This window comes from Emydura macquarii, unplaced genomic scaffold, assembly GCF_026122565.2.
Source record: "Emydura macquarii macquarii isolate MOO-44397 ecotype Brisbane River unplaced genomic scaffold, CSIRO-AGI_Emac_v2 contig_2406, whole genome shotgun sequence".
NCBI classification, from domain to species: domain Eukaryota; kingdom Metazoa; phylum Chordata; order Testudines; family Chelidae; genus Emydura; species Emydura macquarii.
Genome location: NW_027132543.1, coordinates 2,471,065 through 2,543,153, shown reverse-complemented (window position 1 = coordinate 2,543,153; position 72,089 = coordinate 2,471,065). Strand labels below are relative to the sequence as shown.

The following is a 72,089-nucleotide window of genomic DNA, read 5'->3' as shown; positions in this document are numbered from 1 at the left end:
TGATCTGCCAATTTCGGCGGCAGCTTGTCAATTTCACATTTGAAAGTAAAAAGTTTTGGGCGCCCCATACAATGCGTGGAGCTTCATTTGATAGAACACAGAGCCGCATGGGGCTCGCGAGAGCTGCATTTGTATGAGCAAAGAGCCGCATGCAGCTCACGAGCCACGGTTTGGCCACCCCTGGACTAAATGATCATATTGGTCCCTTCTGACCTTAGAGTCTATGAGTCTATGATTCTTAAGGTCACACGAGCATTGTGCTATATTTCTACCTGGAAAAACTAGCACACCTTGGGTGCTACCGAAATAAATAATAGTAGTGGTGTTGAATACAATGCACTAGGACACAGCTTCAACAGGGGATACTGAGGGAGCCTGCATCAGAATATCCCATAGACCCAGTGATTTGAGCCCTCTTCACATCCTTTCTTCCCTTCAGGCAGATGGGGGACTTGGGATGCAACAGACCCCTGATTCAAATAAGTACCCTAACCACTGGAATAAAAGTTAGGAGGCAGGTCCCTTCCCTGCCATTTTGTTCAAGTTTGCCTATAGGGACCCAATCTGATAGGGAAGTTCTGAACACAGTTACTGGATTGGGCCGTGGAGGCTAGTTAGGTGAATGAAAGCCTGTCTTTCCCCAGTTTGTGAATCGTTCTGGGGCTTAGGCTTCCAGACCCCTCCTGTGGGGCTGCAGTTTTGCCCATGTGCACAGGCAGAAACATAGGTGTCCAGGGAACATATACTGCAAACATTTTGGCTGCAAACAAGTTTGGGTGCCTAAAGGGATCAGTGGCATTGGAGAGAGAGTTTAATGGTGGTTAGGCACCTAAGTCCTTTTGTGAATCCAGCCTCAGATGACTTTGAAATCTCTTTAATTATTTTAAACAGAAACAAATATTTGCCACCCTCTCATGAAGAGTAACATTAATAGAAAAAAGTGAGAGGTTTCCTGGGCATTACCCTGGTTGCCAGGATATAGGGTTGCAAAGATGAATTAAAGCCACTTTGCCTTCACTTTCAGTCTTGAGCTGAACCAGAATATCTTGGATTATATCTGTTTGAATTGCTGCTGAGCAGTTCAGTGCACTGCAAAAGACAGTATCTAGTTCTGTCTAGAACATGGCAAGTTACTGTAGATAATGAAAAACCAGTGTTATTTCTGACACTTGAAAGAGTGACAGTATTGTCAACTTTTTGGAATAAAAAGACTTTAATGTGCAAGTTATTTTGAAAGCATATAATGAAGGTATTAAAATGCATTTGTAACAGAAATGTTGAATAAAAGCACTCCACATAGGATTGAAATGTGAAAATAAAAGTTATTGTCTGAGAAAATGAAAGGGCAAGGTTTTACTAGCAGACACTCATTGCACAGAGTGCTGTAACAATTGAAAAATGTGCCAAGCACTTCGATAAATATATTGTATGAGAAAATTGAATATTGTATTGGGGGGGAGAAGTATATGAATTGAGCATTCCTACCAGCTTTACTAATGTAGGTGTCTGAGTAGCTCTAAATTTAGGTCATAGAGCCAGGTTCTCATTTACAGTAAGACCCCTTTTACACCACCCTGGCTGTGTAAAAGGACCTCGGAGCTGGTCTACAGTACGAAGTCAGGTCTACCTAGCTATGTTGCTCAAGGGTATGGGAAAAAGTCACTCCTTTGACAGATATAATATATAATGGCATCTAGGGGAAGGGGTCCCTGACAGAGTAGACCCGAATTAGACCATGATCTCCAGCAGTGTTGGAGGCAAGTCTCCTGCTAAAGCTCTCACTTATTTCAGAGGCTCTTGCCCAGTAGTGGGAATCCCACAGGGAGTGACTGGTAGGGTGCCAGATTCCTCAACATGACACAGAGAGTTACTGCAACAAGTACTTGGGTCAAAGCCTTGCTGTCAAAATACAATACCACTTTGGGTCTACTGCCTCCTACTCATTCACTCTACTAGTTTTGATGTTTAAGTGTGTTCTCGTCTCTGCTTCCCACCCCCGAACCAATTTTCTCTTGATATGGCCATGAGTACTCTTCTGTTCACCTATAGTATTTGAGAGACTCAGCATTTCTCTACAGCCAGTTGTGAACTGGAGCACTCAGATCAGTTTATCTCAAGAAGACTTTGTTGGAATGAAGTCTGATGGATACAGTCTTTTTCTGAGCACTTTGCAGGATTCTCAGTAGTGGGGATAGCATTTTTCACCCATTGGTTCTATAACTGCAACTAAGGCTAAAGGTGCATAAGTCAGTCAGCCATGATATCTTCAAGAAGACTCTTTCGGAGAAGTCCAGGACTTACTCATATATTTGTATGGGAGTCCTTACAGAAGAATTACAAGTGCCTTGGCCTATTGTCCCAAAGTTGGAGATAGAGCTTGGGAAATGAGTAAGTTAAATATACAGTGTTGGAGTGGAATTGATTTTTACTGTTCACAGGCATCATATATCTCATGAGTGACTCCAACTTTCTACATAGTTAGGTTTGGTGAAGACTGTGACCTGGAGTCCCGTAATATCCAGATGACTGTGCAATGAGTTGTTTATAAACCTTCAAGGATTACAAGGAAAGAGTTTGTAAGGGCTGAAGGATTCTGGATAAATGTACTGGTGAATTTTGAGTTAAGGCTTTGTGGATAATTAATTCCATAAAGTTACATCCAAACCAAAACCATCTTAAACCAAAATATGGTGTCAAGAGTTTTATTGGCACACCGGGAACCAGCAAACTGCCATTTTTAGCGGATGACATTTAAAAAATGTCTCTGGAGCTGGTAGATATTTTCTTTTGTTCTTCCTTCTTCCCAGTTTTAATACTTACTCTGATAGCTGAGACAGGCTTGACTGAGGTCAATGGAGTTTACATCAGAGATGAATTTGGCTTGAGTGGGATAAAATAGAATCCCAGAGCTTAACAGGAAAAGGAAATAGCAACAAATTTCTTTCTTTTAAAGATGGCATAGCAGATTTCTCTCCATGTATGCTCATTTATTGCTTTCCCCTTTAGTTTTTTAATTCGAGTTTTTGTTTGATCATCTGTGTAACTGAAATTGCCTGGAGCTGCCTTTTGTCTAGTTTCCTTTGATTGTTTACTATGACATCTGTGCAATATATTTGTTTTTCTTTGTAAATCTGTCTTTGCATTCCAATATGTACAGTATTTTAGCAGTAAAGGGAGAAAGTAGCTGCTGTTGAAGTTCCACATTCTTTCCAAGGAATTTGATTTCCCCCAAAAGTGAAATGATTGACTGTACGCTTTGACCACCTCAAACCCTATTGTAATCTATAGTATAGAAATTGACAGCAAAGAAGCCTAATCAGTACTAGGATATATAAGGCTGCCCAATAGCAAGCTGCTTGGGCAACGCTTACCAGCATGCCTTTTGACATGTGTGCAGTTATTGTTGTTTGTTTCACACTAAGTAACTAGAGCCTCCAACTGAGGTTAGGGCTTCTTTTTGTTAGGCACTGTTAAGATATACATAGTAAAAGACAGTTCCCTCCTCAAAGAGTTTAAAGGTGGGGAAAAGGAGCTACTATATAACCCTATTTTAGAGATGGGGAACTGAGGCATAAAGAGAATAAGTAACTTGCCCAACGTCATACAAAGTGCCAGAAACTGACCCGAGATGTGCTGAATTGTGTCTAACCACAAGATTATTCTTCCTGTGTTTCTCCTGAAAATAGGCCCACCTATCTATCACCCGTCCTAATTATGCACAGTGTTTTTCAATTTTATAATGCTGTTTCATATCTGAATTTTGTAAATGTGTAAAAACTTGTTCATTCAGGTACATTCAAATTTGGGCACCTAAAGTTAGCTGAAATTTTTCAATAATACAAAATGTTGATGACACTTTCACAATAGATCTAGTAATTGAATTCAATGGGAGCTTAAGTCCTCCACACCTCTGAGAATCAGAACAGAGGTTTAGATAGAAGCCAAAGATGGAAAATGCTACCCTAATATTTTAATGCAGTGAGTCTTACATTACTTTTTAATTATTGTACGAAGAAGCGTTGGGTCTCTGCTTCCAGATCTGTTTCTAAATGCAAATTTCCCTGAAGTTAGGCAGGTGTTCTTATGTATTGCTCTTCTTTAGACCCATCTTTAGTACAATATAAAACACTTACCTTTCTGTTCTGAAGTACATTATATAGAAGTATAACAATTTGTCAAAGTAACCTAATTGCAGTAAATGCACTTCACATCCACATATCAAAACTCATTTTGACTTTGCACTTTTTAATCATCTGAAATACCTCAAATCATTCTCAGTGTCAATCAGAAGTAGTGACACTTTTAAAGTGCTGTTATAAAAGAAAACAAAAAAAAATATATATAGGCCCAAAACTTCATAGTTTTCAATTAATTCTTGTTCAAGTGTGTTTGAGAAGCATATTTAATATATATTAGCATAATTCAATTTATCTGAATTCCCTTTATCCAAAAACTGTAGTTATCAGAATCCATAGTGTGTCCCCTAAGTTAGCTAAATAGCACTTTATCCAAATGCCTAATTATCTAAAACTTTCTGATGTCCCCCAAGCCATGTGTGGCTCTGCATATAAACAGTACTTATCCACATCTAGTTATATAAAATGTCACACATTTTTGCATCTATTTTTGTTGTATAAACTGCTACATGCATGGCTGTTTCCTTTCTGACAAACAAAGGCAAGTATAAAAAGGAATTTATAGCATAAGACTGACAGGCCATGAATTCCTAGCGTTCTCCTGGAAACGAATCAGAGCTTTGACCTTGAGCACTGCACTCTCAATGATTCACCAAACACGTGGGCAGTTAGAAGTAATTGTTTGGTTCTTTTTGTGGTAAAAAAGCTACACTGATGACAAGGAAAATGTAGCACTCTAGGTTATTGTTTCTTACAAACTGTATCATCTATGTACAAGGTCTGAGAAGGTTGTCTTGTCTGCTCATTGAATGAGAGGAAGCACTGAAGTGAAGGAGCTGCTGTATTATGGGGAAAATAGAGTTTTCTGGAGCAGCAGGATGAAAAAGACTGTGTGCCATCTGCCTCCTGAGAAGGTGTGAAGGGAATTAAATGTGAGAGAACATGCGCCTGTCTTCCTCTCTGAAGCCAGGAAACAGATTGCCATAGTTGTTTTCACCCAGTAAACTTTTGTTTAGTCACAGGTTTCACTGGAGGTTGTGTCCCTATCTGAAGTGTAATATAATTCCTTTTTGGCAGAGCTAGCATCCTGTTTTTATTGTCTAGAATGCTTCAGAAATGCAGGGACACTGGAAGCAAGGTTGGAGACAGTTTTTATCAACTATGGCAAGATACTGTACTTCAGTAGAGAGGTCAAGAGAAAAAAACCTCACACATTAGTACATGGACATGGTGGTGTAGAGGTTTTGTGTTGGCTTTCTGCACAGTTGCTTATTAATATAATAATGCAAACCATGCAATTGTAATCATTGGAGAAAAGATGTTGGGTGGAAAAGTACTTCCAGTTTAATTATTAAATAACAGCTATTTCACAAGATTAGCAGCCTGTTTGGAGAATTAGAGTTAAGATATCTGATAACATTTTCAGAAATATCCTGGAATTCCAGAGAGAGAGAGAGAGAGACAGAGAATACATATATAATGTGCATGTGTGTGTGTGTGAATTTATTTGCAAGATCAAATTATTTCTCACGGGATTCTTAATAGGGAATGGAGACACAAATAATATTTCATTTTCTTGGGGATTTTTTAGGTTTTTCTACTCTTACAGCTGATGGTGATATGTAGAAGTTTGAAAGACTCTTAATAAAAGCCAAGAGTTTAATTTCAGTTTGTATAGTTTCAAATAATAGATTACATTTGGGGACACTTTAACATTGTGATTCATTAATCACTCTGACAAATTGCAACATAACTCTGTTAGATTTCCTGTTATGGACTTTTAACAGATGTCTAATTAGAAACTGAAAGTGAATTCAGATTAGACCAGTACAGTATCTGGCATATGTGCAGTACTGAATCATTATTTTTGGAGATAAATAATTATTCATGATTTTGAAGGGCTGAACAAAATATTACCAGTTTTTATATATGTAAACCTCAGGAACTAACTGCAAGAAAATTTCCTCCTATCTTAGTTTCATAGTTAATATGGAATATTATAGCAACATCATGGAAATTTCCATATAAGGCAAGATATAAACCTCTTTCACACTTTATAAGAATGTTTTCTGTATGTTAATTTAACAAGTTAAAATTGCCAATCATGAGAACTTCTGATAAACTAACACAAGGATTTTATTTTATTTCATGAAATTTCTAGTCCATTGCTCACCAACATGTGGTGTCCTAAATGCTTAAAGGTCATTTTACCATCACATTTTAGTCTAAACTCAATTTACCCATCATCTTTGACTTCATTTCGTTCTTGTGATCATCAACAATTGTTATACTGGCTGTATGTTAAGACACTTCTGGCTATCTCTTACCCACTTTAGTTCAGAAAAGCTTTTAAAACCATTAACTGAAACTTTTTAGTTGTTTTAGTTAATTATTTTTAGTTAACTAAATAGCTAACTAAAATAATTATTTTAGTTAATTAAAACTTTGCAAATTGGAGATTTTTAACACAACAAACTTGTGGATTAGTTGAAAAATGTCCAACTTGAACAATTGGATAGTCAAAGATATTTTTCCTCATCTTTCCCCCATTGAAGTTATTGGGAACTTTCCCATTGACTTAATAGATACAGAAAATCCACTAAATGCTTATCTACATATTTAGCTGCCTAAATACCCATAGGGATAGATTTCCAAGGTATGTCTGTACTGCAGCTGAGAACAAGCCTCCTAGCCTGAATAGACAGAATCACACTAGCAGGGCTCAAGCTAATGAGCTAAGAATAGCAGTGTGGACTTTTTGGCTCAGGCATTCATGCTCATCCAACGCCCCTGGGCTTGACAGCCAGAGCTTCTGCCTCAGCCACAATGCCCATGTGGCTATGTTTAGCATGTTAGCTTGAACCCTGCTAGTATGAGTCTGCCTACCAGGGCTGGGAGACTGCACAATTGACAGACTGTCAGGTATGAGAAACAGCATCCAAGCAGTTCAACAGCTGTATCTTGAGGTGAGTAGTCCTTGCAGTGGAGCTTAATAATTACAAAGCTCTTCAGAGGGCCCATATAAGTGTGTGGTGTTCAGACATTCCTAAATCCAGATACTTAACTAGGTCTAGCTTTTTCTCTCAAAGAGCAGTTTCATTCTAAACCAATGCACTATTGCCTTGTTTACCCTGTCTTGCAGAAAAAATATCCTCAACACAAACCACATCACAAGTGTGAACTTAACTTCCCAGTAAAATATTAATTTCAAAGCACGTTAGGAACCTCTCAAATGCTAATGCTATTAATCAATGATAGTTTAAGGAATCAACATTCAAGAGGCATCAAGTCTCTTATTTATGTATTTATTTGTTTAAGTAAGTAAATATCTTTAACGTTCTTCTTCCTTGTTTGTTCCAGGATGATCTTTCTCTCTCTGCTTGCTTGATGGCCAGTGCAGGACTTTCCTGTCATACTGTCAATGGCTGGAAAGGATGCAGAGATTAGGGTTTGCAGAGAACACGGTCTAATTAAGTATAACATACAATTTAATTAAAAATTGGCAGAGATCCATAACATTAACAAAGACAAAATAGGCAAATGGAATTTCAAGTGCCTCCTACTCAAAATCTATTCCTTGACATTTTAAAACTTTGGGAGGGTCACTGTTGCAGTTTTTGATCACATGACCTGGATTCAAGCACCCAAGCTTGAACATGAACTGTGACATGCCATTTACCCATACTCTGCATGAGGCAACAGGACCACATCTGTTCTAGGAACCCTGGTGATAACTGATGATTGGGAATTTGTCAGAGTCCCCTGAGAGCTGAGTGGAATTTCAAAGTGCTCAGCGTTGGCCTAATTCTGCCCACATAGGAGTAGCTATATTGACTGAATGCTTTTGAAAATTCCACCTTGAATACTTCTCTTTCATCAACTTTCAGCTGTACAAAGCAACTTCAACTTCTTTTCTGATGAGGGTGTGGACATAGTGTAGAAACATGAAGTTTGTCACAAAGACACCATATAGCTAAAAGCCAAGAGGCAGTTAGGAATGCGCTGACCGATAAGCATGGTCAGCAAGGCCTGGGTGTAGTTTTCTCTGAGGCTAGATAAGATAAGTAAACTGCCCGACTGTCTCTTTCTTTTAAGTGAAGTTGTATTTTTTCATTTTAACAATAAGCAATGTGCATGCCTTCCTTTGTAACCAAATACGGAAAGTTCCTTGTATACGTGACACTGTTTGTGCAAACTTACCGTTATGTCTTCTTTTTATGCATGCTTAATGCATTTTGCTGTATAACAATGACTTGGTAATAAGTCTTTATAAAAACCCTCACACAACAGAGGCGCAGTTCAGCTAAAGCTGTTGTCCCAGGTAATTACCTTGTTAATAAAGGTCTTTTCCTTGCCCACCCAAACAGAAGTGAAGACTGTGTTTTCTTCAACAATTCGAAGCCAGTATAAATTCAGTAGTAAGAAGGGAAGGAAATGTGACCAACAGGTCAAAGGATACATTGATTCATCATATCCTCCAATGGCAGGTCTCTTGTGGATAGAGCTGAGTGAATAATTTATTTTTTTTAAATATATTTTCAGTGGCTGAATCAAAAAAAAAAATCCATTTAATTTCCAACCCAAACGGATTTTTTTTTTTAAATTTCTTGAGTAAACATAAATCTGAAAAAGAATTGTTTGGGTCAAATGAAACAAAATATTGAATCGAACTGACATTTTTTCAAAATGAAATACTGAATAGAAATGACATTTTCAAAACAAAATGTCAAAATGAAATGTTGTTTCATTTTGATAATGTCAATTCCAACTGACATTTTATTTAAAAGTCTATTCAAACTTCAAAATGAACCATTTTGACATTTCCAAACTTTGTTTGTGGTATTTTTTTTTTCAGCCAAAACTATTTGCTGAATTCAACCAAAATTTGCAAATAGGCTGGTGCTCTGAAAAATCCATGTTTTGGTCATTTTAGTATAATAATTAATTCTCTCAACTCTAGATGAAATTTTAAAGTTGGTCCTGTAGAGGAGACCTTGATGGAGGAGTGGAGGCAAGATTTCTTTCCCTTCTTTACGGTGAATTGTTCCTGCAAGCAGGAGGCCACATTGGTGAAGAAAAGTGTCCTCTTTGTGTCAGGCTGGGTGAATCTAGCTGATTAAGTGTTTTTTCAGCATCATTTACATTGCCATTTGCTTTTAGATTTGTTGTGTGTCATATCAAGGTTATCATAGCAAGGAACATAAACCCTTCTATACATCTAAGAATACATAAAACCACTCTGACTTCCTGCCATTATAAGTAATACAATATTGATTGTCCTCCTAGAAGCATTTAATGATACTGACACTTTTATCTGTTAGTCCATAGAACGTCAAAATTATCCACAAGTGATTTTCATCAAAAGCCTTTTACAAAATTTACCCTGGGCCTTTGCCATGCTATAAACAAGCAATTCTTGAGCTATAGGAACCTTCATCATTTCTCAGAAGAAGGCAAAGGAGAAAGGGAGGCAAGTGAAGGAGGAAGGAAGGGAGGATGGGGTCTTATAGCAGAGGATTGTTGGCTAGTGCAGGAGTCAGGCCATATGGAAAAGTCAGCTGTGGCCAGGGTTTGGATCGGGTCAATGGAGAAAGAGGGTTTCTGACTCAGTGGAGTGAAGGGAACCTGGAGAGAGACAACCATCTCTGTGTTTAAGACAAGAGGTGGAGGCAAGGTAGCAAGGCACAGGAGGAACCAGGTAACCAGGAAAGAAAGTGGGGAAGTAAACTAACAATGGGTGAGTCTGCACAGGAGACTAGGAAAGAAAAAATGTGTTTGGAATGAGGGTGTAGAGGAACAGGGGAATTTGATGTTGGGACTGCTAGTAGAGCTAGAGGATAAGGGGGAATCTGGGGTGGCAGCTGAAGACGTCTGGGTGAGTAAATGCTCTGGTTCTGGACAGAGGGAGAAAAGGGAGGGAGGGGAAACTCAGATAACAGGGCTCAGGGAGTCAGTGAAGTAATTCAAGTTTTATTAAAGCTTATCCCATGAATTCTGAAGTCTGTGCTGTGTGATGAACTGGCATCAGCTCCTGCTTCACACAGAAGCTTTTTGACTTTCACAAGGGTAAGAACTGACCAACCTCTTCAGACTCCATTCTGAAGTGAAAATCTTTGTCACTCACTGCTTTGAAGACCTCTCATCACTTGTCCAGCTGGCCTACTGTCTGATATTTTTACTTGATTAAGTTAATTTGACTTGAGTTTGCAAGGACAGTTAGTGACAATACTCACTGGACAAAGCCAAGGGGATGATTTAAATGGATTCAGTGAATACATAAAGATAACTTAGACATGATCTCTGTTTTGGAAGGCTTCCTCACCAAGCCCAATGGATGTCTTTCATTTGAGTGAAGAAATGCATTCAGGAATATTTGACTCTTCTTGATGAACAGCTCTGTGAATAATATCCATCTCTGAAAGCACACACACAATGATGAATGGATTAGAAATCCTTTACTGCGGATGGAAGCAAGATTATGGTTACATCTTGAAACTTTCCTGCAATAAGGGCACTCAAGATTGCATGATTACACAGCACTTATGGATCGAGCTTTGCCATGTCTGATGCCCTTCACATCTACATACTTATATTAGGGTGGATTTTCAGAACTTGAGGCATTCAAAATGAAGTATAGATTCAACATTCAACCAGTGATGAAATGGAAGATGAGCTCATCTCACCGAACATAACAGAACAGTGTTCAAGAAAGCAATCCCCATTCTTTGCCATTAAAGATATTCATTTGAAAAAACAGAAAGCATGTCTGTTTTTTATGTAAGCAGTTTGCAGGGATATGACATGGCTGCAAATCAGATCAAATTTAGGAGTAGATGTAATCCACAGGTTGATCTCTCCATTAAACGGTGGCGTATGTCCCCATCCCAAATGTTTTGAGAACTTCTTCTATAAACTATTTCACAGATGTTTCTGAACGTCTCACCACATTGAATGCTGTTTCTTTATTTTATTGCTCCTATATAATGCTCCAGATCATACCCTTTTACTATTTATAATTCCTTAATACAAAGCAGCAGAATCCCTTGCATAGTTAAGATGGCAAACAATTTTCCATTATAAACCTAATTTTGGCTTCCTATCTAAAATGCATGAAAACAGCCATATCAGACTCCAAATTCACAGGTTAGATCTGGGGTAATCTTTCTGCAAAATGCAAAGTTAATTGGACAAGGGTTTTTGAATGTCACCCTAAAACTACAGCTACAAAATTCCTGGAACACATTCCATTCTTGATTTTTTTTTCCAAGCTAATTTCTAAAAAAAGAAAACCCAAGAGAGATTAAGAACTACCTCATTGTATTACTGTAGTTGAAACTGAGTAAGAGGGCCCATACTTTTCTATATTAAAGTCACTTATCAAAAGTTATTAAGGTATATTTAGTAAGGATACCAATTAATCTTAGTGATTTTTTTTAACAGCCTGGGAGTAGGGGGAATGTAGTAAGCCAAGGAATATTACAAAGGCTCTGTTCCTGGCAACCCTTCATTTCCTACCAAAGGATGGCTGGTTCCCCATGTTCTTATGGTTCCCATAATATCTCTCTTTGCACTCCCTTCCAAAGAGCGGTTCACACTCGTGTCACCATTCCTCACCTCCTCACTGAATATCCAGTGATCTGGGGGAGCAGCTTACTGGTAAAAGAGATGAGGAAGAGGGAAACACTAGCATTTTACTCCCTTGTCCCCACAACGCACTAATTCAAAGGGATTATATTTATATTCTTATTTATTTTATTATAGTAAGGCCGTAGCCAGACGTGATCTTTTGGCAGGGCCTGTGGCTGACACAGCTGGGCCCGCCGAAAAACAAGTGATTTCCGAACTTCCTACTTCTGGCCATGTGACCGGAAGCCTGAAGTTTGGGAAGCCACCGGCTGAGAAGTTGCGAAGGTAGCGTAAGCAGAGCTTGGAGGGACCTGCTTTCAAAGTGGGTGGGCCATGGCCCACCTAGCCCCACCTGTACCTATGCCCCTGTTTATAGTAGCACCTAGGAGTCATAGTCATGGACTAGAAACCTGGTATGCTAGGTGCTGTACCAACGCAGAACAAAAAGACAGTCTACACTGCTAGCAGCATGTATAACCATTGCATTTGCTCAGAGAAAAACAGATTCCATCTGGACATCTCTAGTCCCACAGCACCGTATGTGTATGAGTTACTGTGACCAAAAATTCCATTTTAAGTGCTGTTTATTACCCAAATTTATAACAAAATGGGACAGATATACTCTGCCAGTGCAAGCAAATGCAATCTTCTGAATACAGAAGGTTCTCATGAATTGGTTCATGGGCATATCTTAGATACCCACTGTGAAAAAACAGGTGCCTTAATGCTGCTGCAGATTGTGATGTATTTATTCTGTAGGGAAAAAGTTTCAAAGAGACTTCCAGAATGATAAAAGGAGCTGGGGTGAGGGAAGGAGCCTTTTAGTTGGGTAACAGTGTTGCAAATGGAAAAACACTCAATAATTATTGTAATTCAATATTTATTGTATTAAAATAACATCTTAGCCAAGGGATCTCACATACTCCAAGTTTTCTCTATCTGCTGGGAAGGGAGTAGATAAAGCACTAGACTGGGACTCAGGAGCCCTGGCTTCCATTCCTAAGTCTGCAAGTGGACTGCTAAGTGATCTTGGACAAATCATTAGACCTATCTTTGCCTCAGCTTCTCCATGAATAAAATGACTCTGACTAGAGCTGTCTGAATAACTGACTATTTGTCTGGTTCACTGGCAGTTTCAAAAAATGGGTAAAAATTAGTTTTAGGTCAACCTGCAATCAATTATTATTACTTTATTTATTTTTCAATTAATTAAAAGTTGGGGTAAAAATTCATTTTGGGTCAAATGCAACATTTGGTTTGACCTGCAATGCCATTTCAGTTTGGGGGCATTTTGGGAGATTTGTAACATTTATTTATTATGTTATTTTATTTATTAAATAAAAGCAAATGAAATTTGAGGAAGTAGTGGTGTCCAGGCCCTTCCCCTTCTACCAACTAGCCTAGTGGTAAGGGCACTTACCTGGGATGGGGGGAGAACAAGATTTGAATTCTCACTCTGGAGGAGAGACTGGAATCCAGGCATCCCATTTCCGAGGCAAGTGCCCTAACTGCCAGACTACAGAATATGCTGCAGTGGGCCTCTCTTAATCTCTCCTATTTGAAGCTGCTCCACTTTGTAAGAAATACTTAAATATTCATTGGGACAAAGAGTGAGACTGACTCTATAGAATGCCGATCAAGGCACTAACCACTGAACTATTGTATACACAGGAAGCATCACCTCCTCTATTTTGTAGCCCTCCCCCTCCCCTGAAAGATTTGCTGAAATCAATACACATTTTGCTAAATGTTTCTGTCAACCTGAAGCTGCATTTTCTGGCAAAAAAATGTTTTGGTCAAAAAATGTCATCAACCTTTAACACTAGCGTCCTTTGTACAAATTGTTGAGATGCACATTATATATTGTGGGGAAGCCCACAAAAATATAAAGTTATCAGATCACTTATCCATTGAAGGGATCTCAGTATGGGGTCCAGAAGTCATTAGAGGCCATGCTGCTATACACTGGCTAAAGAGCTGGATCTCTCTGTCTGTCTGTCTTTTTCTCCTTCTCTCATTGTCTGATTCAATTCCATCCACCTACGCACATCCATACATCTATGCAATTCCATCCACCTATGCATGCATTTCACTTCCAGTTCACAAACTAGTGACATTGTAGGAATAAAATTGTAACCCTGTAGATTCATTCATAGCTTTGTTCATTCATACCCTTATTTGTGTCAACCTCTATATGGCATTATTATTAAAGTTGTTTCCAACCCTTCATACCCAGAATGTATAATCAGCATCTCACAATTCTTCCTGTAACATTTGAAGTCCTCTCAGCCATACTCCATATTGTAAATGTAAAACCCCATTTTGACCGAATGTATTCCATCTTGTACAGAACTATTTCTAAACTTTTAGATGAATAGGTAACCTTATTTGAACAAGGTGTGAATGGAGGGTATATGTACATGTGAATCAGACCCAAACTGCCAGCTTGTCCTGATGAAGTGTGGAGTCCACCCTAACGGCTGAAGAGTGCGAACACATCCCTAAAATCAAAAGAAGAATCCACCCCAGAAAACAAAAGAAAAACTTAATCAAGACACCAAGCATGAGCTGAAAGACACGTTTGCTATTGTCCGGCAATCAACGGTCACAGAGAAGCAACACGACACAGCCAAACTCATAAGTTTGCACCAAAATCAAAAACCTATAAAAGACTGGGTGAGATTGCAAAGCTTTGGGAAGGGGGGTAACGTTCTGCACACCATCAAAGAAGAGCGTTGGTGCACGCCCGACAAAGACCCCATTCTCCTCGTGCCCAGCTTCCCTGGCCAGGTAGCTGCCACGAGCCACGAACTCCAGCAACGGACCCAAGCTACAACCTCAAGCCACAATCAGGACTGGTAGCTATATAACTACAGAACGTTTCCTGGTGTGTGTGGGTGCGCGCGCAACATAGGCTTAAGATAGTTATTAATTTAGTTTCTGGTAATAAATGCGGCATACTGTCTTTTCCCCTTGAAACAGTCCCGAGTGCTTCTTTTTGCACAACAACATGATTTGTTTTTGCTCAGATTCTCCCCCACTTTTTTCTATAAAGTATATGTAAGTGAACTCAAAGGATTTATCATTAATAAGAACTTAAGCTTCACTTTCACATGCTATCTATTTTTTTCTGGATAAAAATTAATATATATAATGTCTCACCCATACAAAAAATGGTGGTGATAAAATAATAATAATAATCCTGTTTCTTTTGAAAGAAGTGTCACACAACAGCATACCTTCTAACTCCTCATCCACACTCTCCTCCCCACTCAAAAGTAATTTTATCAAAGCCAATTCTTTGACATTTAAGATATATACATGCCATTTCTTTCTGTAGAGTATTAAAATAAAATGGAAATAGTTCAATAACTGGAATGTGATTGATTTCTTCTGTGCCTCTTAAACTGGGAAAGTGGACTTTACAAGACTCTCCCAAATAACATTTGAATTACTTTAAGAAGTCAATATATAATGTTTTAAAATCTTTTAAAATTAAGTAATAGCTGAGAGTGGAAATACATAAATTACTCTCCTTTGAAGTTGAATGTGGTATTCTCAGTCAAGCTGTGTTTTGTATATCCTCTTCCCACAACTGCAAAATAGCTGGGGTCTGTCTATCTTCGAGCTTTCTGTTGTGCCTATCACCATAACAATGAAGAGCTTTTGAAAAGCACAAAGTCTTTTTCTTTCTGATTTTTATGAAGAATGTATTAGCATGTTGCTCTTTGCTTAACATGTCTCTATATTCAGAGAACATTTTACTGCATAATATTAGTAAAACTTGGATCACTGGCCCAGTAATATCTTTTCTCTCTCTCCAGCCCTCAAATTAGTGAGAGAATTTAGTGCTCTTGAAGGTGAGAGATGATTAGTACTGTTTGGGTGATACTGATTAGGTGTTTGGGGTTTTTTCACTTAGAAAAGCCCTAGGTGAAGAAAATCTATCATATTTTATCCCTTTGCTGCTGTCTGTATTTCAGTGCAGCTTCAGTAGCGGTTATTCCTTTGAAACATTGGCAATTCAAAATGAAAGCTTATTCATGGGATAGCACATGATGCATGTTCTGCGTCGCATATTAGCTCTGATCAATAGTAGTCAAATGGTTAAAAGGAAACTTGATCACGTCTTAAAGAAAATTTCCAGTGGATTGTAAAAATATTATCATAATTACATTTAATTCTTTCACCTTATGTCTGCTGTTCCTAATTGTAAAGATGGGTGAAACCCTGGGCCCATGAAAGTCTATGATAAAACTCCCAAGAGGGCCAGGTTGTATTGACAGGTTAAATTGTGTTTAAAAATATGTTAGTTAATTAGTTATGGTCACACGTTAGCTGGTCTTCCATTGACCATGACCAGATGATGGTTTTTAAACAAACTTCTTTTGTCTATGCTAGGTGCAAAGTCCTCTTTCAAATCACATTAGTAAAATGTATTAATGAACTTCTTGTTTAGCCTCTAAAATAAGAAAAAGTACACTCTCCAAATTCTCTTGTTGCAATCAGATTTGGAGTAATTTTTTAATTTGGTAGTTCTTCTGACACCTGACTTATATATACAGCCTTTTTATTCATAATGTCCTGCTGCTTTTCATTAAGATGTCCATTATCATGAAAAAGGAGCTTTAACAATACCTTACTAGCAGATCCATACAATGGCACTTGCAGCTGCTTTGAAGGAATAAAAGCATCATTCCTCCCAGGGCCAAGAAAAATTATAATTGTCCTCTAACAGAAAGATAGAAATAAGATCACCAGTACAAATAAAATGAGAATAGTTTTGACTAAATTTAATTTAGTATTGCATCAGGCGCTTCATCTTAAATTTGAGACAGCAGATCTTGCAGATATTAGTCATTAAAGGATTTTGCTCCATATGAATAGACTGTTTCTAAAAGCTATGTTAGAAGCTAAGAGGATCATCTTTTCCTTGTGGATAAGAACATCCATCCCAGATATAACTCCCTAGATTAATGCTTTCCTAGAGATTGCAAAATCTAAGAGAGTGTTTTATGAACATTTGAAAAAGTACATATACAAACAAGGACAACAATTCTTCATTGAACTGTGTGCTGATTAATAATGGAAAACTTTGACAGTGGTCTGTCCTATGGTTACCATTATCAGCTGTTTTTAAAAATATTAATCAAGCATTTTAAGTGGATATCCTCTTGTATCCAGTTTCCTTCAGCTTCAGCAGAAAATTCTGGTGGTATATTTGTGATTCATGCTCAATATTGTCTAGTCTGTTTTGGAGGTTTTTCTCTGGGGTGATTTTGTTTTTGGCATGTTTTGAGGTGTCGTCTCTGGCATGTTTTATTTGTAGCTAGTTTTGTAACTTAACAGCTAGTTCAAAGTATTTTAAGACTTTGATTTATAAAGCCTTACATGTTTTGGGTCTTAGCTGTCAAAGAGGCTGTCTTTCTCCCCAGGAGCTGCTATGGCTGCTGAAATCACCTGGGACACTCCAGTTTAACAACCTCTAGATTTAAACAACTGAGGGATGGTAGATAAGAGTTCTCAGGAGAAGGCGCTCAGCTTTGCTATTTACTGCTCCTAGTAGATCACAAAGGCCAGGCTTGTTAATCTTTAAGGACCTGATCCAGAACCTGCTGAAGTATATCCAGAGTGCAAGACCCATCTCTTTTAACTTTGCGTTGAATGGCATGAAAGGGATTTGAATAGGGTGCAGACAGTTCATTCTGTGAGTGTCTTTTCAAATAGCATGTGTTGTTTAAAAAAGCGTATGTGCCCTGAAATGAGTCATTTTCCACATTTAAGAAATCAGCTAGCCCCTTTGTTGATTTATGCTTTTATCTTGCACTAGAAAGGACATTATAGTTAAAAGCCTGCATATTTTCCTTTTGCAGATGTAGTCTATCTATTCTTTGTATGGTTTATTTAAAATGCAATGAATATTTAATTTTTGGCAAGTTCTCTTAGTGATGTGATTGTGATCATTTGCTAAAATGTGACTTGGGAACACCTAGAATTTGCTGATCACAGAACCCTGGTTAAGTTTTTTTTTTAAAAGAGTGAGAAAGAGAGACATTACACTGTTAAATTAGTACATTTACTGTATATTTAATTTACAGTAAAACTGCTAAATGAATAATTCATAAAGGAACAACTTGTTCAATGAATGATAATGACAGGAAAGGTAAAATATGATTAACAGGTATGTTGAATGAATAAACATATTAAACGAATAAATTTGCTGTGCCTGGTTTATGGTAAGGCCATGTGTATGGTGAAATCTTCATAAATGAATGTATGAAAGAGAAATAAATCTGACAAGAATAAATTTACACTGCACCTACACTATGCAGGAAAGAAGTCTCTAGTACATCCAAGGAAAAGAAAAAATGTGATATTTGGCCTCCCTTGCTTTTGCTCTTTTTCAAGTGTTTCTCTCTGTCTCTCTCTCTTTCTCTTCTGTTTCTCCATTCTTAGGAAACAAAAATGTAATGATCTTTGAATGTCTTTGAATATTATTTGTAAAATTTATAATTTCAGCTTCTTTGCTGGAAAGAAACAGAAAGCAAATTGTTTGTAACTAGCATATTTAAAGAGAGATGCTACATTATCTATTTCATCATGGATTGAATCCATACTGTGAATCATTCCCCATCTCATTTCATAGGTGGTCATGTCATCTGTAAATACATTGCACTGTTATCAAGTCCCCCACACAACTGAACACACCCCCCAATCACTAAGCCCCATCCCTCCCACAAGTATAATCATAAAGACACTCTTCCATGCAAGTCCACAACGCAGGAGCACAAAGCATCCCTGAATTCTGTTGCCTGGGTACATCCCACTCTTGCTGTAGTAGGAGCATTTTGTGATTCAGCAGCCCCTTGCTGCCATAGTTTTGTTCAGGGGAAAATGACTCACCACTGGCTGCACAAAGATTGTGAAGAGTACAGCAAGCCACGGTAACGGGGACAGCACTGATGACATTGTCATCCAAACGTGTCTGTAGACATCTCCAACGGGATTTCAATCTTCAAAAAGGACATTCAACAACCATTCTATACCTGCTGAGAGTATAATTAAACCATCTTTTGCCTCTGAAATCAGGGTACAGTTTCATAGGCCAACGCAAAAATAGGATACGTGGGGTCCTACAGAATAATGTCTGGGTACTCTCATTCCTCTGCCCCTACTGCTCCATATGAGCTCTGTCAGGTACCTTTGGTGGATCAGAAAACAAAATGTCCACCAGCACCTCATGGAACTCTTCTCATTTCCTGACACAGGAGTGAAAGTGGAAGCAAGAGAAGTTCTTGAAAAGGTGCCAAGTGCTGGTGTTAGAGGGTAGCAAGTAGGGCAACTTCCCAGCACCCAATGCCACAGAAGACCTCGTGAAGCTAAGTTGCTCAGGCTTTGCCTTCATCCCCATATGGCGGGGCTTCAGCTTCAGCCCCAAGTGGTGGGGCTTGGGCTTTGGCTTTCTGCCCTGGGCTCTAGCAAGTGTAACATGAGCCCCGAAGGTGCCACCTCCATGTTCCTGGCTCCAGTAGCTGAGAGTGCACAGACCAAAATGTCTGCTTGGCAGGATGTGTTGGTGAGCTGTCAAACTTCCTGTTACATGCAGTGTGGACAGTTGAGTTTTCCCACAATACATGACAGTCAGAATGCTAGAGTGACCATATTTTGGGAGGGCACTAGGGAGTCTGGGATATAGCTAGTTTGACTTGGGTCTGTGTGCTGAAATGTGGATGCGAATCCCAAGTTCAAGCCCAGGTTGGAAAATTCTTAACACAGGGTTAACAATGAGTGCAGATATTCAAGCTCTGGGTTCTGTAACCTAAGGTCAGCTGACTTGAGTCACATTAATTCTGGTTTATGTTGCAGGGCAGACATACCCTCAGAGGCTGCTTTTGAAAAATGTTCCTGTCTTTTTAATAAACTCCAGAAACAATTACAAAATATATAAGAATTACTGTGCAGGCTTGCTTGAGCCACATTTATGTCCAAACCACAGATTACAACGATTAGGTCTGTAGCATTTTAAATATACCGAAAAGGGTAAGCCATGCTATTTCCTTGGCATTTAGTAAACTTTCTACCCTACTGATCCACAGTTGAAGTAGATCAATATCTTTGTTCCACTTTCCATTAACATCGTTTTATTTACTACATACTCTGCGCCATACAGCTTTCTGTGACTGAGTATATGGTGAAAAGCTATAAAAATCACACCGCTATGAACCTGTTTTAGAAGTCCAACCTTATTCAACAGTGCTCTTAACTATGGCCCGGATTTTAAAGGTATTTAGGTGTTGCTGCATGCAGCATTGCAATAGGTAACTGATTTAGGAGCCTAAATCTCATTTTCAAAAGGAATGTCAATGGAATTTTGGCTCCTAAGTGCCTCAATCCCTTTTGAAAATGAGATTTAGACTCCCTAAATTAGTTATGTATTGCAATGCTGAAGGCAGTAACACTATAACTGTAAGCACATGGACTCAGATTTTTAAAGGTCAGTAATGCTTAAGTGCATGGCTGAACTGGGATTGATTTAAGCATGTGCTTAAATACTTTTCTGAACAGCTGCCTAGTTTAAAATTAATTGGGTTCCTGTCTCGCCAATCACCCCTGATGAGTGCTCTAAGCAACAGACTAGAGAGTCATTCTCATGTTAGTATTTTTTTCTCTTTCTCTCTCTGACCGAATGACTCTTTCATTATGTATTTACAATGGAATAACTTCAACTGGAGAGAGTGAAGAAGCCCCATTTAACTATATCCCAAAGTGGTTAGAGCTCTCTCTTGAGATGTGGCATAGCCCTCTTCAAATTCCTTCTCCTTCTAATGTTGTGTGGGGACTTGAACCACATTCCACATGAATACCTTAACCACTGGGCTAAAAGTAACAAGGGCGGTAGTCGTCTTCCTCCCCCATCAGCCTCTTGCAAAGAAGACATTGGTGCCTCACACCTTAACTGAGTATCCCAGGCATAGGCATCTATCTCTCCCCTTTTATTGTACAGGGATCCTTGGCACTGAATTGAGCCTTTGTGAATCTCAGTGTCTTCTAGGTACCTAAAAATTAGACATGATGAAACTAAGTGTTGCCTCACCTATGATTCTAAGTGAATCTAGCCCTTTGTCCTTTTGTGTTTTAAAAGGTTAGCTTTCTACCTTAATTGCAACTTTATTTTTAATTAGATTAAATATAAATACGAACAAGAATTGTCTCTGTAATGCAAAACATAACTTTCAGGCGCCTCTCTGTAGACCTGCACAGCACAGGATGGGCTTAATTGTGTTTTTCCTAATTATTGTTCGTTTTGATTTTATTTTAATTAAAAAAAAATACCCTGAAGTGTCCCATATCTATCCAATTATGTTTTCTGTGTTAATTTTTAGTAACATGGCAGAAGTATAATAACAAGACAATAGTAATAGTACTAATATTTGCCTACATTACAATTTACAATGACTCTAGTAATTTAAATATGATTGACTATTTAAATAGTAATTTAAATATAGTTGCATAGAATAATTGTATAAAGTTATTGGATTGAATATAATATATTGATGAGCTATAAATGAATTCAGTTTTTACATGTGTAGTTCAAACTCTGTGGAATTCTGTGAATGGGGAATAAGGAAAAATTAGTTAAAATTTTTATTTTGTTAAAAGATGAGAAGTCTTTGTCATCTTTTAGTACTCCATGCTACAGCATAAATTACAAAATGACTTCCTATAAATTGTCTGAATTTCTTTATAATTTATAGAGAATCTATAGTTTATCCATATTTGCAGGTAACATATTTTATTAGGTTACCTTATAACTGAGTCTCATTAGCACTTACATATGTAAGATCAGTCAAACATTGGTTTGACAAAGGCCTAATCTTGTATAAATATATGTGCCCATAGATTATTCCCAGTGTGTAAAGTTAAGGACACAAGTAAGTCCTTACAGAACTAGCACCAAGGAATATGCTGAGTTAGAATAGGGCTAGAGAAGAGCTGAAGTGGTTCCCATCTACATATGATAACCAGAGAGCGTTGCTTCTTTCTACAATAATAACTATATTCAGGGCTAAATGAACTATAAAATGAAGCCCAAGGCATTGATTAGTCCAGGATACTATTAATGCCAAATTATCACAGTGAAATCTCAAGTTATTTATTATTAATATTTTATATTATATTATAGTGAAATTTGTTCTCCCTCCTCTCTCCCCTGTACTCTCTTTGACTAAGATAAACATACTGGTCTGAATGACCATTGCCTTAAGAACTTTCCATCCATATGTCCTTAACAAGTATGGCTGTCTCTTTATTCACTCCTTGTCAGTGATCCTAATCCCAGTTTCCCCAGTTTTCCTCAACTCCTCTTTGCCCTGACTCCTTGATTTTGATGTAACGGACATCAGGGAGTGTATAACTGTTGCACTTCATCTATGAGTGAAGGTTATGCATGGATACAATTCAAGTTAAATATTCTGAAGTGAATGGGAATAAATTCCAAAGTCTTTATACAACTACTTCTTTACTTGCAAGACTTTGATTTTAAAAATGGGTGGAATATGAGCATGAAGAGACATGTCTGAGGAAAGGCACATATATTATTTGCAGACCCCAGTTTTCTTGAATGTATTATCTAAAAATATTTGTGATCAATGAGGCTACACCTAGTGTGTATAGTTAACTTTTGTCTTTTCAGGAAAGGTGCTTAAATATGTTGTTTCTGAAAATAAAAGAAAATAGGAGCAAATGAAATGGGCAAAAATAAGTTGAAATGCAATCTGGAAAAATGCAAGTTAATACTTTTGGGGAAAAATAAAAAACCTCGATATTCAGTGGGAAAGTGATACTTGGAATTATTTACCAAAATATTTGACAAATAATTTTCAACAAATCAATTTGGGAAAATTGAAATCTGTTAGTGTACAGAAAAAATGTTGATATTGAGTCCCATTGACTATATACAGCATTCAATATTAAGCACATGTTTAAACCTTTGCAGTATCCTTTGACAATACAAAAACAGAAGAGGCAAGAGAGTCATTACAGAATAAGAATACAGGAAATATATATAAATGGAAAATAAAATAAGAAAAAGAGGGATGAGAAATACAATAGAGATTGTCACGTCAGTGAAAAACTCTACATATATCTTAATGAACAGTTCATATTACTGCACCTGATTCACCTCTGCGTAAGACCAGCTTTCCATTGCTGTAACTTTATTGAAACCATTTGAGTTTATGTCTCTTCTGACATACCCATGATCTAGTCAATAAATGGAATTATACCACCATAAAACTGGAGGAGTACATTGGTGAATCAGATACATTCAGTATCCTGGATGTATTCAAGGATTACTTTGTTCAAATTCTACAAAAGGCAGCCAAATTTGTGTTGAAATCACTGAGACCATTTTTGTATTTTTTAAGCTTTTACAACATCAATGTGTCCTAGATGTTTTTGAACCAAGCAATTGTGCCTGATGGTTCTTTGTTTGCCCCCAGCTAATATTAAAGGAACATCCTGCCCATATTTCTAACCTCTCTAATTCGCTAGGTATTCTCTGCCCTCCCTGGAGTTTGCAACACCTCCCAATTTAGCAATAGCTGTAAATTTTAATTAATGTGCCTGCTTACTACTATTTCTAGATCATTAATAAAGATGATACTAAATGATGCTTTTGAATTATGTTGGCCCTCAGGGCAGGCTAAAAAAAGTATGACCTGCTCTCCCACACAGATTGCAAAGTATATCATTTTCACAGTGCACCTACTTCCCACAAAGTCCTCATTTAATTGTACTACAGCTACTGCTACAATTGTTGTTGCCTTCACATTTACAGCAGGCTTCATTCTATTCTGGGTAGAAACTTTTTTTTTTTTTTGCCTGTGTGACCCATCTCGTGCCCAGGGTAGCCACCTGAAAATGCCAAGGTCAGGGCAGGCTGTAAAAAGAGATCAGATTCTCCCAATACTGGTGGGTGACACTGAAGTCAGGCTTCCCAACCAGCCACAAACTGCGCTTCTGAATCCTCACAGAAGACAGTATATACATATACACAGCCCCCTTTACTGCATTTCAGTTTCTGGCTCCCAAGTAGCCACTGGGTCCAGTAAAGAGTTGTTTAAACTCTGTACTCTTTACTAAAAAGGTTCCCTCTGACCCCAAAGGGTCAGCCACAGTACCAGATCAATATAAGTTTGGATCTGACCTAAAATACCATGCTGCCAGCCAATCTTTTAGTAACTAAAACTAAAGGTTTATTATAAAAAGAAATAAATAAACCATACGAGAAATGTTAAAGGATTAGAGTAATCACATACATACAAATGATTAAAAGTCCATATACATCAGGTTTCTGGGAGAATTGTGGAGTTTTCAGGTTTGTACAGTTCCTCTGGCACACATCCAGTAATTGCAAGTGAGTTGATCCAGAGGCAGGTATATGTCTGTAGCTGAACAGGAACAAAAGACAAAATGGTTTCCTAGGCCACCGCCTTATATACCTTCTGGCCCTGGCCATGCTGTCTGTGGAGTTTCACAGGAATCAAAATGGAGTCCAGAATCACATGGACAAGTAGTCCGGTGTCACATATGCAAGTTCTGGTGACTCATTGGTGATGCTGGCTTCTCCCCCTGGGCCCCTTGCACCAGGGAATGTCTTAATGGGCCATTAAGCAGGCTATTGTTTTGCAGCCATCCTGTCTGAGGTGTGTCCCAGGCAGCACAATTTGGAATACAGATATCTCAAATATATCCATAACTTCCATTTCACATATAATACATGAACTTAAACATCTACATCTTACTCAGCATGTTATAGCCTTTCTAACAGTACCTGACATGGCATATCCCACATGGATTATTATGATTTTGACATATTGATGTCAAACAATATAACAAATGCTCTCCCCCACATCTACCCAGCATGACAGTCTGTACAAGCAGAGGGCCATATTTTCCCCCAGAGGGGAAGAATCAGCATGACAGGGTAGATAATTCCTTGAGTTTCATTTTGGGTGCTTCCTCCATGATCTGGTGGTAATGGGATTTGCTCCCTTCTCCTGGAATGTGCACTTTTAAAATGTTACTTCTGTAGACAGGAAAAAAGAGAGAAAGATTTCTTCACTTACCACACTGATATAGAGTTAAATATAATAAGACAGAGCATATATTTTTTCATAGGAAAATATTTGTTCAGAAATAGCTTATTTATAGAGAAGATTCTACAGAATAGCACCACTCTGGTGCATCAGGTTTGATATATTTGTGATGAATATGGGAGAAATGAGTAACAATCAAGTCATATGCAAGCTTGATCCAGGAGTGTTGGAAGCTGCCTGACTGGGTCTAGGTAAAACAAAGTAGCTCCCAGATTCAAGAATTATCTGTCCTGACAACACCATTCAGTTCTTTTGTTTTTCTCTTTGTGTTTTGTTTAATGAATCAGCAATTTATACTCTTAACATTCACTTTCAGAAGTTTTTTTTCCTTTAAGTGTGCCCTAGAATCCTCACTCATACATCACTGCTTCATAAGGAGATATCTAGGCCATTGGCTTGAATTTCACTGGCACTCACACATGCTTTAAAAAGATTACATGTGATAAATTACATATGTTGTTGGTAAAACTTTTTTATTTTTGTGGCCTATTCATACATAGTTTAGCAGAAGCAAGATAACATTTCCCACATATGTTCATCAGATGAGCTATATAATTCCAGAGCCCAAATCTTCGTAAATGACAAATAGAATGATATCTATTACCCTTAATGGCATGCAGTTTAATTTCTAAGCCATCCACATGTGGAAATGAAGCAGGGTAACATTTGTTTTCTGTCTCATATACACACACAGAGTGTAATATGTGGGGCTGATAATAGTGTCACCTATAATTAAAGTTGCACCATGTTACTCATTATAAGTCCCTCTTTTACCAAACTTTAGCTTTTGGGGCTTTTTGGGGTTTTGTTTTGTTTTGTTTTTTAGCATGGATGTTTGCTACAGGCTTAGTTTTTTTTTGCAGATAAAATGGTTCAACCTTTTAAGTGTTTGTTTGAAAAATCGCATTTTGCACATGCTTGGTAGAGACATCTTTGATTTCAGAAGATAAAATCACTAGAGATTTTGTCCTCACTGAGCATACTCAAGCTTTTTATAGCCCTATTTTTGACCAGATTGCACATGCACCACCATTCCCACAGAGGAACTGAGTGTGATCCATCGCCTCATAGCTCCTACATGTAACAAGGCAATATATGTGCTCCCCACTGAGTGTCTGAACATGCTATATCTCCCAAAAAATTCCACTACTGGCCAGAATGCTCAAGTGCCATTCCCACAGAGTGACTGAGCATGCTCCAGTTCAGAATTACGGGAGCAAAGCTGGGTTTTCCTTTTAACTGCTTATCCCAGTTGCTACAGGCCAGGGTGGGGCTAAACACTGGAACTGAGAGCAGAGGGCCTGTCTCTCTAGTGCTTTCAATGACCCTCACATGCTGGCACCCAGGCAGTGTGGAGTAGGAAGCTGTCTGATTTCAATAGAGTGGGGACAAGGAGTCAGGTGACATTGGATCTAGAGGGGTGGGGACAAAAACTGGAACTGGGATTGGCTGGACAAGGAGACTGGGACTAGTAGTTAGAGGGCATCATGAGGAGACTGGATCTGGGAGCTGGAAAGTCCTTTTCGATAGAAAGTCCTTTCCTGAAGGATTGTGTGAAGAAGTCATTTCCACAGATCCAGTTGTTGTGATCAGGGAAACAGAAAATGTCTCCAATTTTCCATCTTTCTTCTGCCACTTAGCTGCACAATCAGTTATTCAATTCTGAGTTTCCACTAGGTTTTGTGTCTCACAGCCTGTCTTTGTCATGCTCTGTCCCAGGATCAGTCCCATTACCAAGGTCTTGGCATTCAGCAGTAGAACACATCTGCCTGATTTAGAAATTTATTCAGACTAATTCTCCTGTTCATGAACGTAAATTCAGCATTGTCTTTCTCTATGAATCCCAGGTCAGTTATTCAGAACAAGAAAAGACATTTCCTGTATCTGTTCTCAAGGACTCATCTGGGTTTTTCTTCTTTTCTTCCCAGATTGCGTCTTGAATCTCTTTTTACATTTTATTTTTGTTTTCTTTCTTTTCTTCACTTTCCCCCATGAATCCTTGTAGCTGTGAGATTGCACATAGCTGCTTTATTTCTAATGAACAGTTTCTTCTGTTGGTGCTAGGCTTCATGTAGTGCTTAGTCCCAGTGCTGACCTCAGCACAGACTTCACAGTGCTGGGCTTTGATCTGATGGCATGATATTAATACAGCTTCCCATCACTGTACTATCTGCACACTTGAAATCATCTTGAAATGTGTCTTGAAAAACTTGATTATGTTTCATCCTTCATCAAGAAGAATAAGTAGAACCAGATGCTGGGCATAGGGTCAAGACCCTACCACCTTCTTTCTATGAATTAAGTCTTTTCATCTACTGAAAATCAATTCAGTGGATGAGCTAATTGCAGCCCTTAAAGCCCTAGAAAGATCAGCAACAAAATCAGCCTGAAAATTAACTGGGATAAAACCAAAATTCTTCTGACCAGTAATTTTGAACGATGCTGCAGGCTTTAAAATCTTATTGGGTGAACACCCATTTGAGACTGTGGGTGATTTCACCTGCTTTGGCTCTGTTGTCGATAACATGGGAAGCATTAAGAAAGAACTGGAAGCCCACACTGCAAAGCATAATCAGTAATAGGGCACCTTATCAAGAACATCTTTTTCAAACTGAACACCTTGATAAATAGAGAGATAAAGCTGAGAATATATAATGCTTTTGTGGTCAGTATTCTGAGCTATGGGATTGAAACATGACTCTCCATTGTTAAGATTGAAAAGAAGTTGGACAACATTCAGATGAAGCATCTCCAAATGAGCAAAACCATCACATGGTGCCAAACTCAAGTCGAATGAAGAGAACTGTTTTCTAACTAGACAGGTCCCACTCTCTCAAATGGTTGCCAAGTTCTGTCTGTGGTGGTATGTCCAACTTTGAAGAAATCTGTTTTTGGAATTCCAGAGTAAGTTAATGATGGCCTGATCACCATTAATTTACTTGGTTTCACTCTTCACAATCTAAATCCTAATGGGAGTAGGGTTGATCAAAGTGGCCAAGTGTGGCACATGTAGCTTCTAGGGAGATGGGGAAACCACAAGTGCACACCAAGAGTGCTCTATGGAGGAATAAACTGTAGTGGATATTATGGAAGAATCAGTGTTAATTACAGATTAAAAGCTCTCTTCGTTTTTATTTCTCTCCCCGTTCAGATTTGCTCCCCAAGTTTCAGCAAGGAAAGGCTATTCCTAATTTTTTTATTATTACTGAAAGATATCACTAGCACCAATACAGGCAGTACACCGTTAAATAATGCCCCCTTTTCATTAAGGACCTTAAGCAGAAGCTAACATAAATGTATATTTAGAATAGTCATGTACCCTTTGTACTATACAAAGATAAGTTTGCACTAGAATAAAATTTCAAGGAATTTTCCAGTTCACAGTTACTGCACAATACATTTCTTAAGTGACTATAGAAAGTAAATCTCTTTTCAGTATGGTTGACATTATGTAATTCAATTGCATCATGACCAACTCAGGAATACTTGATACAGAATTCTGATGTGTAGCATACAACTACTTTATATGATTTAACAAAATATATTTATACTATGCTATGTGCAGAAGAAAATGCAGATACCGTACTAGAAAGTGGAAAAACTAAAGAAAAACCTTTGTCTGAATACTGGAGTTATGTTAGAAATAATAGTCTTTTTGCCTGTAGCAAAACAGCATCAGTAGTTGTAATGGTGATAACATAGATCTATAAAGTATATATTGTTAATGAATACATGTTGCTACTATCAAATTACTGCTTAGACTGTGACCTTGCAACCTTCCTTTTGGAATGAGCAATGTGTATTAAGAATGAAAACATTGTATGGTTATTATCCTTGCTCTTAATGGAAAATAAGCAGTTGTGTAACACACAGTATCCTGTGATCTTCAGAGGGTGAAATAAACCAAAATTTGTTTTGAGTAATCATGTGAACATTTTAAAAATTAGTTTGAGATTTTATGGGATAACATCGTGAAACTCATTAATATCAACAGTGCTGAAATGAAGTCTTGCATTTTACAGGGCCCGTTAAAACATGATTTTATTTCTTTCATTAACTTGCTTACAGAAGTTAAATTAAAATCAGACTCTATTGATATGTATTTTACAGCAGATAATTTCAGATGTTGTTATTAAAGGAAGAAACTCAGACAGAAGTTTGAACAAACTGATTAATTTTATCCTTCAGCTACCACAATTAAAGTTTTTGTGTATTCAGGTCTGATAATAAGAAGACACAAGGCACTGAAGCAATGCCCACATGCTTGGAAGATTTGTTTTGTGTGCGTGCACATGTGCGGTGTGAGTATACGGGGTATGTGTGCATCACTCCCTTACTGTTTGCATTAAAAAGGGGAGCTTTTCAGAAGTACCTAAGAGATTTAGGAGCACAAGTCCCGTTGAGAGTCAATGTTATTTATCTTATTAACTTTTTTATGAGACTTGTACTCTTAAACCTCCTTCATGCTTTTAAAATGTCCCCCCTAAGTTCCTTAGAGAGTATAGGTATAGCAACACTTGTGTTACATATGACATTTGTGTAAATAGAAAAACTGTCAAACAACTTTTTCAATGTGGGGCTAATCCTGCCCTTCTCTTCCTCTCCCTGGATGCAGAAACCCATGGTTTCAATAGAATGAGTGTAGTTCCACTATGCAGGGGAGGGTCAAAGGTCTTGGCAGGAGCCTGCATCATGTGTGTGTGCCACTGAACTGTGCTCAGGGCTTCCTACATTCTCAGTCTACAAGGTGATTGAGGACAGGTCAGGCCTCGGATGAGACAGAGCTTGTGGATCTATAAGTAGGTGGATCTGCTAGCTATTCCCTTCATAGAGGGTGATATAAGAAACTCAGGGGATTCTGAGGCTGTTGTAGTTGGAAGGATTGAATTCAGTGGAAGCAGTTGGGTACTGAGTGCCTTTGAAAATCAGACCACTTATTCCAGGGGATTAAATATGGGCTTGGAGACTAAATTTGGGCACTCATTTGTATAGCTCTAATTTGGCCTATTTTTTATAATGTTCTAATTGAACAGGGTTACCAAATAAATAGGCATGTTTGCATTTTTATGCTAATTTGCTTAATATTTATTTTAAAAACTAACACTTTCTTCCCTGCCCCCAGAGACCAACAAAAAAGTAAATGGTGACCTTTAAGAGGGGAAGAGGGTAAAATGTAGAGAAAATGTGCTAGTGGGGAGCATTTTATTACCACCGTTCAATTGTTGCTATAGAAATCTAGCAAAAGAGAAGAATATAAGGATGCTATAGAAAGGACAAATTCACTTGTGTGAACCAACCAAATACCCTTTCAGATGTATCCCTGTTGCCTTTTTGGGACTAGGTGAAAAGAGACAATAGAGGTGCTACAACATGAAAGTTTTACTAAGAACCCACTGCTTCCTCTAATGTAAACTAGACACTCTTATCCATGTCCAGACACAACAGAATTTCTGATCAAACTCTTAAATAGATTATATATGGCTCAAGAAATTTGATTGAACTATATTAATCTCTTTGAATCCCTAAATCTCCTCTCTCTCAACAACCATACAGCATATGTTGTAGCTATCTCTTAAACTTCTCTGTGCTATTTGGAACAGTGACCACTTATGCACACTCTCTCATTCTCCTTTTCTCTGTCTCTTTTCTACAGTCACATTGTCCCTATTGAGAAAATCTCATAGAGACCAGGAAATTGCACATTTCAGCTTCCCGCATTTCCTTCCAATCATTACTTTGGAGGCTGGACCATAGAAGTTGGTGGAGGTTAAGGCTACCTGTAACAAAGATATCTTGAGTGAGATCTGTGAGGAAATCATATTGATCTCAATGCCTCTATAGAGTGTGTATGTATATATGTCTATGCAGAATTCCCTTGCTATTATTATTAATTTCTTAATACAATAATTGTAGCGACCTGTGATACATATGATATTTGCACAAATAGATTAACTGTCAAAAACATATATTCTCGTGTACTTCTCTGAAGCTAGCTATAGTGACATGGCCTATTCACTAACTTCCGATCCAAACACTCCTCAGGGAGGTTTATTTGTGGAGCTTCAATATAATTTTCTGAAGATAAATCCTGACAGGTTTGATGGGAAAACATGATACCACAGAAAACAGCTATTGCTATTCCTTCCAACTTCGGCCTATGAGTAAACCCTGCAAATCTGAGGGCCTGATCCAATGCCCACTGAAATAATAGGAAAAGTCCATTGACTTTAATGGACATTTGATCACGTTTCTGGGGCAGAAGGATTTATATGTTATTAAGCGAAGAGGAAATCTGCTGCCCCTCCTTTTAATGTACTGATAGCCCGTTTCTCTTCCATTTTGCACCACGCCAGTTATGTTAGTGGAGGGCAGACCACCCTTGATGTTCAATATAGACATAAAGTTTCTTAACCATTCACCAATAAGATCAGTACGTCTCATTTAGTTTTACCAAACTCTATATTTCTGTATACTACAAGGTCACCTCAAAACTGTTTCTTTTTCAATAATTAATAAGCCCCATCTTTATCTTTTCTGTATAAAACATGAAAATATCTAGATTACCTTATCAGTTTATCTTTTAATGGCAGCTAATAGTCCCAAGGATTTTTTCACATTAACCTATAAACCCCTTTACTGGTCAGTTCCCCATATAGCTACTTCATTTAATATGCATTCTCTGTTTTGGTTCATTGGCTTTAGACCTAATACTTTTTGTCTTTACTGTCCTATACACTTGTTGTCATTAAATTGCATTTTCCATCTAATGACCCTTCCATTTCATAGATATCTATCCTTCTGAACCTGATTTGTGGTTCTTCATTATCATTTATTCCCTTCTACTACAGGTATCCCTATAGCAGGGGTCACCAGATGCTGCTGTTACACATAGTCTTACAAGTCCTTTTTTTCTTAACCAGTGACTGAGTTTTAGTCTTGGAAAAAATACCATATTGTTGAGTTATCTAATGTAATGCTTTGGTGGGAGCTATCACAAGCCACAAGAGTGTTTGCTCTCTGCCTTAGTGTGTCCACCAGAGTAACCAGAATTAATACTTGGTGTAGAGTTGCTTCCTGAGTATTGGGTATCGGTGTTTGGCTGAGATTCCTCAAAAAGAGTTACTTGCACACTGTTTACGACCAACACTTTTCAAGAATTCATATACAGTTTTAATAAACAAGTTGTACTAAGCGTATAGACTCTAAACAACTGATTTCTCCTTTAACGGGAAGCCCATTTGTAAACCCCAGCATCTTCTATGACTTGGCAAGGGGATGACTATCATTGTCAGACTTTTGTCTTAGCGGTATGGACTTTGGCTAACAAAAACATTTAAACTTTATAGGAAAAGTGAGCACATAATGTGCAATATGATGCTAGAAAATAGGATTAGGTAATGTCAACAAATTTCACGTGGTTTATTCACAGTAAATTAATTATTTAATTAATTTATCTGTGGGCTTTTCTATGGCACTTCTTATAATAGTTAAGAATGTTGTATACATTAATACAGTTAGCTTCCTAACACCTCTGTAGGATAGGGAAATATTACTGTTATTGTCTCCATTTTACTGACTTGTAGACAAGGCACAGAGCAGATTTCTTGCCCTAAGGTCAAATAGAAAGCCTGTGACAGCTCAGGAATAAACACAGATCTTTTAGTTCCCACTCTAGATAGTGTCTTAACTAGAAGACCAATCCATTTAACAAAAGGAAATGTATAGGTAACCAAAATAAAGTAAAATAAACTTGAAAATAATTAAGTGTAAAACCAATGAACTAAAACAAAGAATGCTAATAGGACTCAAACTCATCCTTATTCCTAAAATATTCCTAAACTGTAATTTAGAAATGTAGTCACATCTCAAAATGGACTGAGATTCAAACTTCCCTAAACTTTAGAGGTGTTAGGATCCTGGAAGACCTGAAAACTAACTTTTTGTGTGTTTGTTTTTGGTCAAAAGCTTTTGGTTTTCATGTTTTTCAATAACAACAGCAACAAAAAGTAGCAGTTTTCTGAGGAAAAATGCACACAAAATTTCATTTGCTCAATACCCAATTTTCTATTTAAAAAAAAAATAGTTGAGATGAAAAACACCAGCTCTAGTTAAGACCCAATTCTAATGTATACTGTTGAGCTGTATGTTCTTGCTACCTTAGATTTTAATAGTGAAGTGGGGGAGAGAGGAGAGAGTTCTTGTTTTTTTAGCAGAGTCCTTATGGAAAGAAAGCTATGTGCTATCAGCTAAATGTATATATATTGCAAAGACTTTAACTGCCTCCAATATAGAATATGAAACTAAGTTGTAATGATCTAAGACAAAAGTGGATGGCCTCAGAAAGTCAGTCTCTTTCTTCAGATAACGACAAACTGTTTCACTAAACATGGTTCTGCTACAAAGTCAAATAGGTCTGCAGCACTTGAGGATGAGAATGAACAGCTGTTTTCAATAAAAAAGAAGAAATAACTTTTTTGACAAATGGTAAGTTTATGAGTCTTTGAGAACTTGCCAAGTTGTCTTTTCATATATTTCTATACAGTCGTTTGCTCTTGGAGGTTAGAGAATTAGAGTGTAACTGACCTTGAGAAGAGCAAGAGTTGACATTTTTAATGAAGTGTCACAATTCTACAGGGGAATAATGTGCACTGTATTGTTGCCTCTGCTGTATGTGCCATTGTGGACAGAAGTATCATAGACCCTAAAACAGAGAAAAAGAAGTATGACAAATCATGCTGTGTATATTTCTCAGAACACATTCTGGCCCACAATCTCAATTGGTATAAATTGGCACAGTCCCATTAGAGCTGATTTATATCAACTGAAAATCTGGCCTTCCATCTCAATATGTAGTGCCTCATACTGGCATAAATTCAAAGGGGAAAGGATTTTCAATTGTAAATTACTCATTTAAAATAGCTGATACTTGATATTAAGCAATAGAGTAATCATGAGTGTTTATACAGCCCTTTTGCACCACATTTCCTTGGTTATGAGTATTTATTTTGGATTTGATTGACTGCAATTTTCTGGAGGGGCTTTTGAGGGCTAAGGAAGAGGCTGAGGATGGATTTAATTTCCTTTCCCAGCACACTATGCAATGTACTGAGCAATAGGAAGAAACATACACTGAGAGAAAATTAATGCCAAATGTCTGAGATTTTATGGTTATAAAGATATTATATATTATATATCGATATTATATGGTTATAGTGATCTGACATCTATGGTTTTGCATGTTGTGAATAATACATTAACTGCATTTTAAAATATTTTTGCTCATAAGTAACCTTACTTGTGTTGTTATCTGTTCTCTGTTATGGGTCAAAATCAAACCCCCAGGTCTTCATACTCCTGATTTTTGGACATTTTTGGACATTTTTGAACATTTAGATTCAGAATCAAAAGAATCAGGGAAATTGGTATCTGGATTAGGTAGGTTCTGTAGTGATTTACTTTTCGTCTTTATTTAAAGGAGTCCATCTGAGAACCCATGGTGGGGTCTTCTCTTTCTCTTTTCCTTACTCTGGAAGTAGGGATTCACCCACTTACATTTATAGAGAAGAAATTAAGTAACCTCTAGGAAAGTATAAGGGGATATTCTTAGTAAAGGGTTTGACTACTATGAGCCTACCTCCTAAAGAGAAGGATAAATTGCAACCTAAGAAAGTGTGAACAATGGATGGCATTTCTGTTTTTAATTTCTCTAGCTTCATTTTCTGAGATTGACCAGCCACTCTGTCTGTCTGTCTGTGTCTCCGGTTTCTCTTTTCATTTCTTGCCAGATTGCTTCCATAGACATAGGTTCACTTCTGGGTGAAATTTTGTTTTTGTGTTCCCCAAAGTGTATCCCAAAATCCTCAGACATACTTCTCTCCATCAAAAGGATACCATGTGGCCAATTAATTTGAATTTCATGACACATGAGCTCTTAATAAAGGTTACAGGTTGAAACTTTATCATTTTCATATGTGTAAAAAGTGATAGCACCTACAATGTTTCTATGTTTAACTATTTATTCTATGAATATTTTCAGAAATGCCCATTCTCACACTAAACTGCCCCATCCTGCGTTAAGGATGACCATGTTGGTATGATATTGGAGGGAAGTGAGTTCATCAGGTCTGTTCTAAAAAACAGAAGGAAAATAATGGGGTGGCTGCTCACCATTTCAATATATCAGAAGATGGAAGTACCAGGCTTCTGGGACATCCCCATGGAACACTGTCAGGGTAGGTAAGAGTTCATGGAAACCAAGGTAATAGTTAGACACCCTCCCCCCTGGTTGTCTTCTGTAAGGGATGGCAATGAAAGGACCTTTAAAGTAAATACCTCAGACCCTCAAAATGTTTGTTGCAGCTTGGAATGTGAAAATGAATGAATGTTCAAAACAGTTCTTATTTTGTTTCGCTGGTTCATCCATTCCTATTAAAATTCTTGATTTTTTACCAAGTCATGCATTAAACAATTAGAGTTCAGTAGAAATGTTCTTTTTGCACCAAGGATTAATACTAGTCTTTCTTGCTTTGGCATGCAGACTTAAATGCTCTAATTACAGAAGACCCTCGAACAGAATGATCCAAAGCTCTTCAATGTCTTTTCAGTCACAAGTAACAGAGAAAAAGCTCTCAAAAGTTTTCTCAGCACAAAAGAGCTCATGTTGTTTTAATTTCCCTACAAACACTTAATTGGTCATACTCCTTTGATTTAGTGAAGCTATCAACCATCTGTCTTCTTCAGATATAAGCCAGTAGAGTCCATTTGAGTAAAGACTACAGCTGACAGCTTGACTTTTGAAAGGGAAATTTTACTGAAAGAAAAGACTATTTGACTAAAAGACTAAAAGACTATTTGAAAGAGGTTGTGTTTCCTTTGTCAGCATCCAGGAAGTTTGCTAAACAAAATATATTGCAAACGTAGGGAAAAAATGTAAGCAGTAATGTTTAAGTGAGACAATAAAAAGTGAAAAGTACAATATATGCACTATCCCAAAGTTCCTTCAACAAGGACCATCAAGGGATTAAACACTCAATATTCTAAAGTCCATATATCAGGATACAAAGTGTCAATGATGTGGATAGATAGGTATTGTTACCCAGGGTTTTCTGAACCCAAAGCTCTTGGTAACTTTGTGAGGCAATGTCAAGACAAATTATTAGGGACACAGCATGTCCATCTGATAGATGATCGGTACAGACAGTACAAACAAGAAGCTTGTACTTAAAGCTCCTACTTTATTTAATTTCTGGCATGCACACACATGAGCAATAGGTTGGAGCTTCCCAAATTTATAGTCACCCCAAGGCCCGGAGTAGTCTTTGAGTGGGTCAGCAACAAGTTTCCCGTGGCCAACCTTCCATCTGCCACTGGGGTTCTTAAGTGGGAGTCACAAGAGTCCACCAAAGAACAAATCCACTCAATTCAGACCTTTTTATGCTTACAAGTGTTACAGCAACATGTCAGTTTAAAGAAACTGTTAAACAAGCACTTTCAAGTCATTAGCTTGCAGCTGTATTTGTACATACCAACAGTCAAATATAGCTAGACTTCCTAGTTTTCAAAGCCGCATGCTTCAGCAATTTTAAAAACAAGCTTAACAGGATGGCAGCAGGATCATGCTCACTTCTCATGGTCACTCAACCCCCTCCCCTCCTGCTTGCCTAGTTATGATAAGGCTGCTACAAAGGCCTTATAGCTGCTTGTGGCTGTAAGCACAATAATCAATGTTCCAGTGACTGGCAGTGGCTTAGGTATTCTGCTGGGTTGGCAATGTCTCCCCTAACAGTACATATGTCACCACATTTTCACTTTAACTGAGGTTCCCTGTGCGAGACAAATTTCTCATCACCTGCACCAATGGCACTGTTTTTTCTAAATGTGACTCTTTTCTTTGTCCCAGGTACAGGCATGTTTCATATCCACCTTGACTGAGAGACTTGACTGTGTTCTTGTCAGTGATGTGCTGCAATTATTTTAGGATGGATTTTTCACAACAATTTCCCCCCCTACTTGACTTGAGCTAAACCCCATATGCTAGTGGTTCATGTAACTCTTCTAAAGGAAAAAGTGAGGGAGTGGAGATTCTGTTCATTAGTTTCCCCAGTTAAATACGAAAATGCGTCCAAGGAGGGTGACGACACCACTAGTTAAACAATTCAGTTTAAGCTCCATTTTGATGTAAATGTTAATACTTTATTAGTGACATAAGTCTGCTCCTTGACACCCATCAGTAGTCCTGCTGAAGTCAATGGCATCAGGGAGCTATGGCATATATTGATTGATAGTCTTGAGTACAAACTGTGCAGTTTGAACAAGATGGTTATGAGGTAGAGTGGTAGAAAACCTTATAGGAAGATCTGGGATGTCGTTTCCTAGAGGTTTCTTTTTCTTTTTTTTTTTTTTTTTTATTACTTTTTCCTGGTTCTATATGTTTTTTGTTTGTTACATTTCAGCAATGTTTTTATAAGCTCCACGGATACGTAATATTTAGCACGAGTGTGAGAGAGGGAAGTCATTCAAACCTTCTATTCAAATGTTGGCTGAATTTTAGCAAGGGACTCCCAGCAGCCTCAAAGGGTTTCCTTTCCCCTAATACTACTAGGTCCTGATAAATACACCTTTGCTATGTTTTCATTTTAGTGGATGTATAATTACATAACATATGTTGAGGTAACTGATTTGTTGGCTTTCTTGCTTCACCCTGATTTTCCTTCATCTGACCCCTGGGAGATATTCTTATATTCTTACTCACGTTGAGTAGCATCTTACTCCATGAGTATATTGGCTTCAAGGGAACTACTATTGATGTGAGGTATTACTCATAAGAGTAAAGGTGGTAGAATTGGGCCCACACTAATGTGTCTGATGATTATTCTATAAGTGACTCAGGGTCTGTGGCTTGCTGGAGTATGAGGTACCAAATTCATAAGCCAGTTTCCTATTATTTTATCTTCCCAGACCTCATTGTTTTGGGGTGAAAGTGTGGAGAAAGAGGTTTGAACCATTTTGATTAGCTAAGATATGCTCTGAGGAAGTGAACACAGGAATACTGCTGCCACCTGACCCTGTCCCATAGCCCACTGTTAAACACCTGACCTAACAGAAAGGTTAGATACATATACATGGCATTTTTACTGCCAAGTATAAGCATTAATATATTGCTCAGACATTTTGTTTCATAAGGTGATTTCTGCCCACAGAGTAACAATTACTTCTCATACGTTTTTCTGAAAAAGAAAACAGTATTTAGACTGCCAAGATTTCTCATGAAAAGTTTTAAAAAATTAAAAATACTTTGTTACTAATTAGATAATTAGACAGTATGGTATTATAAACTTCAAAAGAGAAATGCACTTAAGCCTACAAGTATGTTACAATGTGTCTGTTTGAATTCATTTTAGTAGCCTAATTAACATTAGGTATTACCTCCACAGTTATGATTAAAATGTATAATCTATGGTACCATTAAGTCTTGTACTTTCCATCTCACTAGCTTCTTCATATAAACAAATTAGAACAAAGGTCATTGTTCTCATTTTTTCCATACCAACTGATCATTAAAGCAGCACATTACTGATTATATTGATAGATATGATAGGACACAATAGAGATGGAATTTTCAGTTTCATAAAGGGTGAAAACAATTATCATAAATTTAACAAAGGGAAAATCTACTGCACGATATGTTTCCTTTGAAATAGTATTGTCCTATATAGAAAGAGGTTTTGAAAGTTAGTTCCACAACAGAAAAGAACTCCATACAGATTGAAGAGGACTTACAAGAAAATGGGATCTCAACATGTGATTTGTGGAGGGCTCATGAGGTTGAATAATCACAGCTGAGCAGGCAGTGTTGAAACACTGCTCATCAACATTTTCAGTGCACATTAAAGTGAACAGACACTGCTGAGGGCATGCTCAAATCATGAGCTAGACTTACTGCTTATTTCAAATGAATGAAGGTACTACCACTTCACTGCAGAAAACTAAAAGAAACTACAGGCTAAATTCAGAAGTGATGTATAAAGCAGTGTAAGTTAATGCCCCTCAACTTATACCAATTTAGAGACTCCCTTAGACTCAGACAGACTCCCTTAGTCTTCCTCCTGATTCCCCCCTCTCTCCACAAAACCTGAGTATCTCTCCAGTACCTCAAATCCCTGTGCACTGACCTAATCTTCCTCTTGACCCTACCACCCAGTCCTGCCTACCCCAATGTCTCTCCTGTTCCCTACTTTCCTGTGCACATCTCCATTCTCCCTTCTTCACTCCTCAGCTTCCCTATCAGCCTCTTTTCTTTTCCCCACATTCTCTTGTCTCTTCAGTTTCTTGTCCACTTTCTTAAGAATAGATTGCAGGGTGTGACTTTCTTCCCTGAGATCAATCTGGCTTCAGTCCAATTAGAAGCAATGAGAGATATCAGACATCTTTATTATGATCATCCTCATTTTAACATCTAAAGAATGAAAGGAAATGGCAGCCATCTTGACTGAGGATGCAGTCCCATTTTTAGAAATGGGAAATACCTGTTATTTTTAATAAAGTTGAACATTTATGAGTTTGATGCCACAGATTGGGAAAGCATGAAAAATTTATAACCCCCCACCCCCATCCCCACCTCTTCCAATATCATGAGACTTGTGATAAAATTAAGATAGCTGGAAACTCTGGAATTATTTGGGGACAGAGTTGATTTATATGTGGTAGATGGGGAATGAAACTGACTTACAGAGGGAATGAAGATGGGCAGTGATAATAGAATATCCATGGATGTAGGGATATAGTGTTTGTAGTAAAACCAGTGCAGATATTTTTCATCCAGGTTACAAGTCTAAATTCTCAGACAAGTAGGTGTTAGGGAAATGTTTCAAACCATGCAGATCACTTTTCCTTTAGACCAGACAAGGAGTAGGAGTAAGCAAAAAAGCTGTACCTCATTAATAAAAAAGAGAGCCTACCCCTGACCAACCACAGACCCAGCCTGGATATTTTAGACCTTTCTGTTCTCCCTCATTTCCTGGTGAGACATGAGGAAAGGGGTTGATGGGATGTTGACTTGTGGGGAGGGCAGGAATTTTGATGTCTAGCTGCCCTACCTGCTGGCCACTTTCCTGGCTATAGGGACTCTGCTATTCCACAATTTGGGTGTGTTAATCTTTAGGGCATGCTGGAAGGCACTTCTGGTTTGTAAGGAGCTGAGCGACGGTTGAGACTGGGTAGTGCTGGAAAGGGGAATCTGTTGTGCTTATAACATTTTTGTTATACCTACAGTGTGCTGAGATATTGTGATCTGGGTAACTGAGAGTATCTCTGTATTTTAGGAAATGTGTTTTTAACAGATTGCCAAGGGTTCCTAGAACCTTGAGATAAGTACTCTTAAGTTGTACAGTGTAGGAAGGCACTGTGGCCTCCCCCGGAGTCAGGACCCGAGGAAGAGCCACAGCGACCAGGCCAGATCAGAACAGGCCCAGAAGACAAGTCTGCCCGGCAACAGAAAGGCCGGGCTGTGATAGGACCGCCTGGCCAGTCCAATCAGCGACAGCAGGGTGAGGCCCCACAGGAAGGGGCAGTATAAGAGACAGGCCCCAGAGTTCAGTCTGGAGGAGACTGCTGCTGGAGGCAGACATGCTGCCCCGCCGGCTGAAGCCTAGGCCAGAGTGGAGCCGAACTGACCCCAGGGATGCTTACCTCCCGGAACAGAGACCCTGACCATCCCGTGACCGACCTGGGCCTGGAGACTGGGTAAGGCCTTCTCGTAGCTGGACCCAGCCATTTTGCCCTGGTGGTGGGACCTGGCCACTAGGCCCCAGTGACTGGCCTGAGGCATCTGACCCACGGGACTGGACCAAGTCCCCTGAGCAACTCCGATGGGAGTCACCCCGAGGCCGGACGTGACCTGGAGGAGCTGCCGGAAGCAGAGCCCCCTGCGACAGGGCAGGACCAGGACAAGCTGCCTGAGGCCAGGCCACTCCCCCAAACCCTGAGACCTGGAGAAACTGCCCCTCGCAGAGGAGCTACCCGCCTTGTCACCTGTAGACAAGGAGGGACTGGCGGGCCTACGCCAGACAGAGTACCCTGGTGACCACAAGGACCCTGAGGAGCCAGGTACCTGGGGATACAGGGAGGAAGTAGCCCAGGGACAGCCATAGACAGTGGCTGAGTCTGAGGCACCCCATTGGCGTGTTGCGGTGGGAGCCCCGCCGACTCAGTGGCAAACGCCTTTGCCACTGCTAGGGCCCTGGACTGGGATGCAGTGGAGACGGGTGGGCCTGCGTCCCCCTCCCCACTTCCTTTGCCACCCCGGGAGAGCCTCCTCCTCCCTACCGCCCCAGAGAGCGAACCTACTGCTCACCCGCCCTGCCTAAGGGTCGGAGCCATTGACTGCTTGCTCGCCCCCCCCGCCTGGGGATCGGGCTAAGACCCACAAGAGATCTAACTGTTCTCCATTTAGGAAGGCTCTGCGGCCTCCCCCGGAGTCCAGACCCAAGGAAGGGCTGCAGCGACCGGGCCGGATCGGACAGCCCTGTAACATACAGCATATATAAAAAAAACATTAATAGGGTTGTTGTTGGTTTTTTTTTTTAATGACAACAGGCTGGATTCTGCTGCTGTTGACCCTGGCCAAGGCTGTTTCAGCACTCCCTGACAACAATCTGGATCACTTAGTAAACTGCTGTGAGCAAACAATATATGTTTGAATATGACTAAATGTAAATCTATACATCTAGGAACAAAGAATGTAGGCCATACTTACAAGATGGGGGGCTCTGTCCTGGGAAGCAGAGACTCAAAAGGATTTGAGGTGGATAATCAGATGAACATGAGCTCCCAATGTGACACTATGGCCAAAAGGTCTAATGTGAATCTGAGGAGGGGAACAGAGAGGTTATTTTATCCCTCGACTTGGCATTTGTGCAACCACCACTAGGAGGTCAGACTAGATGATCCTAGTGGTCCCTTCTGACCTTGAAGTCTATGAATCAATGAACTGCCTGGATGCTTTTGTTTGCATGCTGCCTACTTCCCAAACCTGAGCTATATCCTCCATCTCTTCCTGACCCTCACTCCTGCTTCTCCTTGCCACCTCACCTCTTCAACAATTTCATTTATAATGAATGATTAAATTATTCCATGAGGGTGCAGGAGGAAGAGCAACAGAATGGATATGTGGGAGGCCCCAGATGTGCCTGAAATGGCTGAGAGTACATGATTTGGCCACAAGCCTTTATTTTTCCAAAACATATTCAATTATCTGTGGCATTTCTCCAAGAAACATAATTGAAGAAACAGTGTCCCAAATATTAACCATAGACTGGGTTTCTGAAGCAATTCTTCCCCTCATAAATTATTTTGGAAGAAGTAGCCATTCTTTTCAGTAAGCACTTAAAGGTTCCTGTCTGCTCCCAGCCCAGATATTTAAAAGGCAGATGGGTAAAAGCCAAACTAGAGACTGATACTGAACTATATGTAATTAATTTATATGCTCATCAGTGGCTGATGACTGTATTAGGCTTTTAGAGTTAAAACACAAACAAGACAAACGCGGTGCATGAAAAAAGGTATTAAACAAAATAAAATTGTAAATATTTATTTGTATTTTTAGTCTATTTATAAGGCAGTTATAATGGGTTATATAAGCAGTCCACAGAGGTAAAAATGTTCCATATAATCACTTACAGAAGCAAGAATCAAGGGCCTCAGGAGAAGGGGGTCTATACTAGAACCTGTCATGAGGTTCTCTTGTTCTGCAGCAGGAGTATCTAGATGAAGTACCTAAATTCAGCTTCTTTGGATCTTTTATTAAGATAAATGACCCACAGTGCATCATCTTATTTGAGTGCCCACTACTGAACTTGTGACCTTTTAAAATCAAGCAGTTGGGTTAGTTTGTGCCTTGGAGAAACCAGTTCCAGGAAATGCCTGTAATGTTCTGACATGCTTGTATGGACATGCTTAGACCTGTCAGCAGCAGCTCTGAGTCTAAGAAAATAAATCAGTAATTTAGGGCATGTCTACACCAGGAAGATAATGTGCAAGTTAATGCATTTTAACTAATACATTTTAAACACTAGTATGGATGATGTTTAACACCTTTAAACATGTTAATGTTTGTGTACACTAACATGTTTAGATACATAACCTATTTTCATAGTCGAGAGGCTAACAAAGACCGAGAAATACAGTCAGAACAGACTTTACAGGTGAAATGCTCTGCACCCCAAAAGAAGTGTGTCACAGATGACAATACGTATTTCACAACAGTCTAATTCCTTTATCTTCAGTTAAAGAGAACAAGCAAAACTATCGGCAATAGAACCCTCAGGTAACTCCCCAAAATATTGCCCTGATGGATTGTGAAAGTAAAATACAGATTCAATTGTTTGTTTGTTTTTTCTGGATTCAAACTGAGGAGAAGATGATGTTGGTAGGACTTTGCATGCTCAATACAAGCCTAATCTTGTCCATGTGAAGTCAATGAGAGTTTTGCTATTGAATTCAGTGGGCACAAGATGAGGCTATAGATGTACAGTGTGTACAACCAGATAAATTCAACAGCAATAAATTACCAGCATAGTATTGCATTCATCCAAATGTACTGAAGAAATTAAAGTGTGAAATAGCAGTGATTATGACAAAGTCAGGCTTCATTGGTGAAATTCAATCCTCCCACACAAAAGCCAGAGTGATATCCTTTGAGTGGGGACTAAAAAGAGGCTCTAAGAGAGGAAGTGTACACATCTGATCTCTAACAGAACTACTTCTCCCTGGTGATTATTCCAGCCTATGGACTTTAATACTGTCTGCTGTCCTTCTCCTTCCCTTGCAATGGGAATGTTTGGCCACTCTGTGTGATCATGGATCCAGTTGCCAGCCTGCCTCCAATCTGCACTGGCCTATTTGGCGTACAAAGACCCCACTGAAACAGTTCTCTCTGTATAGGTACAGTGAAGGCTAAAGTGATATTTCCACATTGTGCAGGGCTTTAGAAAGGCAATCTGCAGATGAGTGAATTTCCATCTGTCTTTACAAGTGGCAACTGTTTCTAAAGACTGAAAAGTTGCTAATGTGATGCCTGTCTTCAAAAACAAGAGAGACACAGAGTTAAAAAAAAATACAGATCTGTGTGCTTCACCTCAGCTCGAATAGAAGACTGAGAGTGTAATTAAAGTGACGCTACCACAACACTTTGGTAAGTATCACCTGACAAATTAACGTAAGTGAAAATTATGTTCCTTTAACCTGTTAGAGTTCTTTGAAAAGTTAATGAATGGGAGATAAACGTAAGCCCAACAGATATAATTTACTTGGATTTTTTTTAAAAGCTTTTGATAATGTGCCTCAAAAGCGTCTACGGAGGATAACAGGTAACCACAGTGTAATGGGTTAATTCTGTCATGGATTTTTAAACTGGTTAATCAGTGGAAAAAAGAGTCATCATGAGGCACTTCTTCTCAGAACTGAGAGACATAAGAGTGGAGTTCCCTAGAGTCTATATATTGGGCTCTGTCACCGTGCCTCAGTCGGTCCCAGCTGAGAATGCTGAGAAATAGGGCAGACTCACCCCCAAACTGTTGTTTATTCTATCGTTAGATTATACCAAGCCAGTAACAAATGTGAACTTCTGTCTTACCACACTGGTTAATAATAAAATGCAGTCTCTGTAGGAATTCCAGCCCTTGGCTCACCACCCAAACTCTAGACTTTATGATGAGTGGTTACTGAAAACCAATTTCATCAGATATATAATCCTTCTCTATTAACTGGATTTTCAGGTTACATCAGATATAGGGTCCTTCTAATTCTAAGGGATCAGCCACTTAGTCAGATCAATATATAACTCAGATCCTACCCAAGAATCATGCTGATGCCAATCCTTTAGTAAATAAAAACTAAAGGTTTAATAATAAAGGAAAAGAAGAGAGGTATAAATAGTTAGATTGTATACATACAAGTGATTTTTCAGTGTTCATAAATCATGATCATGGCAGTGACGAGATAAATTGCTCGCTTGCAAAAGTCTCTCTGTGGAATTACCCAAACAGGTTGTGGGTCATCAGTCCTTGTTCAAAGCTTCCATGTTAGAAATCCAGTCCAGAGAAATGCAGCAGGAAAAAAAATTATTATGTTATGTGCAACTGCAACAACCTGTCATTCATCAACAGGATTTGAATCTTCAGCACTGCAGCAAAGATTTTTTACATACTAACACAGTTAGCTGGCTGTAAGTGAAGGCTGTTATCTCAGAACAGGGAATGGGATGATAGCACAAAGTACTGGATACATGAGGTGATCTGAGGAGCCAGGCTCAACCTACTCCCACCCCCTCCTCCCTGGAACTGGGGGATCTCCTGCCCCATATAATGCCTATAAGGGAGATTACAGGATCCAGAAAGTAGGAGGGTGCCTTGTCCAGCTCTCTTTCCTCCCTCTTTTTATAGTTATTCCCAGCACAGTGCATGCTGCTGCTGCTTTGATGGTGGCATGAACCTTAGAATATTCATATTCAGTTTTTATTTTGACATTTTGGCAAAATTTTCCTGAGAAATGTTAGTGGGAAAAAGCACTCAGTATGGAAGGTGCTCATATACTACAACAGAGATCACAACAGAAGCCTATATAGAAGAGACTAAAATAAAGAAACAAAGGGGTCTCATCTAAACCTGATGGAATTTCATGGGACAAGGACACTTTTCTAGCCCATGGCATTTCTCTCTGCTAAATTTCAAAGACCTGCTGCAAACATTTAAGTTTAGAGTTTCTCAGAAAAGTCATCAGGGTCTTTAATAATGGAAAGTTGTCAGGATTCTATAGGTAGCAGGATTGATACCAGCTTTCTCTGTAATAACAAGTCTGTTGCCAGAACATTATCTACCACAGCATTAATCAACAGAGCCTGGATTTACTGCCACACCTATGGTTCTGCCAAAGCTTCTACTTTACGTTCTTTTTGAATAGGGATAAAGGATTGATATCACTCCTTTCTAAACTTGCTCATCACACATGATCCAATTTTTTGGGCTAAGACCTTTATTTACAAATGGATGTATGTTCTAAAAAGCTGGCTGGCAGGGTTTATACTGCTGTCTCATTTCCTCATACTGAAGTATTTTGGTTTCCTTGGACAGTGAAAAGCCAATTGAGACATGAAAAACCAACTGAGGGAGTAAAGTGTGGGATGGAGGAAAGTGACATGGGCAGAGCTTTGGAAGGGGAAGATGACTTTAGATGTAGCAGTTTGGATATATTTGAGGGAAGCTGATTCCAGGGTTACTTGGTTTGGAAGTTAATCAGACTGACCAAAAGTTCCTGAGATATGGCCATTTGTACACTAGGACTGGGACTTGCAACATATTTTTATAACAATAAAATAATTCCCTTCACCTCAGGAATCACTGGATAAAATTCTGTGAGAGGGTTTACTTAGGAGGTCAGATTAGATTAACATTTGATTTTAAAATCTATTTTCAGGAAAATGTTCTGGTGGTGTTGGTCAAGGGTGTCTTTTCTCATCACTGGAAAGATTACTGTGCACCAACTTACACCCAAGTAGATAGTAACAATATTTTGTCACTGCTTCCCTGAAGTGAATTTTAAATAAGATTACTCTCTTAAGTAATAACTGTTTAAGAAGTAAGTGTAAAATTTTAAGGATGACAGGAATCATCATCTGTGACATCTCTTTATCTATCTAGGTATTTATAACATTTATTACCATGGTATTTAAAGAAAAAGCAGAAAGAAATTGTAACAAATCAGTTGAATTGAAATTTCAATCTGTGATTTTATTTTTAGTGTACAGTATATATATCCAGACTCTATGTCTGAAACCTAAGGGTACAAGAGTCAAGTTTAAATGAATTATAGAAAGTTTTAAATCATTTATTAATATCCTATTATATCTTCTGCTCACTTAATATTGACTTTTTTTTTCTATCATGATATCTCTGACTTGTAGAAGCATGTTTGCCAGAAAGTCTCTGATCCAGCCATGCAATGATAAATGTTCTTCCTGTATTTTATAACTTTATCTAGAAAGGTGAACCGTCAAACAAGACATTCTCCCAAGTAAATAATTCTATGGGCTTTTTGTAATTAAAAAAAAAAAAAAAAAAAGAATGTTCTCATATTTTATCCTTTTTTGTTGTTATTAATATAACTCTTTCTATCTCTGGGTGGTTTTAATTGTAAAGTAGTAAAGATGGCCTTATTTGAGATTATACGATTAATGAACAATAGGAAGACAGTTCACCCAAGGAAAGGACAGTATTTAAATCTAGTCAGGCAATTGCCTGTGACCATAATTAGGTTAAATTAAGTTTGCATTTAGTGTCAAGAGAGAAAATGTCCTTAATCCATTAATTTACCATGAACATTTGTATTAACTAATCCTTTCAATCTGTAGCAAAATGTCATGCTAGACTCTGCTTCTTATGGTAATACTTTCCATATTCAAGACAAGATTCCCAAGTCTCAGGTACCTTTAACATCTAAATCTATCATACACTGAAGCATTCATACACTGAAATTCAATAGGATTGTGTGTATTTCTTCTTTTGTTTGGTACCATTGTGCTTGTTTTACTCTCATTCATTTATTTTATTTATTTATTATCTCATTCATTACAACTTGTTGCTGAGCACTTTCTACCTATAGAGAAATATTAAATTGTTTAAAATCCTTTAGATCAGCAGTTCCCAATCTGTGGTCCGCAGATCCCCGGTGGTCTGTGCGGCTACTACAGGGGGTCCATGGAAAAGAAAAATAATAAAATAGTCACCAAGGAAATTACTGAGTGCATATTATTTCTTTGTTATTACGTTAGATTTCCATAAAAAAATGGAGTGTAAAAACAACTAGTAGTATGTGGTGGTCCACAAAATGTTTGGAGATTGAAAAGGGATCCCCACACTCGACAAGGTTGGGAACCGCTGCTTTAGATAGCGGAGCTTATTGTAAATCAGTTTTTTTGTTATGTAAATATATTTTAAATGGCTCATTTTCATATATTGATTTTCATATTTACTCACAAATGTTTTTCTGGCTTCTGGTAAAGGTAGAATTTCTGGCAGCAAAAGGTAAAGGAGTGGAGAAGAGTTTAGACAGTTTGTGGTATGAGTTACAGTATTTATACAAACTGACTGGATTTCAGACAGGCATCAAAATATTGAATGCGTGTATGAACTATACTTTTTAGTTGGCAAAATTGAGCAGGAAATCTTACAAAATCAGGCTCGCTTTCATATGATATAGTGGTGCTTCAGGAACCAGTTAGAAATATAATGAGATAAATTTCAAGTCATGGATGGAAACCAGAAAAAACAACAAAAACTCACCCATCTATATTTTTCAGAATCTCAAAGGTTTTGCTTCAGATTACTTCTAAAAATGTATACATTTCAAGGAAAGGGACAGAGATATTTCAACTGGATAAATTATTCCTGTTCATTAGAAAGGAGAAGGATTAAAAATAAGAACCTCTGTGTAAGAGTACATCACCATATCCTGGCTTCTCTCAGATCAGACGGCTCATTTTGTGTCAGTACTGAGAAGCCTTGGCCATGTGAAAAACAAAATAATACCTTTTGGTAATCAATGAATAACTAATATAAGACTAAATAATTATTGCCCTCATGCCCCACAAGTGTTGGGATGCACAAACTGTACAAATGGAGGATTTACACATATTTTAGGGTATAAGAGGTTATTTTTGCTCACACCTATCCAAGAAAATGTCCTGAACTAATGGCTTCCTGCTGCCCCATGACTGGCTGATTTCTAATCATTGTACTTGCTTTCATTATTTTTGCTTTGATTAGTTTAATTTTCCTGTTAACCATGGAAAGTTCTGATCTAACACCATAGTACCATTTGCTATTTTTGATTATTCTTGAACCCTATTTGACTGAATAAAAATACTAGGGAAATATCATTAGTAGCATACAAAGTGAATTCAAAAAGAATATTCACCACATTCCTTCTAATATGCAAGGCTTTGAATATTTGTACAATATTTGTATATATTGAGATTGTAACGGACTACACAGAGAATGTGATTTGGTTCCAGCAGTCCTTCAGACCTGCAGATTTTTCTGTGGTTCATACCTAAAATTTCTATAGTCTTTAAATAACCTGGATTCTTTTACATGGTACCTTTTTCACACCTATATTCTTTAATTTAATTTTTTGTCTGTACAATTTGTCACCTGTACACTCAAATAATGAAAGAATAAATGTAGAAATTGATCTTGGGATAAATAAATTATGGAAGTCACAACACTATTGTTGAAAGTCAGTAACTAATTGTTTGAAACAATCATGATTGTGCTAGTATAAGAATACCATTATTTTGTGATCTTGTAATAAAATACCTTATTATAATGCATACGTTATATGGACAAAATGTTCCAACCCAGGTACCAAAAGTTAGACTTCTAAATCTATATTTAGGTCTGTGCTGTACAACTCATATACATACAAATGATCACTTTCTCACAAAAACACTGGGTCATTGAAGTAAATAGATCTACTTATATAACTACATACTTCCCAGAATGAGAGAGGATTTTAAAATGTAGCCTTCAGTGTTTCAATAAAAGGGGTCTAACTACATACCAGAGTAGCCTTGCTTTATGGTGAGTAGCATCTTTTGTCCACATGTAGTCCCACTGAAGTAAATGTGACTACTCATTAAGTAAAGTAATATTCCACATGAGTAAGAAAGAATCTGTCCCTTTTAAGTATGCTGCGCTCCTGAAGTTCCCCTTGAAATTGGTGGGATTTATATGTGCCTTAGTATAAATTTAGGAGCCTGACATTTCAAAATTTTGGTCTATATATATACTTAAAGGTAAGACACTTTACATACACTTTTGATTTTAGTGCCATTATAAACTCTCAGTAATGTTTCATTAATTTAGTATTTTGCATTATTGCATATTTATGTATTACTTTTCCCTATGCATCATAAACTAATCTACTGTACATTGATATGAGCATATTTTCTATCTGGTACAGGAAGTCAAATTTCCATACTGGAATAAATAAAGGTCAGGCAGCTTCTGAGAGGCAGTTTTTCAAGGCAGAACTGATGGCAGCTTGTAAATCCATTCTGGTCTGTGTTAACGTGAAAGACATACACCAAGATGTTTGGAACATTTTTCTGTATTTTTATGAGGTACAAGAACAACTTGAGTTGCATGGACAGGGACATTGACTTTAATTGTATTGAAAATATTTACAATGGTTCAAGCTTACTGGAACTTTGAATTAATCAACTAATTTTGGGGCTGTCTGGTTTTTATTTTTGTTGGCTGTGTTATGTTGGGAATAAATATTTAAGTTGCAGCAAATTTAAGTTTTATAAAATCAGTTTGAAAATCTCTATTTGGTAATTTTACTTTTGACTGGTAATTCAACATTTTAGCTTCTATATTTTAAATATTGTGAGACTATGACATATTTTCTTTAATTAATGGGAGTTAGTGTTTAATACTTTTGCTCATTTTTTTCAATGTATAGGGTCCAATTATTATAGCCACTGTATGCATGGTACAAGTGTGAGCTTTTGGAATTAGAAAGTCCTTTTAGAAAAGTCAGTGTGTGATCCATTTCCTTTTCCTCTGACAAAATTTGCTTCATTGCCAGTGCTTCAAGACCAAAAGGATGTCCCATTAAGGCACATAATATAGTCTCTAAACTTCATAATCTGTTGGTAGCTGCTTGCTTTTTAGAAAATCTAGATAAAATCCAGACTATTCTCAAAGGTCACTGCCACTTCTAGTAATTGATGCTTTTTGGAATGACAGGCTCCTAAATCCTGAGATATGTACTTAGTATAGTAGCTTCTTAGCATTTGTTTGCATCTATGCTCAGTGATTCATAGCTTATCTTATTTAGCTGAACTATCTCATTGTATGGATGAAACTACAGTGTGATCTGCAAATAATATTTGAGAGGGTATGTTAATAGTCAATAGGAATCAGTATGAAAATTGCCATGAGTTGTTGAAATCCTACAAAATGCTGAACAGTTGAGCTTGTAGCAGTTAGAAGATACCCAGAAGTAGTTAACACAGATCTTCTTTGAATTAACCTCCTCCCAGACTTCCATGTGGAAAATCAGGAGCTGAGCAGGCAGTGGTACTGCAGAACATAATTTGCCCCCTGTTCAACTGCTCAATCCACTCCACAAAACCTCTTCCGCCTGAAGCCCCAGCACAGGGGCTTCATAGGAAACAAGGATTGGTGGTAGGGCTGTGGAGATGGCACTACCTCACCCATTTTGCACACACCAGGAAGATTCTTGCATGGGGAGTCTCCTTTGTGTAGAGAAACAGAACGTGATGCTATGGTCATTATGGGCCAGTTTTTGTCACCCTTATGTGCACTTGCACCTTACTACACAGACAATCCCACTATAATAAATGTGACTATTTATGAAGTAAGGCATGACACACAAAGCTGTCAACATCTGACCCTTTATTTGCACATGTTGTATTCATGCTGCTTAGAATAACATGCTTCAGTTTTTAAACAAAAATGATTTCTTTTGATTAAATATGGACTGCTTCTTTTTACTTTTAGCACCTGGAACAATACAATTGGGTTGGCCAGTACAATGAAGAAGGAGCCATTTTTCTGACTAGGAAGTACACAGAAAGCCCATTACCTGTCTCCCAACTATCGTCTTTGTATAAAGCAAAATATTTTCCATTTGTATTTGATTTACAATATTCTTAGCATTAACACAATGTGAAATCCTGTTTTATCTTTTACTAATATTTTCCCTCTCTCTTTAATGACAGTTATTGAAAATAACAAAGGTTCTAGTGACATGTGCAGCTGGAAGTGTGTTGTGGCTCCTCTACCAGCTGTTCTTTTATTGGAAATGAAAGAAACAGGGGGCTCTCTCTTTTTTGGGAAATAATGATCCCAGGGTGCCCTGTGATCTATCACTGGGGCATATGCAATGGCATAAAGTGCTAGGAGTGGATGTCAAGGCAGCAGAAATGAAAGCAAGAGTGGATTCTATTGAGACTACTTCTTAACACAAATACCAACGAGCCACGACATTCTTCCTACTGATAATCAAAATAGAAAAATACCTTCATCAGACTAAGAGGCCACAGAGCACTTTTCATACAAGCTCTAGTGCAATTTCCTTATAACGCTTAAAATAGATATTTCAGGTCTGCCCATATCTGAACCATCTAAGCAATTTTATTTTTATCAAAAGCTCATTAGAAATTTACACACAATAATTATCTGTTTATAATGACCACCATAAGAAGCACCACATAAACAATTCCATTATATGTCTTCAACAGATTCATAGGAAAATGACTGTCCTTCATGCTGGACTCTGCTAGTTTTTTGAATGTAGCACATTTATATAGCCCAGATTTTCACCATACAGTACTGTTACTTAACTAACTCAGCCTGTAACTTGATTGTAACCCAACATAACATTTATTTCCAGTCATGTAAGTAAAATTTCGGTAAATATGGGCATAAGTACGACAAAGTTAATATAAACAATACGTTGCAGAGTAAACAAGCTTGGTAGATTCCAATACAGAATACTTAGTGCACAAATCTGTGCAAGAAGAGGGGTGCTCAGAGGGTGTTCCCTGTGAATTTCCTTTGGCTTTGGAATTCACAATCCCCTTGATTCAAAAAAAGCCCAAATCTGCTGGCCTTCAGGACATGCTGCAAAGCTAGCCTTTTGGTGGGGGGCACTTGGGAAAGAAATTAATAGAAAGGTATGGTTTGAAGTTGAAAGGGGGGTTTGTTTATAGCAGGATTTATCTAGCTTCAACTTCCAATCATTGGATCATGTTATATCTTTCTCTACTAGACTGAAGAATCCATTATTAAATATTTGTTTCTAATGTAGCTATTACAGACTATAATCAATCCACCACTTAACCTTCTCTTTGTTAAGATAAATAAGTTGAGCTCCTTAAATGTATCACTTCAAGGCATATCTTCTAATCCTTTAACCATTCTCATGGCTCTTCTCTGAACCCTCTCAAATTTATCAATACCCTTCTTGAATAGAGGTCATCAGAACTGGAAACAGAATTCCAGCTTCAGTCACTCCAGTGCAAATACAAAGGTAAAATAACATCTCTACTCCTACTTGAGATTCCCCTGTTTATGCATTAATCCCAGGATCACATTAATTCTTTTAGACACAGTGTCACATGGGGAGCTCATGTTCAGCTGATTATCTGCAATGACCCCCAGATATTTTTCAGTCAAGTTTTCTTGACCTCTTGGAAGCCAGGATGTTACTGGGAATCTCAGAGTCTGCACACGCCCTTTCCCAGAGCAAAGCACAATCACATAGAAAACTATATATTTTTATGTGCCTTCATTAATGTTGTCACCTTCTCCATTTGCTGATCCTGTGCACTCGAAACACTCTTGTAACAACACTCTTGTTAAGATCATTTTTCCCAGGACAAGCACAGGCGAGCACATTTTATCACCACTCTTAGAATATCACAGAGACAGTTTAATTGAGCACTGATCACATGCAAGTAGGGGCCTCCTTCATTTCTGATCATGATAAGCTGCACATTATAAATGTGATATTTGCATTCATTGATGCATTCTTCAGTCAATCCATTCACCAGCAGCCACAAAGTCCTTTTTTTACTGTAATTCATCCTTATTCAAAAGACTTATGTGCATTGTCTGCATCTGGTGATATTTAAGGCTGTTCAAACAAAGTCAGGAAAGCTGTTGAAATCAATGAGCCTATTAGTGTACAGTACTACATGGTACCACTGAGGTTAACTGCATGGAAAGATGAAAAGTAGTACGTTAAATAATCAGTTCAACTCAAATTTTTACTCATTCTGCAAGAATCTTTACCCAATTGGGATCTTGTTAATCAGCAAGAGTACATTATCCAGGAACTATAAGCTTGTCATTATCTCTGTTGCAGGAAAATAATGTACATATACCAGATACCTGACAAAATTCAGAAAAGCAGTTGAAATATATGCTCTTTATGTCATAGTATACTCATCCTATAATAATCTCTGCAATCTATATTATCTTTATAATCTCTGACACAGGGCACAGGAGTCATCCTTATTGGCTCCTGCTGGAAGTATTTCTGTTTTCTAATCCCTTTGTAAAATGAGCTACAACAATTTTAAATAAAGTAAAAAAAATAAATACAATGTAGTTGTATTTATTAATGTTCAGTCTTGAACTCACCCTTATATACCAGGATAGGTCCTTTTGCATTCCAAACATACTCTCAACAAGGGTTTGCCCCATGGCTTGCTTTGTAGGTGGCCTTATCTCTCTGGTTGTGCAGTTCCAAAACATGACTAGAACAACTCAAAATGTCTTTCTTGGGTTGAACTATATATGAACCTGCGGCAACTTATTTTCCTCATTGTTATGGGATACTATGTGTTTTACTAAGAGAAAGATATATTTATGCATTATGAGCTTAATCATGCCTTTGATTAAGCCATAATGCAACCTAGAACCATTGCCTTGGTTTGCTGCTCTAAAAACACAACATATTTTCTAGTCACAGTTTCTCCCTTTCTCCGGGGATGTACCAGGTCTGTACATTCTCTTGAACTTGATGTGATGTGAAATTTGGAAGTACATGATAAGAATTCATTCTTATCACAGTGTAAATTAGGGGTAATACTTGGGCAGTTAATGGAGATACCTTGGTGTAAGCAAGATCGGAACCAGGCATGCATGCAGCATATTACAAAAACATTTTACTGAATTCTGCTCTTTTTTTTTTTTTTGGCAAAGACTGAGTTTCAAGAGTTCAGTGATATCAGAGGACTTATGCATCCAGCTAGCAGTGAATTAGGTCCCTTCAGGCATATCTTCACTGAACTGTAAATCTGGGCTCAGACTCGTGACCAGCTCCCCTAATATCCACACACAATGCTGTCTGATGTGGATTAGCAAACTCTAGGACCTAGGTCATAGGATCTACTCAGTGGTTTGGGTCTAAGTAAGAGTCCCACTGCGACTCAGGTGTAAGCTGTCATTTTGCAGTGTGAAGACTATTCAAGCTCAGACCCAAGTGAAAAGGTCTATGCAGTGTAGCATGGATGCATTAGCACTCTTGTGAGATGTGGGTCCAGCAACTGTAATCCCAGATTTATTATGCAGTGTAGACACTCAAGCACAGGCTTAGAAACACAGAGTCCAGAAGCATGGGTCCCACAGACATGGGTTTATTATTCAGGGTAAACATATCCTTGATTTCTTAGAAGATCTCATGAGAAAGTACATTTTCATTTTAATATTCTTGTTATCTACCTTAGCCAGATCCAAAAACAGCAGCCTTGCTATTTGTTTAGCTGCAGTATAAGGTTATATGGAACTACCCTTTTCCTCACTCATACAAGGGTAGAGTCCAGTCTTCTGCTGAAGTCAGCTGATTAACTGCTGACACCAGTTTGCAATGTGTTTAGTTGATTTTCTGTACTACACATGTATCTTTTGTTAATACAAACTGTTTTGTTTTAAACTATAAATGTATTTTATTGAGTTTATAACAATGGTACACAAGCATAAAAGTGATTGAAGGAATGTTGCACCTTAATTTCAAACTTTTTTTTTCCTGGAAGATAGCTAAAAATTAAAATAATCAGCTAAGGTCACAGAATTCCAGATAAAGCTATTTACCTTGTAATTGGAGCTAGTAAACTTTTTAGAAGAACAGGATTTCAGTGACAATTAATTGTTTTGCTGCAAAATTACATTTTTGTTGGAATTTTTCATTGAAATTTCAAAGTGAAAAATTTCAATAAAAATTTTAAAAATTCTTGTTTTTAATTTTTAAAAAATGTCCTCTATTTTTTAGAATTGTTTTCCAGTGGCAAAGGGTGGGAAAAAGAACAGATTAATTTTATCCTACTTTGTTTTTTCACCTCCTCCCCTCCCCAAAACTACACGTTTCCCGGTACAAAAAAAGGGGAACTTTTTAAAGGGAAAATGGGATTTTTCCCACCAAAAAGAAGCAAACACTTAAAAATGAATATTTTTTTTAAATGTTTTGAAAAAGATTTGTGGAAAAATGAAAATGTTCATAAAATTTTTGAACAAATAAAAATATCTCTATTTATAATTTATTATGAAATATATGTGCCTTTATTGACCAGCTCTACTTTTAATACATCTGGTTTTGTCCATGTATCAGAAACTCACCAAATACACACACATTACCTTATCACAGTTCCTGACCCTGCTTTTCAAGCAAGTTCTTACTTTCCTAAGGGCCTAATCAAAAGTTATTGAAATGAACAAGAATACTGACTTCACTGGGTTTTGGAATAGGACTTAAATCCATGTCAGAACAAAACACAAACCATGTTGTTTCATTTCTCAGGTTCTTATTTGTTTATTCCATTCTCTACAGTTCTAATCTGTTTGTATTTAAACTCCTCCAGTTTCTGCCTTCTCAGGCTCTGCAATGCTTCCAAACATCAGCTACCTGTGTGCTTTATAATTTCTTGTGATAGATAGCTTTCATGGACACGGAATGTACGTTGACAGAATTTATGTCTATTTCTCAAAATCTATGGAGTTCTTACAGGAATGCCATGCCATCCAAGGACAGTGTTTCAGAAGTGAGGAAAGCCAATGTGAGTTCAGAATTTTACATAGCATTATTCATGTCTTTCAGCAATCTTCCAGCACCTGGTGAGTTCTCACAGTACCACAATTAGAGTGTAGGGTGAAATTCTATCTCTGTTGAAATCAATGAGAGTTTTCCAGTGACTTCAGTGGGACCAGAATATCATCCCAGAACTGGTATTTGATCTGAGCATCTACATTACATTTGAGTTTTCTATATTATGTGGTCGCCTTTCTCGACTTTTTCCGTGGTTAGGTGCAATATAACTTAAGTCTTATGCTCTGCACTTGATTCACTGAAACATCTGTATTTGACTGCTAATTTCTCTTTTCATTGAAAAGTACAGAATAAGAAATGTATTGTACAATATACGATGATTAGCATGAGTATATCAGGTAACAAATTAGGAAATTTAAATTAGAAAATTCAGAGAATCACAGCCAAAAAATCTGAAATAAATGTACTTCACCTGGGAGGTATAGTGCATCAAGTTATTTATGCAAGTAACTCTTGTGAAGACAGCAAGTTCTGCTAGGTATTTGATTGCCAAGATAGGTCAATCAAGTCACAATTAACTCTCATTAGCATTACACAGGCTATTACATTTGTTTATCTTCAGTTGAGTTATACACAAAAGGGGCATAATTCTCCCCCATCTGTGAAAATATCAAAAATACATTTTCTATCCTCAAAGTAAGTGTCTGTAGGCCAGGGATCCTTTCCAGCCTGGTTGTTGCGGCCCTTCCTCAGGCCCAGGCTCCAAGGAAGGCCACTGCACCTTCCTACAAGGAAGGTGGTAGTGTCTGTGCTCACACCTTAGCCCTGACCCTTAGGCAGGGTGAGGCAGATAAGCAGACTAGGGTGGCTCCAACCCTCAGGCAGGATGAGCCAGTGTGCAGTGGATCTGCTGTCAGTAGGTGTAGGGGAGAACATTTCCTCCCAGGGTAGCTAGGGAAGGGGGGAGGGGGACGGAGGCCCACCCATCTCCACTGCATTCTAGCCCAGGGCCCTAGCAGTGACAAGGACGTTTTCCACTGAGTCGGCAGGGCTCCCGCTGCAACACACTGACGGGGTCTTGCCCCTGACTCAGCAACTAGCTATGGCTGTCCCTGGGCCACTTCCTCCCCTTGTTCCAGGTACCTGTCTCCTCTGAGTCCTCGGGGTCGGTGGGGTACTCGGCCCACGGCAGGCTCACAAGTCCCTCCTCATCCACCAGCGGTAAGTCAGGGAGCTCCTCTGCGGAGGGCAGCTCCTCCAAGTCGCAGGATTCCTGGGGTTCAGCATCCAGCAGCTCCTCTAGGTCAAGGCCAGCCTCCGAGGTTATCTCCCACCCCCGGGTCTCAGGGGACTGGGCCCAGTCACTCGGGCCCGGGGGCCCTATCCAGTCCTTGAGCCAGGTAGGTTGGGCCATTCCCGGCACCTCCGCTCAGAGAGGCGTTCGCTCAGAGCAGCTGCCCGGCAGGGTTCAAGCCTACGTGACTGCTGGCGGGACAGCAGGTCTGCCTCCAGCAGCAGTCTGTCCCTCAATGAGCTGCGGGGCCTTCCTTTTATACCTCCTCCCCGGCAGAAGCTCTGCCCCTTTGTTGCCAGGTTGGCTGTCCGGCTGGACCTATCACTGCCCGGTTCCCTTGTTGCCAGGCAGACTGGGCTGCCGGACCCACCACTGTCCACCCCTGTTGTTGCGACCCTTCCTCGGGCCCAGGTTCCAAGGAAGGCCACTGCACCTTTTTACAGTGTCACTAGTTGGAAATAGAGTTTGATGGATGCACTGATTCACTCTATCCACTAGATTGTCTTCATCAGGAGGGCTTTGTGCAGAACCACCATTAACTTAAAACTATTTTTTGTTAGTGGGACCCCGTGCAAAGCCAATAGTACAAAATTTGCCAGCCGTCCTCAACTGTGAATGCTCCTGGGGAACACTGGCCCTAGCTATGGCAGAGAATTACAAATTTGTCAGTAGGGGTGAATGAATTGACCTTGTAATGTCAATCTTTTTTGGGGAAAAAAATTGATAGGGATAAGAGGGCCCAAGAAGTTCCATGAGAGTGTTATTTTTTTTGGGTTGTGTGGGTTGTTTTTCCTCTAGTTTCCTTCATATGCTACTGAGAAAGAAGTGAGCATGAGCCTTTGTACCTAATGTATGGGGATATATCAGGAGGTCTAGCTTGAAGTTGGATGAATTGAGAAAAAAATAAATTGCTCTGAACAGTACTAAATCCCACTATGGGTTTGGAAGAGAGCATTCCACTTTCAGTTACTACTGTTGACCTCAAACCCCACCTCTAGACGACCTGTGCAGGGTCCAGCCAAAATTTGGTCAAGTAGGCTTTTGTGGAGTCCCACAGGGAAAGTAGCATACCGTGGATCACATGCTCTTGTTCTGCATTCCTCATGCCTGCTCAATCTGGTTTAGGTCCCTACCACTAGTGGCAATGAAAAGAAGCATTAAGAATTTCTTGTTTAATGGATTTTTGAATCAGACCATTGAAGTGCTTTTAATTCAGTTTATAGTGTTATTTTTTCTTCAGGTAAGTTTACAGCTGCTCAATGAATATTAATTATATCAGATCAGATGCCCCAGAAAATACATTTGTGATAATTATTCAAATTTAAATAAATGCACTGAGAAGGGCTAACAATTCAATATAGCTGTTTTGGGAGTCTGTAATTTAAAATCGAGTTCATTATTTGTTTTTTATTATTCAAATAACATAAAAGGAAATGGTTGGTTTGTCATTATTGTTATTTAAGAATGAAAAAATGAACTGCATTGCTACTTACCATGCAAAACTTATTTATTTAACAATATTCATTAACACGGCTTGTTTTATTCTTTGAGAACTAAATATACATAAGCAAGTTCATCAAGATTAAGACCATCACATGGGTACCTACAATACATTACTGAAACCACTGAAGCCCTTGTCCACAATTCTACATTAACTCCTAGAAGACTTGTATATACTTCAACTACCATGATAGGTGAGCAATTAATTTTATTTATTTATTTACTTAAATGTATGAAATCCAAATGATTCCAATGCCATAAGGCTCTGGATGGCCTGATATAAATTAGGGTATCCATATTCAATTCTCATCCATCTTCTCCTAATGTATGTCCACCAGGAAACAGCAATCATTAATAAATCTCATCCAATTTTCAACTCACCCTGTTTTCAGATGCAGAGAAGAAAAGATGGGCTTTGCACTGTGCCCTAGAGATTATGGTAAAACGAGAGGAAGTCTAGCTCCAAACAATATAGGATTTTAAAGATCAGTCCTATCACCTTGAATTCTGCCCAGAAGCCCACAGACAGCCAAGGCCCCTACTTTTGGCATAAGACTTAATATAAGCTTCTCCATTCAAACTGCTGACTGGTGCTGAATGTAACATGGTGGTTTTGGAACACATGAGTTTTCACTCTTTGAATTATATGCATATCTGAACCCAAAAGCTCAAAATAAAAGCTCAGCTGAAATGAGTAATGAAAGTTTATAATTTAAAGTCAAAACCACAAAATTTTTATGGCTTTCAGAATCTTTATGCTATTTATCTAGCAAACATTGCATCTCCTTTTGAAGCATGCAAAGGATAGAGGGATGAGTTTTTGAGCAGGAGGGCCCAAAACTCTAATCACCCATATTGCCAGAGTACCAAAGAAAAAGCCCAGGAGTCCTTTCCCTATTTTTCTAAGCCCATTTTTTCCATTCAGTCGGCTTTCTTCTTTGATAATGACTAACATTCTGACTTTAATGCCAGCTATCAATTTGCATGCTTGGCTCCATACTCTATTGACAAGGTCACTGATGATTTTAAGGTTTATTGCAAAATTAGAAGTTTAATGCAGAGGTAATATGGTTTTTCAATATGAATAGAAGCTGCTGCATATGTTGTTCAGTAGTTTAATTTTGAAATTTAAATAAATGATTCATTTGACAACACTTGCATGAGCTGCAAAGGTGGCATTTTCAGCCCTGTATTGGAAAAAATGCCTTATATGTTCAAAGACAATTCTCCAACTAATTAAGAATAATATAAAGCATTTCTAGCTGAATGTAGTATACTAGGCTTCAACTGACCTTCCATCCAGTTCACCTCAGTTGAAACGTTGTCAGTTCCAATAAAAGGCTTCAAGGATTGTAGAAGAGAGTGAAATAAGTCTGCATTAATGCTGGAATATGTTCCTCATGGCTCAGTCTTGGGTGCCAAGGAGAGGGAATTATATGAATCTGTAGCCAGGTGGTATGGTCTTCCTCTGAGATGGAAGACACCTGCTCCCAATCCTAATGTATGTCCACCAGGAAACAGCAATCATTAATAAATCTCATCCAATTTTCAACTCACCAGAAGCAGAGGGGCAGACAGAAAGGGGAAGTATGAAGGGTGGGCCCCCTAGCTCAGTTGGGGGGAAGCTGTTGGAGGAGAAGGGCGTCTCTCCCCCAATGTGGGAACTTTAAACCGAACTGCCAGCTGCTTGGGACACCAAGGAGCTGCTGGCTCTCTGGGATGCCAAGGAGGTACCGGATCTGCTGCGCCAGCCATTTTACCCCAGGGAGACTGATGACCCCAACCCTCATGTACCCGCACTGAAGACTTGAGCTCTAGACTGCTTGGTGCACAGTTCTTTACCTGAGCCCCTAGACTGTGTTCGGTGCTCACCCCTCCCCGCCTGAGGGCCTGGAGCCATAGACTGATTGGTGCTAATTCCCTGCTTTGAGGCTGCTTGCACATGTGTGACAGCAAGGGGACATGGCCTCCCTCATGGACTGACAAGGATGGAAATGTCTTGTGATGCATTCAGCAGTGTCTAGTGACACCCACTTCTGCATCAGTTTTGTGTGGGGGGGTGATGCTGGCTGGATTAGAGAGACCGTTTATTATACTATTTAACATGAATATTTCAGAATTACAATATTCATATGAGATATGCCATGTCAGGTACTGTTAGAAAGATTATCATTTGCTAAGTATGATGATATTGTTTATGTGCATGTGTCATGTTTGTGTTGGAAGTTATGGATCTGTTTGATGTATCTGTATTGCAGCTTGTGTTGTGTTTCTGGGTGGCACCTCAGACAGGATGGCTGCAGCACTAGTTGCTTGATGACCCATTAAGGGAACTCAAAGGTACAAGAAGCCCAGGGAAAGAAACCAGGGACTACACCTTATGAGTCACCAGGACTTGCTCATTTGACCCTTGACTCCATCTTATTCCTGTAAATTTCCACAAGCAGCATGGCAAAGGCCAAGGGACATAAAAGGCAGCTGCACCACATCCATTTTGTCTTCAGTCAGTCTTTAGTCTTCACCTACCTCTGGATCAACTTGTCTACAACTGAAGCTGTGAAACAAAGGACTGATACCCATCCAGGTACTGGATGTACACCAGAGGGACTCTACAAGCCTGCAAACTCCACAGTTCTACTGGAAACCTGATTTATATGGGCTTTCAAATCATTTCTATGTATGTGATTGCTTTAACTATTTAACATTTCTCTTATAGTTTGTTTCTTTCCTTTTATAATAAATCTTTAGCGTTAGTTACTAAAGGATTGGCTGGCAGCGCGGTATTTTGGGTAAGATCCAAACTTATAAGGATCTGGTAATGTGACTGATCCTTTGGGGTCAGGAGAATCTTTTTTGGTAAAGAGCATAGAGTTTTAAATAACTTATCCCTTTACGGGACCTAGTGGTTCATTGGGAGCCAGAGACTGAAATGCAGTAAAAGGGGGCTGTGTATATTTTATTTTAGCTTCTTCATAACCAGTGTGGTGAATCAGAAGCACTGTGTGTGGCTGATTGGGAAGTCTGACTTCAGTGTCACCCACCAGTGCTGGGAGAATCTGCTCTCCTTTTGCAGCCTGCCCTGACCTTGGCTTTTTCAGGTGGCTACCGTAGGTACGGATGGGTCACACCAGAGATTTAAACCGAACTGCCAGCTGCCTGGGACGCTGAGGAGCTGCTGGCTGCCTGGGATGCCAAGGAAGTGCCAGAGTGCTGCGTTAGCCATTTTACCCCAGAGAGACTGAGAACCCTGAACTTCAGGTACCCCCACCGGAGACTTGAGCTCCAGACTGCTTGGCGCACAGTTCTTTACCTGAGCCGCTAGACTGTGTTTGGTGCTCACCCCTACCTTGCCTGAGGGTGACCCTGTCCCGCCTGAGGGCTTGGGAACTGGAGGGAGCTAATTCCCTGCTCTGAGCCTGCCTGCACAGGTGCGACAGTGTGAGAGCATGACCTCCCTCACAGACTGACTCTACAGAGTCACATCCAAATACGGAAAATTAAGGACTACCTCCAAAAATAATAATATTTTGCCATTTTTGATCTAGAACTTAATGAGGAAATTAAAAAAGGACAAATAATTTTACAACTCATCCTTTTTGCTAAATGAAACACAGCTAAATAGATTTAATAGAGTTTTAAAATATAATTACACACCTACCGATCATCACTGTATCAAGTTCCAGCTCAGTGTGATGACTGAGATTTTAAATCCTGAAAAGGGGGTTCATCATTGAAATTCTGAAAGACTTTGAACTCACGCAGTGTTTCTGAGAGAAACTACTGTATAATAGGTTGCAAATGAGATACTGGAGCTGACATCACTGGGTATCTTTTACTGCCAGCTTAACATGATTTATCTCAAATTATAATTACTGTATTATAGTACAAGTCCATTGTAGAGTTTGCATGGTACCATTGCAATTTCAATATACAAAGATAGCATGTTACATTCATTAATGTTACCTTTACAGTGAATAAATTATTACTATCCAGAATTTCTAGTTAATTAATACACTTTATTAATAGTTGGTTTCTTTCTATGGTTAATTTACTATCATAGCAATTCAGCTTCCTTCTACCATAGTTAAAATCACTATGCAATCTTTCTTCTAGGATGAATAGATTGCTTTTATAATTTTTTTATTCTTATTCACTAACACCCAAGAGTCTTCTGTTTTACTATTGCTGTCACATTTATAGTTCATACGAGGAAAATCCTCAGGTTACACCTGAAGATAAATGAACCAATTCATTCTTGGCGAACTGGATCACTCCAACACCTAACACTGAAGCCCGGATCCCATTGAGAATCTGTTGGTGCTGCTAGAGTAATAACAATAATAATGAATCAATTGCTCAAAACTTGAGGCAGCCCTGTGCAGCTTTAGAGAGGCAAAGAAGTCTCTAAGCTACAATTGCCCCCCGTGATCCTGGACCCATTCAACTGGCTGAGGATGAGGCAGAGTGCCTCTGTCCTTATCCTTCTCACCCTTGATTTGCCTCAAATGAGGAATCAGATGGAATATGCCAATAGAGGATTCCTCTTCAATGGGGCAATCCTTAACTGCCTGCTTAAGTCAACTTCTAATGCCCTTTGTGTTTCTTTTGTACAAAGGCCAATGAGAACCAACAGTATGCTCTCAAATCTCACTACAGGTTCCAGGGTGTTTGGATAGCTTTATTATTTTTATGTCTTTGTTCAGTGCCCCTCCACTTCCTAGTTTCATCCACAACCAGAAGCTAAATGGCTAAAATACCACAAGGAAGATTGTTTCATGGTATTTCTAACTCAGCTGAATGCAGGAAATATGAGAAACCTCATTGGATCATATTTTCAAGATTTTTCCTGTCCAATTTTTCAGACTCAAAAGGTTCCAACGTGCCTTTAAATTTTCATTTGCTTAGCCCAACTGAACAGAATGTTTCAAAGTTTACCCAACACTAGTTACAGTCTGATATTTACTGCCACCACATGTTCTGAACAGTTGAGGTATGAAATCATTACTTATTTGGATACCAACTGCTTACTTTAATTTTTTTCCTGTAATCTCCTTAGCCAAATGCTCATGAAAAGTGGAAAATTGTCCCTTCTTTGCAAGATGGATGGAAATATTAAGTTTAAAAGCCCTGCTGTCTGTCCCCTTTAATAAAACATTATTCCTGTATTTAAACTATTTTTTAATTACTGCATATTATTTGAAAACAAAGACCACTTAATCATTTAAATAGGTTTTTATATATGAATTTGCAGAGGAATATTTATCAAAAGTTTCATTTAAGTCTGAAAAAGTTGTCTTTACTTATCTTGGGAAAAGCTGGGCTCACAAATGAATGAGTCAGACTGTAACTGCCCACAGTATGTGGTGAGCTGAATTCAGGTTTAAAATACAATTTTCATTTTTGTGAGTTAATGCTTTTTGAAATGAGTTTAATTCATGTTCTGATTAGCCCCTCTAGATCTTTTCTGTAACTGCACCTCAAACCCAAGTTGCCTGTGCTTTGTGTCTAACAAATTTTGGTTGACTTTCCATTAAAATGATTTGTTACTGTCCAGCCTATTTTTGTATGTCAAGAATTTATTCTTTATCGTCTTTTTTTTCCTCCTGAATGCAGCTTTGATCAAATTTGTGCAGGTTAGCCCCCTAGAATGTCAGCTTTTGCAAGTCACTGAACTTTTGGGTTTTGATTCTTGCACAACAATGACATGCATTCAATGTCCTTTAAATGTAATTATTGGATGGCTTGTGGCAGAAGATAATCCTCCCCTTTTACTAACATGAACTGTGGATGATAAGAAAATTCCTCCTCAGAGAATTTCTTTCAAAATTACTTTCACTTCATTTGTTACATTGAATCTTCTTTCAGAAGATGCATTTGACAGCTGATCAAAAAAATCTCCCTATTCCTTCATATTTCATTACAATAATGATACTACATTCAGAAAAAAGACTATAACTATTTCAGCTAACTCTGATTAGATTTCAAATCTTAATTATAGCCTGCTGTACATGTCACTCTGTCTCACTCAGAAAAGAAAAGCATCTGGATGCAGCTATTTTGAAAACCAATTACCAGGCTGCTTTTTCCCTATTTACTAATATAATAGTTACTGTGACCACCTCACTGATTTTTTTAAAATTATAATTTACCTGTTGCTTATAATGTGAAATGTTCATGCCATCTGTATATATGTGTCATCACTGAAGCTGAATCAGTGTCATTTGCTTAGAACCGTTGCCACAGCAAACTGTTACACTTCACAAAACACTTGAAATACGAATGGGTAAAGAATAGGAAATGACAGCCTTGCATCAAGTTGTTCAGCTGCTTTATAGTTTAGAATCATATTATTTCTGATTTGTGGGTCAGACTTTTTAAAAATTGAAAAAAAAATATGATACTGACTGTTGTGGAAATATTTGTTGTTCACATATTCCATTGAGAATAGAGAGCACGGAACAGAGAAAGAGCACAAGAGAGGGAGAGAGAGAGCTCACAAGAGTGTGCGCGTGTGATGGTCAATATAAAGTTAGCAAGTAAGAGCAAGAGGCTTGTTCTGGCAAACCTTCCCGGAGTTGGGAGACACCTATGTGAGGATTCTGCTCATTTCTGCTGATTGGGTGACATGACTGATGACTGGTTTTATGGCCTTGTGTTAGTGCGCATGGGACTGCGGACAGAAATTGTATAAATTAAAAAGAAGGAATGTGATAGAGGGATGGATAGATGGATGAATTGACCAAGAAGATCTCTGAATGTGATAGTATTTTTAAAAAGTAAGTGAAATGATCTGGGTAACTATAGGCTGGTTAGACTAACATCAGTCCCAGGCAAAATTATTGAAAGGCTTATAGAGGATGCACTGAGTAAAGAATTAAAAAGTGGTAGCATAATTAATGTCAGTCAACATGGTTTCCTTGTTTTTCTATGGGAGATGAAGATTTGGCCCCCATTCAATTGGCCAAAAGGAGAGAGTAAGAATGACTCTATACCACAGGGCTAGTCTACACTAAGAGCACTACACTGGTGCAGCTGCACTGCTGAAACACATCTGGTGAAGATGCTGGATGCCGAGGGAGAACGCTCTCCCATCGGCATAATTACTCCACCTCTGTGAGAGGTAGAAGCTACCGACATAGCGCCAGTGTAGATAGCACTTAGGTCACAGTAAGTCACTCAGGGGGATGTCTTTTTCTCACTCCTGAGCAACAATAAGTTAGATTGACGTAAGTGCTAGTGTAGACCTGACCACAGTGGCCCACATACTCCCCTATGATGGTCAGAGACCCTACCTCAAGTCCCTATTCTAATGATAATTTATATGCAGTAGAACAGGAGAGACCAAGAAAGCCCCACCCAAGATTATCACATAGTGCTCTAAGCAATAGGTTATCCTAAGAACTAGATTCAAATCCTTTTTCCACATCAGGCAAATAGGGGAATGAACCCCAGTCTCTCACATCCTAGATGAGTGTTCTAACCAGTGGGCTAAAAGTTATAAAGCAGCACCACCACAAGTGGTGTTTTGTCAGGATTCAAACCATTAGATAGCCTCTGAGCACACCTATCAGATCAAGCCCCACAGGCAAGAACACCAAGTTTGAGGATTCCACTGGGGCTTAGACATGAGGTAGAACGCAGGTGTCAGGACTGAAGTGCCTGTGCGCATGCTCAATGGCAGAATTTTAGGCACCTAAGTAACTTCATCAGGTGAAACTTAGATGCCTAGGGAGTTTAGGTGTCTGAAGGATTAGGTGGCAGCTGATTGAGGGCCTTGAAGATCTAAATTTTTTGACTTAGGCACCTAAAATGGCAGTTGCACACCTACATACTTTGTGGATCTAACTTTTGGATCTGAATACAGTATTAAAGACAAAAAATATTGCAAAGTAGTCTTCCTGCATCTTTTTAAATTATTCCTAACCAATGAAAATTTGTGATGTTGCAAAAACAAAATCTTTTAGATGAATATTTTCCTTGCATGTGAATGGTTAATGTTTTTTTAGTCAATATACTAGAGACAATATAAAATCACTGCCCACTCCTTCTCTCCTTCTCTTTGATTCTCAGACAGAAGCTACAATTTAACATTCAAGAACTTCAGGCTTTTTACTAGAGAAACCACTGTGTAGACAGTGTAATACCATACTTTGAAAGTAATCATTTAATCTCACTTCTAATTAACAGTAAGCAAGCTGATCAGCTGATCTCCTTCTGTGAATGCCACATCATTAGTTTGCCTTTGTGAAAACTAGAGGGCATTTTAAAAATTAATCAGCTGGGGTACTATATTTGCCTGTTAATGTTGATATCACATTTTGATAAGGTTACTGAATTTCCCTACAAATAGAAAATGCTGATAAATGAGGCAATTCAAAGGAGATAATTCTAGAGTTTCATTTAGGGAAGTGGCACTCAACCTTTTACAGCTGAAGAGCATGTGGCTGCTTGGCTATACTGCCAGTAAACTTCTCTACAGGTCCCTTTCACCCTCCAAAGTAGCTGTGGTTAGCCAACTCCCTTGTGCTTTCCTCTCCCTTCACACTATTTGTTCATGCTATAGATAGAGAGGTTCACTCACCAAGCATTACCTCTCCACAAGCTTAGACACTGGCCATACAACAATGGATCCCAGCCTCAGCTCCTTCATTGAAGACTGCCATTTCCAACTCTCACCTCACCTCTATCTTTTTTGTTTGTTTGTTTGTTTGTTTGTTTCAATCACTTGTCCATACTAAATAGACCTTTGGCAAATATAAACAATTTTCCCTCACCAGGATCTCTTTAGGCTCCCAAAAAGCCCCCTCCTCTTATGCCCAACTCTTCTCTCTTTATAGAGAATGGCCTCATGTTTATTGTCATTAGTAATTAGCCAGTCCTTCAATCATTCTTCCCTGCTGTCATCAGATCCACTCCACTTGCTCCCACATGCACAAGGTAGCAACATCATATGGAGCCAAGGCCTGACACGGTTCTGACTGTGATTTTAAAAGAGAACAATTGGAAAATTGAATATGCCAATATTTTTTCTCTCCTGAAGTGATAAGAATGAGTTATGCTATTATTGTTACCATTTCAGAATAATTGGACCTGGTTCTTCTCCTATTGAAGTCACTGGAGTTAAATCAGTGTAAATAAAGATCTAAAAGCACTTTGTTCCCATGACAGCCAGATATTTTCTTAGAAGCAGTTATTAACATCAAATATGCATATCAGCTGATGTGAAAATGCACGTCTGTGAATCATGAAGATGTAAGCAAGGTCTGAGTATCTGAGTGGCACTCTCTCCTGCTCAGTGAGCTGAAAGGGGGACACTTAATTTGCATGGGCTTTGTACCTGCATGAGTACAATTAAGTACTTAGCATAATTTCACTGTATATGGATAAGCACACCTAGGTGCTGAGCATGATGGGAAATGGGTAGTATGGCTGGTTTGGGGCTACACACCACTTTTGTGTTAACTGCTCGGATAATGAAATGTTGTCCTTCGATTATATGAACAGATGGCAGCAGAACTGTGCTTACCCTGTTCTGATGAAAAATTCACTCTCAACTAAACAGAGCTCAACAAGGGACAGACAGATGCCTCAGCATTGTAACGGTAGCAGAGAGGGGGTGAGAAGTCTTCTGTTGAGATTGCAAAGGGCTACCCTCGGACACGGATTGACTATCTCTTCCCACTGTTAAAAGGTAGAATTAATTATTCCTTTTGGAGTCTTTTGTTTGTTGAAAGCAGGGGCATTGCTCCTGTGTCAACAGAAGGTTTTCCCATGAATTGAAAGCTGAAATTTACTAAGAACTGAATCACTAGAGGAACTGAGAAACCTTGACTGACAACCAACAGAGAGGAGCCAGCAGTGGTTGAGGGCCTGCAGCTGGTGGGGGCACCAGGAGCTGTCAGTGCCTGCAGACAGCAGGCACCAGGAGCGGTTGGGGCCTGCCGATGGCAGGAGCCAGGAGCAGTCAGCGCCTGCAGGTGGCGGAGCCAGCAGCAGGGACTTGGCGAGGGCCTGGAGGTAGTAGGAGACAGCAGAGGAGGAAGCCTGGTCAAGCCCACATCTGGCAGGAGCTACAGAAAAGGGCTGGCCCCAACTGAGAGGTGGACCTTGCAACTACAATATCAGTACAGGGGAAAACAAGAAGGAAGACATGAAGGACATGCCCTGTACTCTGGGATGGGTTTGGGTCATTGAGTTCATGAATTCTGTTTGCACTGTTTCCCAAACTGGTGCTGTGTTACTTCCTTCCTGTTATTAAAAGGTTTATTTTCTGCATTCAGACTCTGTGTTTGTGAGAGAGGGGAAGTATTGCCCTTTGGGGTGCCCAGGGGATAGTGTGTAATTTCCCAGGTGACTGGGTGTGGGCTTGAGCTAGTTTGGTGTTGTATCATTGACAGGGACCCCTAGATATAGAACCTGGCTCTTGCTGCTTCCGACTCTGTCTGGCAGAAGGGTTACAAATCAAAGGAACTCAGATAACAAACCATAAAATATGAAGTCTCTGAACTGTCAATGAGTTTCTCTGCATTTTTACTGTAGCCATGTTGGTTCCAGGATATGAGAAAAAGTGGTCCAAAATAAGATATTCCCTCACCCGTATCTTTCTCAATGAGTTTATAGTTAATACTCCATAATAAAGAAATTTTTTTTGTCAGAACATATGTTGCATGAAATGGCGCCCACGTATTGACTGACCCGTTGGTGACACTTAACTTCTCCGGGCCCTCATAGCAATTCGGGTCTGACATGGTTAATTAGTCCTGTCAGAGAGCCCTTGACTCAGCAGCACAAGGCACGCAAGAGTTACAATGTAACAAAACAGCCAGTAAACAGATGCCCTGGGCTTTTCAAATTGCTAGCAGCCAATCTGTAGCCAGTGCTTTGTAAGCCTCACTATAAAGCTTGGGAGCAGGAAAAGCTCAGGCAGAGAGGAAAAACAGCTGGGCTGCATCTAGAGTTCCACCTTGCTTTGGCGGGCTGACACACTGAACCAGCCTAACTCCCCCGGACCTGATCATTCCTGGGGACTCTCTCCAATGTGCAGAACCCAGCGCAGATTGCCACCCAACCCTTCAGCTGAAAAGGAATGTTGTGGCTGTTAGTGGTAAACTATTAAGAATTGTTAGGGTTGTGTTTGTATCCTTTTAAGTGGTAAACTGTTAGGATTTGTTACTGTTACATTTGTATCTATTAGTAATTAAGTTGTTAGGATTTGTTACTGTTGCAAACGCATCCCTTAGTGAGAAGCAGTTAACATTTGTCAGTGTTGTAATTTTATATTCTGCCTCAGTGTAACTGATTGAAGTAGTGTTTAGAGAGTGGGTTAGAGCCTTGGGTTTAGGCTGTTTGTAATCCAATAAATTTTGGATTTTCCCCTCGCCTTCTCTTAGTCCCTTTCTCATATCCCAAACCTAGAATTTATTTTACAAACTCAGTTGTAACACTTTTTTTCAGGGAAAACTCAAGTCCCCAGTCATTATATTTTCCAGTTATTTAATATAAACTTTATTAAGATGCATAGAGCCTTACAAGACCCAATTCAACTCCCACTGAAGTCAATTGAAAGACACCCATTAAGTTCACTCAGAATGGGATCAGACAGTACCATACATTATGAAATCATAGAAATGTTGGGATGGAAGGGACTTTAAGAGATAACCAGAGCATCCCTGGCAGGTATTTATCTAATCCGTTCTTAAAGCCTCCAATCACATGGATTCCACAACCTCACTGGGAAGCCTATTTTAGTGCTTTACTATCCTTATAGTTAGAAAGTTTTTCCTAATATCTAACCTAAATCTCTGCAGATTATACTTCTTGTCCTACCTTCAGTGGATATGGAGAACAATTGATCACCATCCTCTTCATAACAGCCCTTAATATAACACCTCCACACCCTTGTCTTCTTTTCTCAAGATTGAACATACCCCATTCTTTTAACCTTGCCTCAGAGGTTAGGTATTCAAAAGCTTTTATCATTTTTGTTGCTTTCCACTGGACTCTCTCCAAATTGTCCATATCTTTCTTAAAATGTGGCACCCAGAATTGTACACAATACTCCACCTGAGGCCTACCTGTGCTGAGTAAAGTAGGACAATTACCTCCCATGTCTTATAGTCCTGTTAATACATTCCAGAATTATATTTGCCTTTTTTGCAGAGGGCTGGACACATTGACTGATCATTCAATTTGTGATCCACTATAATCTCTAGATCCTTTTCAGCTTTACTATTGCCTCGCTAGTGATTCCTCACTTTGTAGTTGTCTATTTGATTTTTATTTCCTAAATGTAAAATTTTGTGCTTGCCTTTTTAAAATTTAATCTTGTTGATTTCAGATCAATTATCCAATTTGCCAAAGTAGTTTTGAATTCTAATCCCATCCTCCAAAGTGCTAACTACCTCTTAGTTTGGAGTCATCTGCAAATGTTATAAGCATACTCTTCACTCCATTATCCAAGTCATTAATGAAAATACTGAATGGTACTGGACTCAGGAAAAACCCTTGCAGATCTCCACTAGTTATGTTCCCCTAGTCTGACAGCCAACCATTCATTAGTAATCTTTGAGTAAGGTCTTTCAACCAATTTTTACTCACCATTTAGTAATTCCATCTATGCCATATTTCCCTTGTTTGCTTGTGAGAATGTCATTTAGGACTGTGTTACAAGTCTTACTAAAATCAACATATATCACGTCTACCATTCCCCTCCATCCACTAAGCCAGCACCCATGTTAAAAT

At 38.7% G+C, this 72,089-nt stretch overlaps 1 long non-coding RNA gene across 1 annotated transcript; it reads left to right on the top strand.

The window, feature by feature from the left end:
* The first annotated feature begins 33,301 nt into the window (after positions 1-33,301).
* Positions 33,302-51,671, top strand: LOC137161916 (uncharacterized). Its single transcript, XR_010922217.1, has 3 exons — positions 33,302-33,406; positions 34,959-35,154; positions 51,505-51,671. It is a non-coding gene; the product is annotated as an uncharacterized lncRNA (long non-coding RNA).
* The last annotated feature ends 20,418 nt before the right edge of the window (positions 51,672-72,089 follow it).